At 45.5% G+C, this 71,537-nt stretch overlaps 3 protein-coding genes and 2 long non-coding RNA genes across 5 annotated transcripts; 4 read left to right on the forward strand and 1 right to left on the reverse strand.

The window, feature by feature from the left end:
• Positions 1–3,933: 3,933 nt before the first annotated feature.
• LOC124666537 (probable 2-oxoglutarate-dependent dioxygenase AOP1.2) lies at positions 3,934–5,128 on the forward strand. The gene is made up of 3 exons (XM_047203880.1): positions 3,934–4,034; positions 4,453–4,795; positions 4,883–5,128. The coding sequence occupies exons 1-3, from the start codon at positions 3,934–3,936 to the stop codon at positions 5,126–5,128; spliced, it is 690 nt and encodes a 229-aa protein (XP_047059836.1).
• Positions 5,129–12,474: 7,346 nt separating this feature from the next.
• On the reverse strand, positions 12,475–15,057 carry LOC124668258. The gene is made up of 6 exons (XR_006991614.1): positions 14,967–15,057; positions 14,745–14,867; positions 14,417–14,542; positions 13,396–14,317; positions 12,789–12,881; positions 12,475–12,608 (listed from the first exon to the last, which is right to left on the reverse strand). It is a non-coding gene; the product is annotated as an uncharacterized LOC124668258 (long non-coding RNA).
• Positions 15,058–23,098: 8,041 nt separating this feature from the next.
• On the forward strand, positions 23,099–24,069 carry LOC124667552. Its single transcript, XR_006991321.1, has 3 exons — positions 23,099–23,217; positions 23,317–23,418; positions 23,594–24,069. It is a non-coding gene; the product is annotated as an uncharacterized LOC124667552 (long non-coding RNA).
• Positions 24,070–24,850: 781 nt separating this feature from the next.
• LOC124664735 (probable 2-oxoglutarate-dependent dioxygenase AOP1) lies at positions 24,851–25,370 on the forward strand. The gene is made up of 2 exons (XM_047202183.1): positions 24,851–25,033; positions 25,125–25,370. Exons 1-2 carry the CDS (start codon positions 24,851–24,853, stop codon positions 25,368–25,370), a joined length of 429 nt encoding a protein of 142 aa, XP_047058139.1.
• A 5,942-nt stretch (positions 25,371–31,312) lies between these two features.
• LOC124660051 (probable 2-oxoglutarate-dependent dioxygenase AOP1) lies at positions 31,313–32,647 on the forward strand. The gene is made up of 3 exons (XM_047197847.1): positions 31,313–31,416; positions 31,841–32,192; positions 32,287–32,647. Exons 1-3 carry the CDS (start codon positions 31,313–31,315, stop codon positions 32,536–32,538), a joined length of 708 nt encoding a protein of 235 aa, XP_047053803.1. The 3' UTR covers positions 32,539–32,647.
• The last annotated feature ends 38,890 nt before the right edge of the window (positions 32,648–71,537 follow it).

Consider the following 71,537-nt stretch of genomic DNA (forward strand, 5'->3'; position numbering starts at 1 on the left):
TAGACGGAGGGGAACATCATCCTAGATGGAGGGGAACAACGGCCTAGACAGAGGGGAACAACCTAGACGGAGGGAACCAACATCCTAGATTATTGTGGGGAACAATATCATAGACGGAAGGGAACAATAACCTAGATGGAAGGGAACAACAACCTAAACGAAGGGGAACAACATCCTAGAAGGAGGGGAACAACAACCGAGATGGAGGGGAACAACATCCTAGACGAAGGGGAACACCGGCCTAGACGGAGGGGAACAACGGCCTAGAAGGAGGGGAACAACGACCTAGATGGAGGGGAACAACAACCTAGGCAGATGAAAACAACATAGCCTAGACGAAAGGGAACAACATTCTAGACGGAGGGGAACAACAACCTATATGGAGGGAACAACATCCTAGACGGAGGGGAACAACATTCTAGACGGAGGGAACAACAACCTATATGGAGAGGAACAACGGTCTAGACGGAGGGGAACAACAACCTAGGCAAATGGAAACAACATAGCCTAGATGAAGGGAACAATATTCTAGATAGAGTGGCATAAGAGCCTGAATGGAGGGGAACAAAGCAATCTACACGGAGGGCAACAAAACCCTGGTCGGTGGGGAACACCCTAGAAGGAGTGGAACCACAGCCTAGGCCACGCGGGGAACAACAATCTAGACGGAGGATAACAAAATCCTATACGAAGGGGACCAACAACCTAGACAGAGCGGAACAATAACCTAGACGAAGGGGAACAATAGTCCACCCAGTGGGGAACAACATCCTAAACGGAGGCGAACAACAAACTAGAAATGGGAAACAACATCCTAAACGGAGGGGAGCAAAACCATACTAAGATGGAACAATTTGGAGGCATATGATGAAAACCATAAAGGTTGAGAGGAACATTACCATTTATAATGTGAAACAATATGGAGTTATATGAGGAATGATAATATAAGTTTAGTGAAACAAACTCATTATAATGGGAAACAACTTAAGGCATGTAAAAGAACAACCCATATTTTACGGGTAACAAAACCATTTATAATGAGAAGCTACCTTATAGGTTGAGGGGAATAGAAACTTTAATAATGAGGAACAAAAATGAAATCATATAGAACAATAAAATCATGAAAAAACATGTTTTTGAATAACACAAAAAGAAAGATAAACATGAAAAGAAGAAGAAAATAAAAAGAATAAATAAAGAAAATAAAAAAGAAATAGAAGAAGAAACATATAAAAAATAAAAGAAGAAAAATGGAAGAAGAAAAGGACATGGAAGGACAAGAGGAAATGGAGAAATAAAAGAAATCTAAAAAGGAAAAAAGAAAAAAATGAAAAACATTCAAGGAAACAGCAGCGCGTGGTAGAAAAAACAAGTACGGAGTATGTATTCTTAATGTTGTACAATATCCACGTCTGCGTTAAGTGGCTCCATGCCATTCCTTTGCGCTACAGCACGAGGGTTCGATCCCCCAGTTTAGCATTTGTTTTTTGCTCTTTTCCAACGAAATCAGGGAAGCAAATCTATGGAGCTAAATGGGCCAAGCCCAGTACGGGAATTTCTTCAGCGAAACGATACTCGCAGGCGCGATCCCTATTTATCACTCAGTAGCACGGGTTAATAGGCATCGCTAAGGGAGCGAATACTTCTGGGCTGCGGCCCGTTAGACACCGAAGAGGCCGGGTGGTGTATTTGTTTTGGGTTTTTTCTGGTTTTAGGAATTATTCTAGAAGGTTCTACCGTTCTAGTCAGGTTCTTTGTGGTTTTGGCCTGTCTATTCGGTTTTCGACCGGTTTAAAAACTTTTTGAATTCAAATTTTGCTCAGATTTAAAAATTGTTCAAATTCAAATTTTACTCAGATTTGAAATTTCTTCGAATTCAACTTTTTCTCAGATTTGAAATTTGTTCGAATTCAAATATTGCTGAGATTCGAATTTTGTTTAAATTAAATTTTGCTCGGATTCTAGAGTTGTTCAAATTCAAATTTTGCTCAGATTCAATTTTTTTGAAGATTTGAAATTTGTTCAGATTTTGCTCAAATTCAAATTTTGATTATTTTTTAAGAAAATGTTGCGAATGGGTGTTCAAGCTCGGGTCTCCTCGGACAAGGGTTGAAACCAGTAGGCTAGAGCCCGATTCGTGTACAAATGTTAAAAATATGGTAGTACTTATTTTATGTAAGCGAAAGCTAATGGATCGGCCCACCCGAGATCGCCTGCTGGCGATGCTTCCCTCACGCGATGCTAGTCGCGGTTTAGCCGCTCCCATAGAAAGCTCCGCTTAAAGCGGAGAAAAGGAGCACCCCAAGTACTTTTTAGAATCGTGTACTGCCAAGCCCGCTTGATAACACTTCTTTTCATATATTTATCGGCCCATAAAGCCCTTGCATCGAGTCCACAAGATTTGCTGAAGATCTTCTTCGGGCTCCCCCGAATATTACAGATAATTTCGGTTTCAAATTTGCATCCGCTATTTTGTACGGGTATGGTATTAATAATATTCGTTGGATTATTTTATGTTTTTTTTTGGATAATCCGAGGTTTTAAAAATGAGAATCCGATAAAATAACCTAACCCCAAATGTTTAGCTAACATAGTTAGTTTACCGACCCAACTATGTATTATACTAGCACGTAACTTTCTTTGTTATATGAATACGTGTGCAAGTTTGGCCATAGCCTAATATTAGACCCTTTATGGTTACATTTTGTACATAAAAGAAATGTACTTCTTATTTATTTGTATATATTGTTGACCATCAGCTTTCGTTCTGAGTTCGCTTCGAATCTGCTCCATATCTATCATCTGTAGGGGTTATAATTCGCAATTAGATCCGCATCTGATCATTATCCGCTTCGATCAAGTCGGCTACAAAAATATGGTAAATAATATGAAAATAACAAAATCCGATCATATTTGATCAGTTTACATTCCTATGTGTAACGATGTATGGGAGTTGATTCGTGCACTGAAAAAAAGATCTATGGACGATGAGGAGGAATTCAAGCTTGAACTGAGTGCATGCGAGGTGTTCGAGTGGCAGGGCCTTGGCAGCTGTACGAATCATCGCACGGGCAGAGTTGGGCACCAACTGCACCAACTTCTTGTTCATCGGCACCGCTTGCACCGGGCCTCGTCTACACCGCCCTCTCCACCACCTGCACTGCCTATACTAGCGCTGACATCCAATTGGCCATGGAAAATGCTAGGGCTCGTGGACTTGACCAAGGACGACAGCGACAAGCTGTAGCTAGGCCTAGGATGGCGGTGCTGCATACTTGCATGCCATCATTATTTTCTATGCCTTTTTATTTCCGTTTTACTATATAATAAATTAAATTTGAAATATAAGATTTTATACGGAAAGAATGCGTCGAGTTGCTGGCATGCTCCGACCCAAGCGAACAAAGATGTATGTACAGCTAAATTTGTATCCATTTGAAATGGATCGGCCCGTTAGAGATGCACCTGTTTTTAATTTGTTTTTGCAAATGAGCTCCCAACAAAGTCGACAAGATCACATGTCGTTACTTTTGTTTCAGCGTTTTGGTTGGGGTATTTGGCTAGATCGATCATCAAGGTCACACGCTTCCAAAACCGAGAAAACAACACCTTGATTGTTTTCTTATACTCCTATAGGTTTACGGGTTGGGTAACACTTGGAATTGCATCAGTTATCACTTGCCACTGCAGCTCACGAGTCACCATCATGGCGGTGAACCGAGGCATACCCTGGATGGTTGGCGGGTGCTGATATCTATCCTACACGCGAGATTTGGAGTTTAAGTGCACACCTAATATCTTCTATTGAATTGGTTGGAGGGATTCTTAACCCTAAGTCGCATTTTTATCAGTCACGATCATGGCGCCATCGCGAGGTTTATATATGGTGGTATTTCCATTCATTCCAAAAATAGATCAGAAGAAGAAAAAAACATGTCATCCTCGCCGCCTCCGATTCTGTTGCTCCCTCCGCGCGTTGACCTCGACGGGGACGACTCTAGCACGATGGTCCGTGGCACGCCAGAGTGGCTGCGGTGCGCCGGCCTCGTCCGCGGCGCGCTGGAGGCGCACGGGTGCGTCGACGTCAAGTGCCGCCGCCGTATGCCGCTGGAGCGGCGGGAGACGATGCTGACGGCGATGGCGGAGCTGTTCGCGCTCCCGCAGGAGACGAAGCGCTGGACCGGCGACGCGGACGGCCCGTACAAGGCGTACATGGAGAAGCAGGACTCCGCCGCGTGCTGGCACGAGGCGTTCAGCGTGCTCAACGCGGCCGGCGGCGGCGAGGAGGCCCGCTCGTTCGTCGCGCGCGCGTGGCCGCACGGCAACGACCCCTTCCTGTGAGCTCCTCGTCGGTCGGCACGTCGGTAGATCGACTACGTCAGTCGGGTAGTTTTGATGTGATCTGACGACCCGTAAGTAACCATTTTTCTGGGTCCCTATATATGCATCCAGGGAGACGCTGACGTGGACGGCCGGAGAGATGGCGTCGCTGGCGCGTGCAATCCTTGCCATGGTCGTCGACAGCTACGGCATCTCGCAACGCTGCGACGAGATCGTCGGCGCCACGGACATCAACTTCCGCATGCTCAGGTACTGCGTGGACTCCTCAAGGACGTCGCCCGACGAGGAGCCGGCCGTCGGCCTCGCCGAGCACGTGGACGGGAGCTACCTGACCGTGCTGTTCCAGAACGACGTGGACGGCTTCGAGCTGAAGACGAGGGGCGGCGGCGACTGGGTGAGGGTGCGCCCTGCAGGCCCCGACTCCCTACTCGTCGTCGCCGGCCAGCCACTGGTGGTCAGTACGTTGCTAGTGCTGCAGCAATGCGACAACAAGCACTTGTGATTTCGATTCTTGATCAGTTAAGAGCTTTTGTGGCTGCAGGCTTGGAGCAACGGGAGGGTGCACGCGCCGTTGCACAGGGTGGCCGTCGGCGGGCGGGAGGACCGGCTGTCCTGCGGCGTGTTCCTGCTGCCGAGCAAGGACCTCGTCGTCGTCGACGCGCCACCGGAGCTGGTCACCGCGGACGCACCGCGCCGGTTCAGGCCGTTCGCTTACATGGACTACCTCAGGTTCAAGCACGCCGCCGGCAACGGCGAGGATGTGCTCGACCGCTTCGCCGGGATGTAATAAAGTGTCGGTTTTGCTAAGCTAGTGAGGGTGATCGCGCGTTGGTACTATCGAACAGGAAATTGTCGGTTATGATGCGGCCTCGTGATTTGGCTTTGGCTTGTGTCTATATTGATCAGTGAACTCCAAAAGTGCCAACCAATGAATTCAGCAAAATGACCACCCGTGCACAATTAGTCCACACCAAACCAGATTGTGCTGACAATGCAACTTTTGGCTTGAATTGTAATGCCTTCGAGAAAACAAAAAATGAACATTTGACAACCCTCTCTCTGCACCCCTCCACTCCACCATCCATATGTGTTTTGAAATCTGTAGAGACAACAAAACCTCACATTAACTCAGGGCTGGCTAAATATGGCTACATAGCAGCCGTTCCTCCGGAGCGGTCACTTTTAGACAAACATGAACGTATGAATGAACTGAGCCTGAGGTTGAGAAAAAAAATGAAACAATTGACGATGACATGCAAGGTTATGACAATGTTTCAGATATGAAGGAAAAAAAAAATCAAGGTGTTTAGAACCGTTTCTTCGAACTTATTAACCATAGAGCATTATATATGCGATGTGTATGCCATAGTTTGGATCTCACTATTTGTGATATGGCGAAATTTTGCAGCAAAGCCGTTTCATTTTTTTCGATAATGGACTTTTTATTATTTTCACACCGTTTCATTCTTTTATGTTGAAAATCGTATACATGTATTGTTTGCACGTGAGACTAAAAAATGGGAAATTTTGCTTGATATTGTTCCAAAACTGAATCTCAAACCTTTATCTAATATTCCTTGGGAGAATCAAATAAATAATTTGCAACTTTCAGGTACCAACAATAATATCACCTTTGAAGAAACTCTAGAAGGCTCTGCCCATGACCCAACTGCAATAATTGATGCCCAATATTTGGTCCGTGCACATGAGAATATGGACATAGAGCCATAGTTTCAAGTCAAAGTAAAGTGAAGATGATTTTCATGAAGCGGAATGAAGATGAAGAACTACAACTTTTTTGTTTTAAAATGGATACGTAGATGTCCTCAACAAGGTAACGATACGTAGATGCCTTTAACAAGATAACGATCCGTACATGCTCAACAAGATAACGATACGTAGATGCCGCCATCGCCCGCCGTGACCGGAGTCCGGACTCGGTTTTCACCGGCAGTAGCGTCTCCCCAACTCTGCCAGAGCCCCCCCCCCCCCCGCGCGTTTCCTCAAGCTGCGGGTGAAGCCCATGAGCACCACCAAGTACCAACGTCGGAGATTAGAAAATGCATCAACTATGCGCAACGCGGCCCATCCGAGCTGTTAGACAATGTATTTACATATATGTCCCTGTATTGTAATCTGATGTAATCTCTTCAATCTATAAATACACAACACCAGCCACGTACGATTGTTACGTTGTGCTGATTCTCTCCAATCTTTCCTATACTAGGGTTAGGTTTTACATGGTATCAGAGCACGCGTGCGCCGTCGCCGCCGATCCAATCTGGTAGCCGCCGCCGCGTTCATGACTTCCGCTAGCTCCACTGACGCCACCACCGGTGTTCTCCAACAAAGCACCGCTGGGGCGCTCACCATGGCCACCGACGGGACTCTGTCTCTACCGTCTACCGTTGGCGCTCTCTCTCCGTCGACTACTGGCGCGACGATCTCCGCGCCGTCCATCCTTGGGGCTCTCTCTGCCTCGACCATCAGCGCATCTACGCTGTCCTCCATGGGTACCCTTCCCGCCGGGAGCATGTTCTCCTCGGCAGACTTCGGGGGTGCTTCGTCGTCAACTGCCGCCGTCGCGGCGCCGTTCCACTTCGGCAACCTCCTGACGGTCAAGCTCGGCAGCGACAACTATCTGCTGTGGCATTCTGCCATCCTCCTGCTGCTGCGATCTCACTTCTTGATGGGGTACGTAGACGGGACGTATCCGTGCCCGCCGGAGCGTGTCCTTGTGCAATTCGAGGGGCGCCCCGCAGCGATCCCCAACCCCGAGTGTTCTGGATGCTTCCGGTGAAAATAGGAACCTGGGTCTTCGTTTCGTCCAATTCCGAGAATATTTCGTTACTAGGATTTCTGAAACCAAAAACAGCAGAAAACAGGAACTGGCACTTCGGCATCTTGTTAATAGGTTAGTTCCAGAAAATGCACGAATATGACATAAAGTGTGAATAAAACATGTAGGTATCATCAATAATATGGCATAGAACATAAGAAATTATCGATACGTCGGAGACGTATCAAGGGGCTGCCTTTCAGCCATAAGATCCGGCGACAGAGGCGCCGGGTAGATCCTCCGAGAAGAAGCCAATCTTCTCTGCTGCAGATGCAACGACCATCTGAAAACAACAAGCAGAAACTTCTTCAAGAGTAACACTCTCTCTGCACCCCTCCACTCCACCATCCATATGTGTTTTGAGATCTATAAAGACAACAAAACCTCACATTAACTCAGGGCTGGCTAAATATGGCTACATAGCAAGCCGTTCCTCCCGAGCGGTCACTTTTAGACAAACATGAACACATGGAATGAACTGAGTCTGAGGTTGTGAAAAAAAAAAATCAAACAATTGACGATGACATGCAAGGTTATGACAATGTTTCTGATATGAAGGAAAAAAATCAAGGTGTTTAGAACCGTTTCTTCGAACTAATTAACCATAGAGCATTATATATGCGATGTGTATGCCATAGTTTGGATCTCACTATTTGTGATATGGCGAAATTTTGCAGCAAAGCCGTTTCATATTTTTTTTCGATAATGGACTTTTTATTATTTTCACACCGTTTCATTCTTTTATGTTATACATGTATTGTTTGCACGTGAGACTAAAAAGTGGGAAATTTTTCTTGATATTGTTCCAAAACTGAATCTCAAACCTTTATCTAATTTAAGAAACTATTTTTATCAGAATATAGATTAACAATTAATTTAAATACGTGTAAATTGAATGATATCTTTTAAGCATGCCCGAAAAGAGATTGTTTCAACAAAATTGAAATTTAACTTCTAAAACACATTCAAACATACAAAAAAATGTGTCTTCAAATTGGACTCTAAGATAATTGCCATATATTTATAACTCTTATGAACCAAGTTTGAAACGGAGTGAAAAAATATTTTAAAGAAAAAAAAAAGGATAGATTATATGCGCTAGTCCGCGCCGTCGCCAAGCGTCCAAAGTCTTAAGTCGCGAATATTCACGCGAGCGCACGCGCTGTGTGTACTGCAGCCCTACGTGTGTTTGTAGCATTTTACATGTGTGGAAGAGCTGCCCTTATAAGTTGCTCTCAACTTTCACCCCTTAGCAGTGTGGGACTAAAATTCCTTCTCTTTGCAGCTTTCCTGGCCAACTGTGCAATTTTACGCTGGGTTGAACAAAGGCCCTCCGTTGCTGCATGTGTGTTGTCTGGGCCTTAACGCTAGGCCTTGTTGCCTCTGACCGGCCGGACGGGTAAACAAATGGCAGATATTATACTACAGCCCACTAGTAAAACTGTTTGGGTTGAATTGGACATGCATGTATGGGATGGCAAGGAAAAAAGGAACTAAGATTGTGCATGCACTTATTGCACAGGAAACATGCATGGATGGAACGGCGGGAAAAAAGGGACTAAGATTGTGCATGCACTTATTGCACAGGAAGCATACATGGCGGGTTGTTTTAAGCATGAATCTTCTACTGGCTCACCTTGTATGGCCGACCAGCTGATGCATCGGTATTGCTACATGCCCAGGACACACATGGCTAAGCTAGTTTTGGTTGCTCTAACAACTTTTCTTTCCTCGATGAATTAAAGCTTCCATGCCGGAATCATGCATGAGCTAGGCTCCACGGCAATTCCTTCCAGTGCTGGCAAGAGAAAGGCGTTGGGTTGGATGCTTTCGATCCAGATAGGCATGCGTTCTTGGTTTGACGAGACATCATGGTGACAACTACCATTTTTAGGCTGCATCCTAACTTTGATACCACTGTATATACGTCTCGGGAGCAAAAGTACACCATAAAAATTAAGCAACGAAATCTAGATTATATTATATGTAATTAGTATCGTTAGATTTGTATTGAAAAGCACTTTTAATGATACTAATTTTATACAAACAATTTTTATTTATTTGAAGTAATTTTGATCAAACAAAAAGTAACTCATTTTTTTTTCCGGTTTTGGCCAGGATTTAGGCTGGTTTTGTCTGGTTCCCCTAAGGTAAGGCCAAACTTAGGCGGTTTTCCCTAAGTCTTCATGTAGGAGGTCAGTTTTGGCTTGGTTTTCGTGTTTTCAGCATAGCTTTAAATAGCCGGCTATAGCTAAGCTATATCCCTATAGCCCATCTACAACCTTTCTCGCATGGGGCGGTTAACTGCATTAGCCCGCTAAAAGGTATCAAAATCCTTAAATAGCCGGCTATAACCGGGCTATAGCTGTTTTGAGAGGCCACAGCTATAGCCTGTAGCCAGCTATTTAAAACATTGGTTTTCAGGCCAGTTTTCGTCAGGGTTTTTTCCTACAGCAAAAACCAAAACTGGTAGTACTATAGACATGTGTGTTCTTACCATGTGTAGATACGATACGGCTTCTAATCATGCCGTTATGATTGCACTGGCCACACCGTTATGAATATTACAGGAAAGCCGAATCTACTCATGTCATAATACAATTATGTTTGTTTTCCTAGTGAGACAAATGAGGCAGAAATTCTTATGTTCGCGAAGTGAATTTCCTCATCTCGTCTACCCTCATTTCCTTGTTCCCAAGTCTTAGGAAGCCAGTTTCGGCTTGGTTTTCGTGTTTTCACTCTTCAGGCTGGTTTTCGTCAGGGTTTTTTCCTGCAGCAAAAACCAAAACTGACGGTACTATAGACATGTGTGTTCTTACCATGTGTAGATACGTACGGCTTCTAATCATGCCGTGCAGGTACCTTAGGGCTCGCGGGAACTACCAAGAGCAAAAATATGCCACATTTACGCGTCCGTGAAAACACGAAAACAAAATGACTCCAAAATCTGCTGGAGCGGTGGGATCCAATCCAAGAAAAAAAAAAGGAAAAACCCAAGCGGATAGACCCTGGCGCGCCGCACTTCGATCAGGCGATATTAAGTGAGTGAATATTATAGGAAAAGCCAAATCTATTACTCGTAGATGACAATTATGTTTGTCCTAGCTACTGAGAAAAATGAGGCAGAAATTCTTATGTTCGCGAAATGAATTTCCTTGTCTCGCCTATCCTCATTTCCTTGTCCGGCGGGATTCCTCCTCTGCGATTACTCCATGCCGGAAGAGCAGGGCGTCCATGTCCTTGAGCTCGCAGCAGCGCTTGGCCACGTGAAGCGGGCGCTCCATGTCCAAGTTGGAGACAAAGTCCTCCGACACAATATTGACATGCAATGATAGGTCACGCGCGACTCCGGACTCCAGAAGCTAGGGCCGATTCATGGATTAGTGCTGCACTAGTACCCGATTCAACCATGCATTTTCCGCATGAGTATAGCTAGTGGGGAAGGTGAAGCCTATACGTTGTGAGACCTAACTTTGCGACATCACCGACCTAACTTTGCGACATCACCGTACGCCGCAAATCGCGGGCTCCAAATTAAATCGCTTGGCCGTTTAAAACAAAACACCACCAATTTAGATCTATCTCAATTTATCAAATCGTGGAAGCACCATTCATGATGTCTGCATAAGATACAGACGTACCAGCGTAAACATAACCATGAGACTTTCCCCATTTTCTTGTTTCAAATTTGACGGTTATTTTTTTCTTGAAGAGAAATTTGGAATTTGATCTTTAGAATCTTCGCGTAAATAAAGAGAGAAGAAAGGGAAAAGAAGAAATATATGGATGTCCGAGTATCGTACCACGTGGGGATCAGGTAATCTTGTGCGAGTGAATAGTACAGGAAAGACAAATTAGTTGGATCAGGAGATTGATCGTTACTCCGTACATGAGAAGGCGAGAAAGTCATAGGTAGGTAGGTGCCAGCGTAAGTTGGTGAGGACCGAAGAAAAATGGCAGATATAATTTATTTGTTGAAGTTTTGGCTGGCAATACGTATAAAAACGGAGTTAGTAGACTAGTTTTGGTCCCAACAGGATGGGAAGAGAACGCGACTAGTTTCATCATGGAAGAAACGAGCTAATCCATCGGAGGGGAGAATAAACGATGAGGAATTAGCTAGCTAGCCTGAGGAGCTTTTTTACATGATGACGAAACGAGGAATTAGTTGGTGAGCTGATCGTACTGTTGGTGATGAGCGAAGAAAATCGATCTGTAGGTTTGACGAAAGAAAATCCATACGTCGCCAAAAAAAAAAGTCCATCTAGGAAAAAGGTGAGATAAAATGGCGTCGTCAGTAATTATATAAAAGGAGCACGCGTACGTCGTCGGAAATGGCGCGCTGCTTTTTCAGTCGAGTGGCCGAAGCAGGTGTTGGATGATATTTTCTGGAACCCCGCGATTTAACACTTCGAGGGATCCTATTTGCACTGTAGCGAAGTCAGACCCAGGCTTCACCGAGAAAAGCTCCGGCCGCAAAAGAGGTTTTCCAAGTCTCCGAAATTGCCCCGCAAGTTTGGCCGCACCGAATAAGTGACCGGATTCTTATCTCGAAGTTTTTGAGCCTACTTAGGCCCCGGCGAGTACGCTACAATCACGTCCTTACACGCGCCCTCTCGTCCCATCGTACTTATCAGTTATCATTCCATGTGACCTCCATTATCGCGTGGCGTCGTAATGTGCATGAGAATTGGCAGCGTGGCACCCGGGGTTCCACGCGTCGCCTCGCCGCCAAACCACCACACTTCGGCCAGCCCCGCCGCATCACTGGCAGCCGCAAGCGCAAGGTACAGCGCCGCCACACCGGCAATCGCCAGTTCGCTGCCCACCCCACAGGCCGCCCCGACCCCTCGCCACGGAGAAGGTAATCCCGCGCTCCCGAGTCGACGGACCCCCGTGATCATCCGATTTCTCCCTCGACTCGTCCTGCGGAAGCACAAGAAAGAGCAGCAGCTTTAATGGATGGACCGATCCATTTTTAGTCCCTAAACCTTTTTTTCTCTCGCCACTAGACACTAGTACTACTACTCGCTAGCCAGCCCACGAATCCATCCATCCATTCACTCACTCACGTAAACTTTCCTGCACGCGCATCTCCACTTCGCTATATATAGCTGCCATTGATTATATCAGTTTCATGCATCCTAGCTAATTTCTGACATTACCTTTCCAGATTTCCTACGCTTGTACTGTCAAACACCAAATAATAGCTCACTCCAATCATAAACGGTCGATCCAGGCCACCCATGCAACCAAGAAACCATCACTGCAGGCAAAATGCTCAAACCCATCATCATATTACATTACAAAAAATACGTGCCTGCTGCGGCACCAGCAGCAAAAGCATCCGCACAGCAAGGCCGCACCCTCCTCCTCCTGCGCCACCGCAGCAACCCAAGCCACAGACTGACCCGCAACAACGTGTACACTGCAAAAAAAAGGCGGCAGATGATCAACTACACGATCTCGATCCAGGCTAACAAATATACAGCAGACAAACCAATACTACATGTATACAGGGGAAAAAATCCTTCAACCAAAACACAGACCAACTAGTAGTCATAGAACATCATGCATGCTAGAGATCGATATAAAATTCACATGTGACCTTCTGAAAGTGCTGTGCACATCACTAAGTGAAAATAACCGTCAAGCGGCGCAGGGACCCAAGTTCCCCCTTATTCTTCTTCTTCTTCTTCACCTGAAATCAAATAACACAGAATCTTTCAAAATGGTGCAGACCAGATATAGAGCAAACATATACGGACCTAGGAAAAATGAAACAAACAAGAGCGGACCAAGTATGTGCATTTGCAACAAACTGCAATTCATACTGCACAAGTACACTGAGGAACAAGCAGCAATACATAGGAATACTACAGCCTGGCCTTTTGTAACAACAAAACGGAGGTAACTACTGCAAGTATATGGAGGCTTAAATCATTCTGAGCTTGACACCTTCCTGGGCTCTAGCTTCCTAAATACTACAAGACAACAAAGACGCACATGTGTTCAGCTAATGAATCAGCAGCTACATCAGGTTATATAAGAAAAAATTCAGCATGGACACCTCTATTCTCAGACACCAACATTCATAACACAGCAGCAACATCACACACAACAGACAGCCATCAGGCACCCTTCTGCAAACATTTGGGAGGGAGCAGCCAACCTCTGAAATATTCCACATGGAGTACTGAGGTTTCAGAGCTTACATTGCTGTCTACCAGATGCACCACAACGGCTTGACCAAAAGAAGCAAGTGGCCAGCCACCGCGAAGCACATCGGCGAGGGACTTTGGTGGACCAGAGCCCCACGCGCGAGGCTGAGATAATCCCCAAGCAGGTTGCACAAAGTAGAAGAATCTAGCGGCTCATTCTTAGTCTTCATCCTCTTATTCTTCTTCACCTGAAATGAAATAACACAGCATCATTCAAAATGGTGCAGACCATATATACAACAAACAGCTAGGCACCTAGGCAAACTGAAACAAACAAGAGCGGACCAAGTCTGTGCATTTGCAACAAATTGCAATTGATACTGCACAAGTATACTGAGAAACAAGCAGCAATACATAGAAAACCTACAGGCTGGCCTTTTTGTAACAACAAAACGGAGGTAACTATTGCATGTATATGGAGGCTTAAATCATTCTAAACTTGACACCTTCCTGAGCTCTAGCTCTTGTCCTGCAACTTGAACACTACTAATTATTTACTCAAACAAACCACCATCGGTAACACAGCAGACGACAAAGACACGGTTGCCAACACATCCTTCAGCTAATGATTCAGCTACATCAGGTCAAGAAAAAATTCGGCATGGGCTCATCTAAATTCCTGGACATCCACATTCATAACACACTAGCGAATACAGTGAGCAAGTCACACAACACCGACTCATTTGCACATCCAAATATACACAAGTCAAGAAAGTCTGCTAGAAACTCAAGCTTCATTTCACAGAAGCAAGTACATCCACTATATCCAAGAAAGCAATTAAAGCTTGACACATATTTGAGGTGTAAAAACTACAAAAGGCTTAGAAATAACAGAGAGGAGCTGGAAACTTCTCCAGAAAACACATGGAGTTGAAGAAGAAGGGGCAACCACAGTCATTCAGTCCTCCTCGTCATCCTTGGACAAAAAGCAGAGCATGATCAGCAAATGGAAGCTCCATACTGCATTTAGTCTAGATCAACCGTAATCAGTAAATACTAGTTGATTGTGAGCCACCTGAGTGCCTCCACTCTGCACTTGAGGATGTTGCCGATGGTGTTCGCCACCACGCTTCCTCCTCCGACACCGCCTCCCGGTACCACCCTTCACACCCGGCATCTCCTCTTCTAGAATGATTTGAACCTGAAGAATATGCAAGATTCTCAGTACTGCGTATGCATCACAAACATCAAAATTTCAAACCAACTTAGCACATATACTAGTGCCTATGCACACAACCATTTTTCGTTTACTCAAACGGCAAGATTCCTATACTGCCTACCAATTCACCATCAAAAAAGGCAATTTCGTTTAGGAAAATTACATGGAGAAGAGAGGAGCTCACCAGCAGTAGCTTATTGGGGAGGTGGTCGGCGACAGGAGCACGGAAATGTGGCCACTGGCAACAGCTCTGGTAGGTCGCAGCAGCAGCAGCAGCAGCAGACACCAACACCCAGCCTTGTCTCAACTGTCGACACAGCCAAGAACAAATACGGCATGAGGCAGAGCAGCGATGCATTTTCTTGCAACAGAGATGCAGCTGAAGGTGATAGGAGGAGAGGCTGACCTAGGTCGTGCATGGGGAAGCTCGACGGCGTCCTCCTGGTAGCTCCCCTTCAGTGGCCTGGCGCTGATGCGGTAGGCGCCGACCGGGCGGAACCACGACGGCCGCCGCCGTCGCCTTCGTCCCCAGCTCCAATGCGCGCTAGCAGGTGGCTGATAGAGGCCGCGGTCGCCGGATCTTCCAGCCGACGGACGGTGAAGAGATCGGTCGCCGGGGACGGGGGCGGCCTCGCCGGCCGGCCTTGCAGCGAGCTTGGACGGATGCAGCCGCGGGCCGCGCTTGGACGCGCCCATTCTTCAGGACCTCGTCGGAGGTGAGGCGGTGCTGGGCGGCCAAGGGGTGAGGTCGACGGTAGCCGGCGGGAGGTTGGGTGGAGATGGAAGGAGGCGGCGCGCGGGGCTTGGTGAGAGAGGAGGCGCGGCGCCCGTTCTTTGGCTTCTTGTTCCGGACCTCGTCGGAGGTGAGGCGGAGCTGTGCGGCCGGCGGGGAGAGGTCGACGGCGGACGGCAGGGAGGAAGGCGGCGGCGCGCGGGGTGTTTTTGGGTTGGGTTGGGTTGGTTGGGGAACGAGGAGGAGTGAGGGTTCGGTCCGTGTGTTTATTTACCCAAATGTTGGATCAGATTTCGTCTCGCGCCCAAATTTCGCGTCGCGCCCACTATAACCAAATTTTGGTGCCGCCGCGCCCACTCAACTCAAATTTAGGTTTGGGTTAGATTCATGTGCCAAGTCAGCAATTCACGGCATTGCTCTCGACTTGACATATCGACCCTTCAATTCTCGCAGGTCCAACATCTCACATCTCACCTCTCTCCCTTCTCCTACATCTACTGCCCAAATAGATGGATTCTCCCAACTCAGCCGGGACATGGGAACTCTGGTGCCCAAATTCAGATGACATGGGCACAAGCTTAATTTGCTCCGACTTTTTTTTCGTATATATGTGTGTACTCTTCAATGCATGTAGTACCTAGCTCCACACACGTGTTACCCGGTGTCACAAATGACTTGCACCCATGTCGCATATGTGCACCCGTCATCGAACTTGACATGTTGGGTATAAGTTTGGAGATATTTTTTTCGGGAAAGGGTTCGATGAATAAAGTTTGTCGAAACACAACAACAAGTCCGCGATAATACAAGTTGGCGCGGGAACCTCGATGACAGCAATTGTGGCATGTTGGTGGTAGAGGACCTATATATGGAATGTCGAGAATGTGCAACGTGTTGGTGTGATGTCCACGTCTCCCACCTAGCTACAGGAAATGTCGAGTCTTGCGTAAACCCAGGTGCCACAAACCGAGACGGTGCCTCGAGAAACCCTCGAGGCAAAATGCTAGACTCTAGGAGCTCCACTTACGACCACACAACACCCAAGGCTCGGTGGTGGAGGTTACATTTCGGGGTCGGTGGTGAATTGGTGGTCTGTGGGGGCGAGGAAGATTGTTGAGGTGATGGGAGGCCACATCGGTGATATGAGACTTCCGAATGACATATATATGAGAGAGAGAGAGGAATGTTCTATAGGATATAGACATGTCGAAGATATTAGTTTTTTGGGAAAAAGGAGAGAGATGCACTGAGAGTGGGGCACATCGGTGGCGACTAGGAGAGAGAGTACATGACATCAAAATATTATTAGGACGAGGATACACATGAAATAATAGTCATCAAACATTGGTACACCACGAGTTTATCACTTTAGGAATAAATCTCATCAAATGAGAATGACCCACACAAAAACTAGACTTTGAATTAATAATAGTAGACAGGCGCGCACACACACAAACTGAACACTCGATTGCCACACGATGAGATAGACACATATTAGATATATAACTGAACTCGACACTGAACTTACTAGACACACATGTACTAATCAATAGTCAAAATCTTCCTCATCGTTGGGGGTGTCCTCTGAAGCGGTAGTTAACACGATGTCCAGCCACCGATCATCATTAGGGTCGAGTGTCAGCGCCTCTCCTATCATGTATTTCGCTTCAATTTCGGCCCTCCTATGCCGATTTCTTGCCCTCTTCGCTCTCCTCTCCATTTGTTTCTCCTTCCATAATGCGCGCATGGTTGCCATGTCTTTGGGATGGTCTCTACGCCACTACGTCATGAATCGCTCATCCGCCTCGGCGATGGAAATCCACCGCTGCCCTTGGCGGTAGCGCCACGCATGCCCCTTTGAGCGAAGTGGCGGCTATGGAGCGAGACTCTCGGCTTCCGTCACAGACTGACCTCCGGGAAGTTCATTTTGGTGGCGTGGCCGGGCAAACCTCCACACCGCATCATCGTATGCGTGGGCAACCTCTTGCTTAGTGTTGAAGGTGCCGAGCCACACATACACTTCAGCGGCAGTGATTTCAGCCGCGAAATGGCCCCCAGTCCGCAAGCGAACACCGATGTAGCCCGTATTGCTACAACGACGAGGAGCCATCTCAATAGCAATAGAGCTGAGATGACTCAGTGGTGGTGTTGGAGGAGAATTGCTGACATAATTAGATATGTGTAGGGAGGTGAGAGTTGAAACGAGGGGAAAACATGGCGGGAGAGAAACGGCAGGAGAACATGGAGGGAGAGAATGGGCGGGAAAACATGGCATGAGAGAATGGGCGGGAGAACATGGTGGGAGGGAATAAGCAAGAATTGAGGCTATGGCGACAGTATAACAATCGGTATAGTTTTGGCGAGAAACCCTAATTAGCGGGAAACCAAAACTGGAAGTGGGCGGGAAAAACGTAAAAGCTATGCCGATGGTTCCCCCGTGCACGAAAGAAGGACACGATAAGGCGAGGCGACGAGGCGGCACAGGGAGGACGTGGCCCATGCCCGCATAAAATAACAGTGCGCAACACAGGTAAGGCACATGGAATCATATAGCATTCAAATTTGTGGACTAGGAAACAAATACAAGGCAACCTTATTTTGGCTTGGAGCTTTCTCTCGGAGCTACGACCCATCTAGTACTCTTTTACTAGGGAAACCAAGTCCTCTAAATGTTCGTCAACACCTATGCGCTCAGTACAGCTACCCTCACCTTAGTCGAGCTCAATGGCATCCATGTGGCCTGGATTCCCCGTCGTCTGAGTACCTGTGTCCCTCTAGAGTAGTCACCATCCATGACAAACATGTGATATTTTGATGCGAATGGGTGTAGAAGATGGATCCATGGAGGACATCTGAGGGATGGGTGAAGCTGCCCATCTCCACTGTTGTATGGCCTTCTCCGGCATCGACAAATGGGTGATAGCAAGGAAAACCTTCTGGTGGTGGCGACGGTGTGCGTCAATCATGTTACTCCCTCCATCCCACAAAACATGGTGGGGGGGAATGGGCAGGAGAACATGGTGGGGGAGAATGGGCGGGAGAACATGGTGGGAGGGAATGGGTGTAGAAGATGGATCCATGGAGGCCATATGAGGGATGGGTGAAGCCGCCCATCTCCACTGTTGTATTCCCTTCTCTAGCATCGACAAATGGGTGATAGCAAGGAAAACATTCTTGTGGTGGCGACGGTGTGCGTCAATCATGTTACTCACTCCATCCCACAAAACATGGTGGGGAGAACATGGTGGGGAGAATGGGCGGGAGAACATGGCGAGAGGGAATAAGCAAGAATTGAGGCTATGGCGACGATATAACCATCTATATAGTTTTGGCGAGAAACCCTAATTGGCGGGAAACAAAACTGGAAGTGGGCGGGAAAACGTAGAAGCTATGTCGATGGTTCCCCCGTGCACAAAAGAAGGACCCGAGAAGGCGTGGCGATGGGGCGGTACATGGGAGGACGTGTCCCATGCCCACATAAAACAACATCGCGCAACACAGGTAAGGCGCATATAATCATAGACCATTCAAATGTGTGGACTAGGAAACAAATACAAGGCAAACTTTTTTGGCCTAGAGCTTTCTCTCGGAGCTACAACCCATCTAGTACTCTTTTACTGGGGAAACAAAGTCCTCTAAATGTCCGCCAACATCTATGTTCTCCCTACGGCTACCCTCACCTCATTCAAGCTCAATGGAATCCATGTGGCCTGGATTCCCCATCGTCTGAGTACATGTGTCCCTCTAGAGTACTCACCATCCATGACAAACATGTGATATTTGGATGCGAATGGGTGTAGAAGATGGATCCATGTAGGCCATATGAGGGATGGGTGAAGCCGCCCATCTCCACTGTTCTATGGCCTTCTCTAGCATCGACAAATGGGTGATAACAAGGAAAACCTTCTGGTGGTGGCGATGGTGTGCGTCAATCATGTCACTCCCTCCATCCCACAAAACATGGTGGGGGAGAATGGGCGGGAGAACATGGTGGGGAGAATGGGCGGGAGAACATGGCGGGAGGGAATAAGCAAGAATTGAGGCTATGGTGACGGTATAACCATCTATATAGTTTTGGTGAGAAACCTTAATTGGCGGGAAACCAAAAGTGGAAGTGGGCGGGAAAACGTAGAAGCTATGCGGACGGTTCCCCCGTGCACGAAAGAAGGACCCGAGAAGGCGTGATGGGGCGACACATGGGAAGACGTGGCCCATGCCTGCATAAAATAACAGTGCGCAACACAGGTAAGGCGCATGTAATCATAGACCATTCAAATGTGTGGACTCGGAAACAAGTACAAGGCAACCTTTTTTGGCCTAGAGCTTTCTCTTGGAGCTACAGCCCATATAGTACTCTTGTACTAGGGAAACAAAGTCCTCTAAATGTACGCCAACATCTATGTTCTCCCTACGGCTACCCTCACCTCATTGAAACTCAATGGAATCCATGCGGCTTGGATTCGCCGTCGTCTGAGTACATGTGTCCCTCTAGAGTACTCACCATCCATGACAAACATGTGATATTTGGATGCAAATGGGTGTAGAAAATGGATCCATGGAGGCCATATGAGGGATGGGTGAAGCCGCCCATCTCCATTGTTGTATGGATTTCTCTAGCATCGACAAATGGGTGATAGCAAGGAAAACCTTCTTGTGGTGGCGACGGTGTGCGTCAATCATGTTACTCCCTCCATCCCACAAAACATGGTGGGGGGGGGGGAATGGGCGGGAGAACATGGCGGGAGGGAATAAGGAAGAATTGAGGCTATGACGACGGTATAACTATCTATATAGTTTTGGTGAGAAACCCTAATTGGCGAGAAACCAAAAGTGGAAGTGGGCGGGAAAACGTAGAAGCTATGCCGACGGTTCCCCCGTGCACGAAAGAAGGACCCAAGAAGGACCCTAGAGCTTTCTCTTGGAGCTACAACCCATCTAGTACTCTTGTACTAGGGAAACAAAGTCCTCTAAATGTCCACCAACATCTATGTTCTCCCTACGACTATCCTTACCTCTCATTCAAGCTCAATGGAATCCATGCGGCTTGGATTCACTTTCGTCTGAGTATATGTGTCCCTCTAGAGTACTCACCATCCATGAAAACATGTGATATTGGGATGCGAATGGGTGTAGAAAATGGATCCATGGAGGCCATACGAGGGATACATGGGCGCATTAAAGGTTTGTGCAAGACCCATGCGTAGTTGTAGGAGACCACCTACGCTCGACCTATCACATGCCATATGAGCGCATTAGCATTCATAGAATACATGTGGCTTCTTGCTGTGTCTCGCCGAATCTGCTGGAACCTGTCCGGATTTGAACTAGGCGTCAACTTTCTGTCGCTCCAGAATTTTAGGGCAAAATGTTTGTAGGCCCAGGGCGCGTCATTTTATGTGATGCTTTTCCCTAGAATCACGCGTCCGCGAACCGTTGCATCTCTCTCCTTTTCCGCAAAATTGACCATCTTCGCCCCGTCTCTCTCATATTGAACCTTCCACCCTCTCTAATATGTCTTCCGGAAGTCTCCTATTATCGATGTGGCCTCCCATCACCTCAACAATATTCCTCGCCCCACAGATCACCAATTCTCTCTCGACCTAAGAACGTAACATCCACCGGCGAGCCTTCGGTGTTGTGTGGTGTTAAGAGGAGCTCCCATAGTTTAGCATTTCATCTCGAGGATTTCTCAAGGCACCGTCTCGGTTCATGGATCCTTGGTTTACGCAAGAGTCGGCATTACCTTTAGGCGGGCGACGTGGACATCACACCATCACGTTGTGCATTCTCGACTGCATAGGTCCTCTACCACCGACAGGCCACGATTGCTCCCATCGAGGTTTCCACGCGAACTGTGTGATCCCATAATTGTCGTGCTTTGACAAAATTTACTCAGCAAACCCTTTCCCGAAAGTAATGTCTCGGAAGTTATATTCAACGTGTCTAGTTCAATGATGTGTCATGTGTGTGACACATGTGCAGGTCGTTTGTGACACCAGAAACAACGTGTATGGAGCTAGCTACTACATGCATTCACATCCATTTTCCTTTTATCAATTACTATTCTGTTATTTTTATTTTGTAATTAGGCTAACAAGTGGGGCCCAAACCACCTCAGCAAATTGGTCTTGACAAATGGGCCCAACCTGTCAAATTCCATGTCAATTCGTGTTTACCGCATTCTGTAAAAAATGTGGTGGTTTTTTGTTTCGCAAATGTAAAGTGGTGGCGTTTGGTAAATTTCAACTATATAGTGGTGGTTGTATGCTATTTACTCCTCTCCTACCCTATTATTTTATGTCATTTCCATTTGATGACTATTATTTCATGTGTATCCGATGTGCTAATAATATGTTGATGTCATGTACTCTCTGTCCTAGCTAGTCGCCTCCTATGTGACCCACCTTCAGTGCATCTTTCTCCCTTTTCCCAAAAAAATTACTATCTTCGATCCGTCTATCCCCTATTGAACCTTCCACCCTCTCTCATATATAAATATATATGTCATCCGGAAGTCTCATATCATCGGTGTGGCCTCCCATCACCACAACAATCTTCCTCACCCCCACAGGTCACCACGGACATCGAAACCTACCCTCCACCGGTGAGCCTTCGGTGTTGTGTGGCCGAAAGCGGAGTTCCTAGCGGAGTCTCGCATTTCACCTCGGGGGTTTCTCAATGCACCTTGTCGGTCCGTGGCTCCTCGGTTCACGCAAGACTCGACATTGTTTTCTGGTGAGCGGCGCGGACATCACACCGTGACGTTGCGCTTTCTCGAGTGCATATAGGTCCTCTACCACTGAGATGCGACGACTGCTCCCATCGAGGTTTTCCACGCCAACCTATGTTATCCTAGACTTGTTGCTGCGCTTGGACAAACTTTATTCACCGGACCCTTTCCCCGAAAACAATGTCACCCGACGCATCAAGTTCGATATATGCGACACACGTGCAAGTTTGTGACACTGGGAAATAACACGTGCATGTGGAGCTTCACATCCATATATGGGTTGTTTGGTAGGTTATACGCGTGTGGAGCTATACGTACGTCGCCAAACACATACTAGGCCGGAAAATTCGGAGCAAAACACGTGCGCTTGATTTTGGGCGCCGAAGCCTGGTCATGTTTTCGAGTGAGCGTGAAGGTGTATCGATTTGAGCGGGAAAGTGTCAACAGTGCTAGGCATAGAAAAAGAGAGAGGAGAGATGGGCCGTTGGATCTGAGTGAATCGAATGGCTGAGATGTGAGCTGTGGAGCGGTGCCGCGGATGGATGATTTGGCAAACCCACCCAAATTTGAGTTGAGTGGGCACGAGCCCAACACCAAATTTGGGTCAAGAAATACACACGGCTTGGCAAAAGAATCTAACCCCAGTCCATCTCCTCCCTCACCCAACCTCCCTCACGACCCAACCCCGCGCGCCGCCTCAACTCCGACGAGGTCCAGAACCGTCGCTCTTCCGCCGGGTCGCCGCCTACCGAACCACTCCGCGCGCCTACCCAACCTCCCTCACCCAACCCCGGGCGCCGCGCCGCCTCCTTCCTCCCCGTCGTCGACCTATCCCCTTGGCCTGGCCGCCTCATCTCCGACGAGGTCCGGACCAGGAAGCCAAAGAACGGGCGCGTCCAAGCGCGGCCCGAGGCTGCTGACCCCCAAGCTCGCTGCAAGGCAGGCCGGCCGGCCGGCGAGGCCGCCCCCCGTCCCCGGCGACCGGTGTCTTCACCGTCCGTCGGCTGGGCCTCCAGATCCGGCGACCGCGGCCTCTATGAGCCGCCTGCTCGCGCGCATCGGAGCTGTGGACGAAGGCGACGGCGGCCATCGCGGTTCCGCCGGGTCGGCGCCTACCGCATCAGCGCCAAGCCACGATAAAAGGGGAGCCACCAGGAGGACGCCGTCAACCTCGTCAAATTCCCCATGACCTAGGTCAGCCTCTCCTCCTATCACCTACACTTCCTTCTCTGCTGCAAAAATTGTATCGCTGGACTGCTCACGCCGTTTCTGCCTTGTGGCGTGTTGAGACAGGGCTGTGCTGATGTGCTGCTGCCACCTACCGGAGCTGCTGCCAGCGGCCACCTTTCCGAGCTCCTGGCCGTCGCAGACCACCTCCCCAACAAGTTGCTGCTGGTGAGCCCCTCTTCTCCATGTCATTTGTGTTTTGCACAACAAAAAATTTCTTCTTTTATCTTGTATTGGTAGGAAGTATAGGGATCTTGCACGTATGGATGATGCCAACATGATTGAGTCAACGAAAATGGCTGTGATGCATATGCGGTGCTGACACTCTTGCATATTTTTTCAGGGGTATGCTGCTCATGTCGGAGGGGAACCAGGAGGAGGAAGCATTGTGTTTTGATGTGGCCAACACCATCGGCAACATCATGGAGGCACTCACGTAGCTGGGAAATCAACTAGTATATACTGGTTACGATTGTTCTAGATTAAATGCAGCATGGAGCTTCCATTTGCTCTTCTACAATTGATGCATGAGTTTGTTCTATGTAGATTAAATGCATGACTTGGTTCAGATTGGTTGGACACGAATTTGCCATGTTCCCTAGTATTGCTTCTTTTTCTTCATGTACAGCAAGTTGTTCTTGTGGGAAGATTGAGATACATCTGATCCATATCATCGCCTTATTATGTTACAGTCTTTGCGAAATATCTGCATTTGGTTTGCTAATCATGCTGCCTTTTTTGTCCAAGGAAGGATAACAAGGAGGACTGATCGACCATCGCTGCCCCTCCTTATTCTTCGAGTCCATGTGTTTTCTGGGTAAGTTTCTGGCTCCTCTCTGTGATTTTTATTTCCAAGTCTTGTGTAGTACTTAGACCTCAAATATGTGTGAAGCTTGAATTGCTTTCTTGGATATACTTAGTGGTGGATGTACTTGCTTCTGTGAAATGAAGCTTGAGTTTGTGGCAGATTTTCGAGGCTTGTATATATTTGGATGTCAAATGAGTTGGTCTTGCTCACTGTATTTGCTGCTGTGTTATGAATGTGGATGTCCCAGAATGAATGGAACGAAAAATGAGTGGCAGCTATCTAAACATGCGCGAGGCAGGCAAGAAAGAAGCAGCAGTAAGGAGTTGTATGTGGGCTGTAGCATTAAAAATGGATGGGAGCTGTTTGGAATTAACGGGAGCCAGGCTGGCAGTCGTAGCAGCAAATTTGGAAGGGATCCAAGTGTTTAAATCTGGTAATTAAGCAATACGAATAAATAGGTACTAAGTCTTTTATTAGAGGGAGGCATGGAAGGGAATGGTGGCTTGCAGAAAAGTCAAGGTGCAGGCGCTGGTCTCCTTAATAATAATTAATCAAGGTTAAGCACAGATGGGAGGAGGAGGAGGAGGAGGCAGAGTCGACCGATCGAATGAATGGAGCCAGCGAGCGACCGAATTAATTACCCCCGCGCGCGTGAGGAACCGGAACGACCAAGAAAAGTATCTCGTCGCTGCTGATTCAAACTCTCTGCTCCGCGCATTCAATCCATCCCAACGACATACGCGGTCAACGATCGATGTGCGCTTGCTTGAAGACGCACGCATCATCTTGCACATGCCCCGCGCACGCCGCTCCTGCGCGCGGACAGCCGAGCACGTGGACGGGAGCTACCTGACCGTGCTGTTCCAGAACGACGTGGACGGCTTCGAGCTGAAGACGAGGAGCGGCGGCGACTGGGTGAGGGTGCGCCCTGCAGGCCCCGACTCCCTACTCGTCATCGCCGGCCAGCCACTGGTGGTCAGTCCGTTGCTAGTGCGCGCTGCAGCAATGCGACAACAAGCACTTGTGATTTCGATTCTTGATCAGTTAAGAGCTTATGTGGCTGCAGGCTTGGAGCAACGGGAGGGTGCACGCGCCGTTGCACAGGGTGGCCGTCGGCGGGCGTGAGGACCGGCTGTCCTGCGGCGTGTTCCTGCTGCCGAGCAAGGACCTCGTCGTCGTCGACGCGCCACCGGAGCTGGTCACCGCGGACGCACCGCGCCGGTTCAGGCCGTTCGCTTACATGGACTACCTCAGGTTCAAGCACGCCGCCGGCAACGGCGAGGACGTGCTCGACCGCTTCGCCGGGATGTAACGAAGTGTCGCTTCTGCTAAGCTACTGAGGGTGTGATCGCGCGTTGGTACTATCGAACAGGAAATTGTCGATTATGATGCGGCCACGTGATTTGGCTTTGGCTTGTGTCTATATTGATCAGTGAACTCCAAAAGTGACAACCAATGAATTCAGCAAAATGACCAACTCCACATCAAACCAGATTGTGCTGACAATGCAACTTTTGGCTTGAATTGTAATGCCTTCGACAAAACAAAAAAATGAACATTTGACAACCCTCTCTCTGCACCCCTCCACTCCACCATCCATATGTGTTTTGAGATCTGTAAAGACAACAAAACCTCACATTAACTCAGGGCTGCCTAAATATGGCTACATAGCAGCCGTTCTTCCCGAGCTGTCACTTTTAGACAAACATGAACACATGGAATGAACTGAGTCTGAGGTTGTGAAAAAAAAAATCAAACAATTGACGATGACATGCAAGGTTATGACAATGTTTTCTGATATGAAGGGAAAAAAAACAAGGTATTTAGAACCGTTTCTTCAAACTAATTAACCATAGAGCATTATATATGCGATGTGTATGCCATAGTTTGGATCTCACTATTTGTGATATGGCGAAATTTTGCAGCAAAGCCGTTTCATTTTTTTTCGATAATGGACTTTTTATTATTTTCACACCGTTTCATTCTTTTATGTTATACATCGTATACATGTATTGTTTGCACGTGAGACTAAAAAGTGGGAAATTTTGTTTGATATTGTTCCAAAACTGAATCTCAAACCTAGCTTTATCTAATTGGGAAAATCAAATAAATAATTTGCAACTTATTAGGTACCAACAATAATATCACCTTTGAAGAAGCTCTAGAAGGCTCTGCCCATGACCCAATTGCAATAAATGATACCCAATCTTTGGTCCGTGCACATGAGAATATGGACATAGAGCCATAGTTTCAACTCAAAGTAAAGTGAAGATGATTTTCGTGAAGCGGAATGAAGATGAAGAACTACAACTTTTTTGTTTTAAAATGGATACGTTGATGTCCTCAACAAGGTAACGATACCTAGATGCCTTTAACAAGATAAAGATATGTACATGCTCAACAAGGTAACGATACGTAGATGCTGCCATCGCTCGCCGTGACCGGAGTATGGACTCGGTTTTCACCGGCAGTCACGTCTCCCCAACTCTCCGCCGTGACAAACCAACCGAACTGCTCCGATGGTCGGATGGAGGATGAAGCCATCACCTCCATGCTGCGGCCAGAGCCCCGGCTTCTTCAAGCTGCAGGTGAAGCCCATGAGCACCACCAAGTACCAACGTCGGAGCGGAGAAAATGCATCAACTATGCGCAATGCGGCCCATCCGAGCCCATCTAGACCCAGATCACGCACGACCGCATAACATCGCCACCTCGCACCGCCCACCACTGCCAGGACGCCAGGCTCCCCGTCGACCGCTCGACCGCAACCCTACCGTAGAGCAGTGTAGTAGCGGGCGCCGCCGCGTCAAATCGGATTTCAACCGAGGTGATCCGCCATCGCTGTTGGGCCGCAAGGGCTTTGCCCGGCTACGCCCCCGCCAACAGTGAATGGAGGGCCGGTGCACAGAGAAGCAGGCGCCCCGACCGGCGTGCCACTTCATTGACTAATTGATGTGAGCAATTGAAGGCATTTGAAAAGTTGTTTGGTTTTTATTTAACTCAAATAATCTAAAGTCCTTGGATTATACTAGTAATCTACGAAAGTGTTGCATTACTTCTAAAGAAGCCTTTTCTCATAATAAGTTGTCACATGTTGATCTTGGTGATTTTTTTAGGAAGCGTCTACAAAACAGTCGACTGAGACTTAATAAGTCTAAGTCGCTCAGGTCAGCACTTTATTCAGCAACATAGATTGTTTGCTTAGCCGCTGAAATTAGTAGCCGCGCCAGCCTATGTCCGACCAGATATTACTTATGTGTTACTGTGACATGTCCGCAACCTGTGATTCTTTCGGTCACCTCGGTCAGTGTATAAAAGAAAAAATCAATACTTTGTACTTGCATATTTCATTAGAAAAAAATATTGCAACCATGAATGATACTAAGAAAATCTGAGTTGCAACCAAGGTGTAACTGGAAAAGGCTCAGTTGCAACCTATATGTAACTGAAAATATCAGTTGCAACCCACGTGTAATTGAAAAATCCCAATTACAATCTACATGTATGTAGAAAAATTTCTGTTACACCCCACGTGCAATCGGGAAAATCTCAGTCGCAACCCATGTGCAACTGAAAAGTTACAACTCACATGCGACTGAGATTTTCTCAGTTGCAACCCACATAAAAATCTCAGTTGCAACTTACATGTAACCGCGAAAATCTTAGTTGCAAACAATGTGTAACTTGCTAGGCTAGCACAAATAAAACGCAATCTAACGGCTATAATCACTAGTGGAAAACGGGGCTATAGACCCGGTTCATTTGGGCCTTTAGTCCCGGTTTCCAAACCGGGACCAATTAGGCGGGACTAAAGGTCCCCCCTTTAGTCCCGGTTGTAAAACAAACCGGGACTAAAGGTCCCGCCACGTGGGCCGCCGGCGCGCGTCGAGGAAAAACCCTTTAGTCCCGGTTTGTAACACGAACCGGGACTAAAGGTTATTTCGTTATTTTTTTTATCTATTTGGTTCCCAATTATTTTTCGCTCCTCTTTTTTTCCTATTTTTTCAGAATTTCTAGTATTTCAGTTATTTAACTAGTTTAGTTTCTAACTCCACTTAATCTCTAACTACCCTTAATCTCTAGTCAAATTACTTACTCGTGGTCCAACTTCCCGCTCGGTCACCCATCCTCCCACTACTCCAAAGCACTAGCACGCTTAACTTCCAAGTTCCTTTCCCATCCCGCTTCCAAGTGCTTCACGCGCATGTTGTGATACTAGTATCATATCAATCCTATTAACATGTTGGTCGATGTCACACTTACTTATTATTCGAATTCCAAATAATTATTTTAATAAACAAAACTAATAACGTACATGTTGTGGTAATGGTATTATAATTATAATTTTTAAATTTGTATTATAATTGTTTTTTAAATTTATTATTTTTTAATATTTTTTTGCCAAACTTGAAAATTTGAAAATCTAAAAAATTGGCTAACTTTATGGTTAAGTAATAGTAATCTTTATGCATCATGTAATTATTATTTTAAAAAAAAATTAAAAATAAAATTCCGAATTTATGGCAAAAACTAAAATCTTCCTGCTTTCATATTTTCATTTGGAATTTTGAGAATCTAAAAGTTGGCTAACCGGGTAAACCCGGGTGAATTCGGATGTAACTTTTTCTCAGGATTTTTTTGATATATTATACGTTTTTTTCCGACATCGTATGCAAAAGTTATTGCGGTTTTACCATTTTTTTTAACTTTTTTTGCAAAAAAAGTGAAAATTCGAATTTCTTAATTTCTCCGAATATTAGGTTGCATAACATACAAGAATCTGAAAAGATTTTATTTTTTGAATTTTGTATCATTTTCTTTTCTATTTTACGATGCTAAAAAGGCGATCCACGGTGGGGGGGGGTGGAGGTGCATGGGGAGGCAAAACCCTTTAGTCCCCCTTCGTGTTACGAACCGGGACTAGAGGTAGACCTTTAGTCCCGGTTGGTAATACGAAGGGGGACTAAAGGGTTTTGCCCCATAGACCACTTTTAGTCCCCCTTCGTAATACGAAGCGGGACTAAAGGGTCCAAACGAACCGGGACTAAAGGGTTTTCATGATGAACCGGGACCAATACCCCCTATTGGTCCCGGTTTGGTTCAAAACGGGGACTAAAGGGTGGGACGAAAGGCCTCTTTTCCACTAGTGAATATTTTTCAACAGTTGCAACCTCTATGTGGGGTTTTTCTTTTTTGCAAAGGACAACAACTGAGCACAGAAAAAACAAAATCCGAAAAAATGACACATGCTACAAAGAGCAAGAGGCAAAGGAAGCAGCCCAGCAACAGCCCATCAAAAAGCAAGACGAACAATTAGCCTGAAGTCTGCATGCTCGTGAAACAACAGTAGCTAGATTTCACGAATCTAAATCCAATTAATATAGTAATGATTAATTAGGTGATTGAGACATAGTATTAAAAATCAGGCGCCTGATTTCTAGCAAAACCGTTTTTTTATGAATTTAAAGTGCTGCATGTACTTTTGGAAGATGATTTAATGCCATCGCCTAATTTAGATTCTTAATTTCGCTACAGCTACAGATTTTCTATCCAAACATCTCAGTTTCATACGTATAAAATTCCTCTAGGTGGAACATTATTGAGCTACGAAAGGCACAGTTACTGAATCTACCGTCGAGTCACGATCTATCCTTCCGTGATCGGACGATCGTGTCTGTTTAGTGCTTACTGTGGAGATCTGCAACGTTTTGCTCGTTAGTGAAACATCATGTGTGATGCTGACACTACTCATCAGGTCAACATCATCGGCTGGAAACGCACAAACAAAGAGCACCGAAACCCCGTTATCAACAAGGACATGGTTACTCCGGTTCGATCGATCAAGCTGTAGAAGTTGAACAACACGGTTCCTATCACAAAAGAGAAATAAGAGCGCTCGAGCTCAGTGTTTCAGTCGACAGGAAGTTGTCTGTTTTCAGCTTCAGAAGGACTTTTCAAGCATGTCCATGATGCGCGTGTCAATGTTGGGAGCTGGTCGTGATGGACCTGATGGTGATAATTTTCCTAGTTCCAGCGATCTTGACAATAAAACAAGACCATAAAACGTGTCTAGATATCGTCATGAAGATGAAATAGCAATATTGTGGATGCGACGGAGAAGGGTATTTGTTCCGTGCACGGGAGGTGACGCATCCGCCTTTCGGCTTCATTGCGTTGCTCTGATGTTACCACACAATAGAATCTTTAAGTACATCTTTTTTTTCATGCATACCCCATATTAGCACCCTCTCTATCTTTTTGTACATGGATTTAATTTCTCGTGTTGAATTTAAGAAACTATTTTTGTCAGAATATAACAATTAATTTAAATACGTGTATTTTTATGATATCTTTTAAGCATACCCGAAAAGAGATTGTTTCAAAAAAATTAGAATTCTAACTTCTAAAACACATTCAAACATACAAAAATTTGTGTCTTCAAATTGGACTCTAAGATAATTGCCATATATTTCTAACTCTTATGAACCAAGTTTGAAACAGAGTGAAAAAATTGTTTTAAAGAAAAGTATCATCAAGTTTCAGTAAGTTTTGTATCAAGTTTGACAAGCTGATTTTCAATAACTATCAAAATATATTCAATATTAATCTTTTTTATTGATCTCTTCTAGATTCAAATAATCAAACAATTCATAAATTGAAATTGTGGTTCAAAAGTTACAGATTTTCATACTTTATATAATGTGGCATTAGGGAGAATCTAATTGACGCATAATAGAGTAGGGAAGAGAGAAGGTGAGTCCGTGCATGTGACAAATCCACTTCTCGGATGCGATGAGCATATTAATTATGGAATTGCTATTTTTTAGCTAGCTGAGAATTAAGTTTGTGTTCAATCAAGTCATAGACAATTCAATTGCATCATGAATCATGCATATGAACTATAAGTTGGGTTGTAACTGATTTTTCAGTTGCGATAAAGGTTGCAACTGAGATCTTCTTAGAGATTGCAACTAAGAAAAATAATTTGGATCATTAAATTTGCTTCGATACTCATGTTAGTCGTACCTTACAACATGGGTTGCAATTTTATCTGGCTAAGAAGTAAGAGCAGAGAACTAGTCACCCATCAATTAGCTTGTGAAAAACGCAACGTATCCAGCTCGGCTGGGCCATCGACCATCAGTCGTTGTCTACCGGAGTTCGGCACCGCTCACGAGTCACGGGCTCACGGCTCACGACCATGGGGATACATATATGTTCGAGTCTCCTCTTCATAGACCAGAGAGAGCAGACATGGCTACCTCGCTGCCGGCGCCGGCTCTTATGATCCCTCCGCGTGTTGACCTGGACGGGGACGACCCGAGCACGCTGGTCCGTGGCACGCCGGAGTGGCTGCGGCGCGCCGGCCTCATCCGTGGCGCGCTGGAGACACACGGGTGCGTCGCCGTCGGGTGCCGCCGCCGCGTGCCGCCCGAGCTGCGGGAGCGGATGCTGGTGGCGATGGCGGGCCTCTTCGCGCTCCCGGCTGAGGCCAAGCGTCGAACCGGCGACGCGGACGGCCCGTACAAGTCGTTCGGGGTGCTCCTGCCCTACATGGAGAGGCGAGACTCCGCAGCGTGCCGGCACGAGGCGTTCGCGGTGCTCAACGCGGGCGGCGGCGGCGGCGGCGGCGGCGAGGTTGCCCGTGCGTTCGTCGCGCGCGCGTGGCCGAACGGCAACGACCGCTTCCTGTCAGCTCCTCGTCGTGTCAGATAGTAGTGTAGTTTGGCCCGTAAATCATATTTTCTGACGGCTCGGAATCCTATTTTCGGGGTAATCCAGGGAGACGCTGAAGTCGACGTCCGGAGAGATGACGAGGCTGGCCCGTGTGATCCTCGCCATGGTCGTCGATAGCTACGGCCTCGCGCACCGCTCCGACGAGATCGTCGGCGTCGGCACCACGGACGCAAACTTCCGCATGCTCAGGTACTGCAAGGACTCCCTCGGGGCGTCGCCGCCGGACGAGCAGCCGGCCGTCGCCCTCGCCGCCCACGTCGACGGGAGCTACCTGACCGTTCTGTTCCAGAACGACGTCGACGGCTTCGAGCTCAGGACGAGGAACGGCGGCGAGTGGGTCAGAGTCCGCCCTCCAGGCCCCGACTCCCTCCTCGTCGTCGCTGGGCAGGCACTCATGGTCAGTCAGTGGTTTACTACTGCTACTGCAATGCGATACCAAACGCTTCAGATACTGCAATTATGATCAGCTTGGAGCTGATGTGCTGCTGCAGGCTTTGAGCAACGGGAGGGTTCACGCGCCGTTGCACAGGGTGGTGGCCGTCGGCGGGCGGGAGGACCGGCTGTCCTGCGGCGTGTTCCTGCAGCCAACCAAGAACTTCGTCGTCGATGCGCCGCCGGAGCTGGTCACCGCGGACACGCCGCGCCGGTTCAGGCCGTTCGAGTACGTGGACTACCTGAGGTTCAAGCACACCGCCGGCAACAGCAACGGCGACGACGTGCTCCACCGCTTCGCCGGGATGTAACATGCAGTAATTAATGTCGCTTCTGCTAAGCTACTGTAGTGAGTGATCGCACGTCTACCGATCAATAAATTGTGGTTTACGATCAGGCGGCCACAGGATTTGGCCTTGGCGCGTCACTACCGATCAGTATCCAGTAACCTACTGTAGGTCATTTAAGAATCTGGCAAAATGAGCAGCCGCAGGCCGACGACACAATTAGAACTAGCCACAGTTAGACCAGTATCGTGCACTCTATGTTGTTTAAATCTAATACACACGTCAATTAATGATCTGAGAGGCGAGAGTGATAGTTCTCCGTGTCATAGCATGTAAAATTACAAAATTTAATATTAAATACATCATGTAGACAAATTATCTCTAGAAGTCACACCTCAATTTACACAACTTCCTAAGTCATAGAAAGATATCATATGGGACACCTACTAACGATGTCGAGTCAAAACGCTCGCGGGAGCCCGAAGAAGGGAAAGTGCTCACGAGCGCGCCGCGGGTCGAATCCTATACCCCGACCAGGTCGCCCGTTACCGCAGGCCGCACCCCCCCCCCGCGTGCGGACGGCCCAGTTCACGATTTTTCCTTGTTCTTTTTCTATTTTTGGTTTATTTCTCAGTTTATTTTTTATTTTTTGTTGCCTTTTCTTTTCTGTTTCTTTTTATTTCTTAAGATTTTAAAATAATTAAATTTGAAAAATGTGCATTTTTTAAAAATCAATTTAAAAATTCTCAAAGAAAAATTGTTCAAGGGTGAAAAAATTTCAAATTGGAAAATGTTCAAAAGTGAAAAATGTTTTTTTTAGTTCAGATTCAAAAATATTCAACTTAAAAAATCTTCATTATTCAAATATGATCAAACTTAAAAATGTTCAAATTTAAAAATTAAATTGTGGTTTACGATCAGGCGGCCACAGGATTTGGCCTTGGCGCGTCACTACCGATCAGTATTCAGTAACCTGCTTCCACACTTCTTAGTACTGTAGGTCATTTAATCTGGCAAAATGAGCAGCCCAGGCCGACAACACAATTAGAACTAGCCACAGTTAGACCAGTATCGTGCACTCTATCTTGTGTGACACATTAATTAATGATCTGAGAGTACTCCGTGTCATAGCATGTGAAATTAAAAAATTTAATATTAAATACATCATGTAGACAAATTATCACTACAAGTTACACCTCAATTTACACAGCTTCCTAAGTCATAGGAAGATATCATATGGGCTACCTACTAGCGATGTCGAGTCAAATCGCTCGGGCGAGCCCGAAGAAGGAAAAGTACTCGCGAGCGCGCCGCGGGGTGAATCCTATACCCTGTCCAGGTCGCTCGTTACCGCGGGCCGCACACCCCCGCGCGCGGTCGGCCCAGTTCATAATTTGTTTCTTTGTTCTTTTTTCTGTTTCTGGTTTCTTTCTCTGTTTTATTTTTTATTTTTTGTTGCCTTTTCTTTTATGTTTCTTAAGATTTTAAAATAATTAAACTTAAAGTGTGCATTTAAAAAAATAAATTTAAAAGATTCTCAAACAAAAATTGTTCAAGAGTGAAAAATGTTCAAATTGGAAAATGTTCAAAAGTGAAAAATGTTTTGTTTTTTTAAGTTCAGATTCAAAAATATTCAACTTAAAAAATCTTCATTATTCAAATATGGTCGAACTTAAAAATGTTCAAATTAAAAATTATTCAAACCTAAAAATTGTTCAAAATTGAAAATCTAGATTTAAAATATTTCTATTTTAAAAATGTTCATGTTTGTAAAAAATAGAAAATCGGATTATAAAAAGTAGAAAAAAAGAATAGAAACAACAGGAAAAGAAAAGAAAAAAATCGTAAATTAACCACCTAGTGGGCCGCGGCCCAGCTAGCCACCGGTGCCACGCACAGTGTGCGGTGCTAACGTCGGGCAAAACCTATACACCGACCAGGTCGGTGGCTACCGGCCACCGCAAACCCCCTGGTCGGGTATGGGCCAGGCCCATTTGTGGCTGTTTAGCCTCGTTTTTTTTTTATCTTTTCTGGTTTCTTTTTTCTGTTTTCTTTTTTCTGTTTTCGGTTTTGTTTATATATTTTTTAGATTCGAAAATTTTGATTTTTAAAAATTGTTCAAATTGAGAAAATGTTTAAATTAAAAAATGTTCAAATTTGAAAACAGTTCAAATTTGAAAATCGTTCAAATTCGAAAACCGTTCAAATTTGAAAATTTGAAAATTGTCCAAATATGAAAATCGTTCAAATCGAAAAATCTTTCAATTTCGAAATTTGTTCATATTCAAAAAACGTTCAATTTTGAAAATTATTCGAGTTAAAAAATTGTTCAAATTTCAAATTTTGAAAATAATTCAAATCCAAAAAATATTAAAATTTAAAAACTGTTTTAATTTCAGAAAACTGTTCAAATTTTATGAAAAGTGTTAGATTTTAAAAAACGAAAATATAAACAGAAAAGAAAAAAACAGAAAGAAGGAAGAAAAAGGAAAAAAAACTGACCTGATGCAATGGGCCGCGGCCCACTAAATTACTGGATCGTGGGGGGGTGTGCGGTGCCTTCCACCCACCGACCAGGTCGGTGGCGACGAGCTCCCCTAACGCCGCGCCGGTGGTTGCTGTATGCCGACCTGGTCGGCGCGGACCAGGCGCCGCACACCCCCAGGTGGGTTGTTGGGCCGGCCCAACACATTGCCACTTTTTTTTTGCTTTTTCTTTTTTCTCTTTTATTTTTCTTTTTACGTTTTTCAAAAGCTGATTCTTTTTAGACCCGATTTTTTAAAATTATTTTAGTTTTTTCAGAAATTTAAATATTTCCAAAATTTGAACATTTTTTAGATTGGAATAATTTTCAAATTGGTACAAATTTTAAATTGGAACAAATATTTTTAAAAATTTATTATATTTTATATATGAACAATTTTCGAATTTGAACAATTTTCGCATTTGAACAATTTTATACTTGAACAATTTTCGCATTTGAACAATTTTATACTTGAACAATTTTCGAATTTGAAATTTTCTCAAACTTTTTTAGTTAGAACATTTTACATTTAAAAAATATATGTAAATTTAAAAAATTAAATCTTAAAAACGAAAAAAGAAACAGAAATGAAAAAGCATAAATGAAAAAGAAAAAAAATGAAAAAAGAAACAGAAATGAAAAAAAAAAGAACAGAAAAATGACTTAGAAAAAACGGCCAACTGGCCCAACACCGAACTGGGCCGGCCCGTACCGCGCGCGGGGGTGTGCGGCGCGCGGCACGCGCCGACCTGGTCGGTGTATACGAAATCCGCGCCGCGCCGACCAGGTCAGCAAACAGGAGCACCCCGCCGCAGTGTTTCGGTTTCGCTAAGGAATTCAAACGTGAGATTGGCCCATTTACCTGCTAGCTACTAGTAGTTGATACCCGCAAAAAAAAACTACTAGTAGTTGAATAGTTTCTGATCTGTACCTATCAGGAGTAAAATAGTTGTGGTCCGTAAGTAAGTTTTGGTGGCTAGTCTAAGGTACGATCTAGTTAGAAATATTTTCTTTTTCATTTTATTTCTTTCAAATGTTACTGTTATATGTTTCTTTCACATTTTTTTCTATTTTCATTTTATCTTTACTTTTAAAAAATTTGAAGTATTTTTACTTTATGTTCTCTATGGTGTACCTTTTTGTTCTTAGATAAATAATAATGTGTTCCTTCATTAACAAAGATTTGCTCACCTTCATTTATGAAAATTAGTTCAAAACATTATTTGTTCCTGTATCCTTTTGTTCCTATAAGAATAATAATGTGTTCCTTCGTTCAAAAATATTTATTTGAATTGTATTAGAAATTTAATTTTGCCAAATTATTGTTCCTGGTTGTATTTTTTCTTGTTCCCTGATTGTTCCCTAATGTACAGTGATTTGTCCCCTTCGTTTCAAAATTTAATTCTACAAAGGCTTTTGTACTTAAGTGTATTGTTGTTGTTCCCTATGACGTTCTCTATTGTTCCCAGTATATAGCGAGTTGTTCCTTCGTTCATAAAGATATGTTCCAATTGTTTCAGAAAATTAATTCCTCAAATGCTTTTGTTCCTGGTCGTATTTTTCTTGTTCCCTGTAATGTTCTCTATTGTTCCCTGGTGTATAGTGAGTTGTTTCTTTGTTCATAAATATTTCTTCCTTTCCTTCCAAAAATGTGTTTCACAAAATGTTGTTCCTTTTTTGACAAAGATTTGTTCCAATTGTTATAGAAAATTGGTTCCACAAAGGCTTTTGTTCCATGTGATGTTCGCTGTTGTTCCTTTGTTCATAAAGATTTGATCCTTTCGTTCATAAAATTAGTTCCATAAAGGTATTTCTTCCTAGGTGTATTTTTCATGTCACCTCTAATGTTCTTTGTTCTTCCCTAGTGTATATTGAGTTATTCTTTTATTCACAAATATTTGTTTCTTTTGTTTTCGAGAATTAGTTCCACAAAGACTTTTTTCTCGGGTGTATTTTTCTTGTTCCTTTTGATGGTAAGGAGCCTTGGCGGAGTGTTGTGGATCTTCCGGTTCACAAAGTTTACATTATTTTACCGGTAGCTAAATTGGATGTGATGATAATAAAAAAGGTAGTGTATATTAAAAGCTACCCCGTGGCTCATCTATACTTCTTATAAAATAAAACCCCACTAGGTGCAATTAATATTTGTCTATCTCAACATGCAAGCTATGCACATCACCTACTTCCTTAGCCAATTATTTGTCCACCTCATCCCACTAATAGTAGTCCTTATTTATTATCTATATCTACATGCATGATATTTAGTTTATCTATTTTTAACCATTAAACTAGCAATGTCATTCTTTTTATTTGCCGCTCGCTTGATAATATCGCACCCTCATGCTATATCATTACATAGTTAAGTCATGTGCAACTAAATATTGCATCTTCTATAAACCAAGTTTTATGTGTTTTATTAGATTTCTTAAAGAGATATTCACTGCAACGCGCGGGGTATCGTTCTAGTTCTATGAAAACTGGAGAAATTGCTTAGGCCTATGGAAATCATCCTCATACAACATCTCCAGTTTGTACTGAGAAATTAGCTAGCCTAGATTTGGGAAAACTTGTGAGAGAAAAAATAACTACCCATATGAACATGATACCAAGTCAATATCACAATATGGATCTTGGGATGACGTCGCCACCAAGCAACCTAGCGCCGCCGCCCCCAGCGCCGCCTGACTGCAGCTCCGCGCCGCCGCCCAACAACCTAACGCCGTCTGTCAACAATCTCGCTTCTCCGCCATTGGCGCTCATCGCCTCTGATCCTCACCCTCCGCATCAATCTTCCCTTATTCTCAGAGATTCGACGCCGCTATTTGAGCGAGCGATTGTTCTTCGATTTGTTCGAGACGGATTCATCATTCGTACGCCTGGGATTGCGATTTGGGAAGATCCGATTTCGCGCCTTTACGATCTGAATCGTAATTTTATCGCCGAAGTCGATGACAATGTTTCTGCTCTTCCGGTTGGAACAGCGCGGGAGTGTGGAGGATTTCAAATCCTGTTTGGCCCGATTATTGGATGTGGGTTGGATCGAATTTTCTTGGGTCGAGCCCAACGTTCTCGTTCGCCCATCGGTCGTAGTTGTGAGTGGATCGTGCGGTGTCATGGAGATCCAGAATATTCGATGGCGTCCTCTGCTGGGCCACAGCCCAATACTGTTCATCGGGCCACGCCTTTAGCTTCTACAGCGGATAGGATCAGGGTTAACCCTAATTCATTTGGTACTGGATCGGTGGTTTTCGTCACATCGCCTTCTCCCACCAGATCTGATCTCCCCCAACCATCTCCTCCTCGTCGCTGGTCCGGAACAACTACTGGTGATAGCAGATCGTTTGCTCAGATCGTTGCCTTGCCACGGATGGATCGGAGATTCGGAGGGCCGCGCAGATCTTCTCCAAGAAGAAGTAACTACTTCGGGTACCGGCCAAGAGCTGGATCTGATGCAGATCGAAGAGATGAGCAGCGTCGCTGGGAAGATGAGCGCCGCCGGGACGAAGATTGGCGGCGTGAAGACGAGAATCGGCGCCGTGAAGAGGAGCGACGACATGCAGATCAAGAGCGCCTCCGATTCGAGGAGCGCAGAAGACAGGATGAACGCAGGCGCCTGGATGAAGAGCGTCAACGCGAAGCAACCCGTATCTCGGAGAGGGTTGCACGCGAGCGAGCCCTTGCTGAGAAATCCCGCAAAGAGGATGAACTGCGTGCTCGAGATCGATGGGCACATCGCTCGGAGATGGTTCCTGGTGCCACTTCCAACCTCAACGCCGCTCGATCTGCCGAAGTAAGTCCTGTTGCTCCATCCTTGCCATCCTCTAATACTGCAGCTGCAGATGTTCATAGTTCTCAGATGCAAAATCAGAATAGATCCGCCGTAGTCGCCGATAGTTCTCAGTCGCTTGTCTCTCTGCCGGAACCGGTGGGGTCCTCTGTACCACCACCAGTTCCTGCCTCCACCACTGTCTTGACTAGAAGAGCTGATGTTCCTCTCAGAAACCTCGCTTGTTTTTACTGCAATGGTGATCATCACATTTCTGTTTGTCAAGAAAGAGATCCGTGGGATTACAATGCCCCTTTCTTTGGTAGTGAGGAATTTGGGTCGGGTTTTTACTCTATTCCAGTTCCTGAGGAAGATAATTATCCAGTCGAGCAAATCACTGTTGAAAAAGGTGAAGTTAACTGCAAAAATATTGAGCATGAGTTCAATGTCTGGGCTGAATCTATGAAGATCAACTGGCGTTTCTTTGCAAAAGAAGTTTCTGCTACTGAATTTAGAACAAGATTTCCATCTGCCAAGACTATTGAAGAGCTGGCTCACTTTGGGAAATTGTTCATGAGGACAGTACCTGGTGCAATCATCAGTTTGGAAAAATGGGCTGGTGACATTGAGCCAATTTCCATCATGCGGAGAGGCTTGGTTCAGGATTAAGGGTATCCCCATGAAATTCAGGAACAAGTCTACAGTATACTATGCTGCCAGCCTTGTAGGCAAGCCCCTTGCTCTTGACAAGAACTATCTCAGACATTTTGCTTATGTGAGGGTAAAGATTGGTAGTCAGGATCTGGCCTTGGTGCCCAATTCTAGAATTGGTGAAATAAAGAAAGGTTTTTATGAGCTCCAATACTCCAGGGAACTGTTTGATCCTTCCTCTAATACTGGTAACAAGACTGCTGTCCCTACTGATGCTCAAGGTGGTGAAGGTGACCAGGGGACTGATACGTCTCCAACGTATCGATAATTTCTTGTGTTCCATGCCACATTATTGATGTTATCTACATGTTTTATGCACACTTTATGTCATATTCGTGCATTTTCTGGAACTAACCTATTAACAAGATGCCGAAGTGCCGGTTCTCGTTTTCCGCTGTTTTGGTTTCGAAATCCTAGTAACGAAATATTCTCGGAATCGGACGAAATCAACGCCAAAGTTCCTATTTTCATCGGAAGCATCCGGAACACCCGGAAGGACCGCGAGGGGGCCACGAGGCCACCAAACCCTAGGCCGGCGCGGCCGGAGGGGGCCGCGCCGCCCTATGGTGTGGCCCCCCCGTCGGCCCTCCTGCGCCGCCTCTTCGCCTATATAAAGCCCCCGGATCGAAAACCCGATACCAATTGACGAAACCCACGTAAACCTTCCGGAGCCGCCGCCATCGCGAAGCCAAGATCCGGGGGACAGGATCTCTCGTTCCGGCACCCGCCGGAGCGGGGAAGTGCCCCCGGAAGGCTTCTCCATCGACACCGCCGCCATCTCCACCGCCATCTTCATCATCGCCGCTCGCTCCCATGAGGAGGAGTAGTTCTCCATCGAGGCTCGGGGCTGTACCGGTAGCTATGTGGTTCATCTCTCTCCTATGTGTGTCAATACAATAATCTCATGAGCTGCCTTACATGATTGAGATTCATATGATGATGCTTGTAATCTAGATGTCATTATGCTAGTCAAGTGAGTTTTACTTATGTGATCTCCGGAGACTCCTTGTCCCACGTGTGTAAAGGTGACAAGTGTGTGCACCGTGTGGGTCTCTTAGGCCATATTTCACAGAATACTTACTCAATGTTGAATGGCATAGTGAGGTGCTTATTTATATCTCTTTATGATTGCAGCATGTTTTGTATCACAATTTATCTATGTGCTACTCTAGTGATTTGTTATTAAAGTAGTTTATTCCTCCTGCATGTGTGCAAAGGTGACGAGTGCGTGCACCGTGTTAGTACTTGGTTTATACTATGATCATGATCTCTTGTAGATTATGGAGTTAACTATTGCTATGATAATATTGATGTGATCTATTCCTCCTACATATGCATGAAGGTGACAAGTGTGCATGCTATGCTAGTACTTGGTTTAGTCTCGTTGATCTATCTTACACTAAAGGTTACTTAAACATGAGCATTATTGTGGAGCTTGTTAACTCCGGCATTGAGGGTTCGTGTAATCCTACGCAATGTGTTCATCATCCAACAAAAGTGTAGAGTATGCATTTATCTATTCTCGTTATGTGATCAATGTTGAGAGTGTCCACTAGTGAAAGTGTAATCCCTAGGCCTTGTTCCTAAATACCGCTGAGTTACTACTGCTTGTTTACTACTGCTGCGTTACTACCGCTGAGTTACTACCGCTTGTTTACTCGTTTTATCGCGTTACTCATCGCTGCAATACCACCACCATCAACTACACGCCAAGCACTTTTCTCGGCACCGTTGCTACTGCTCATACTTATTTATACCACCTGTATTTCACTATCTCTTCGCCGAACTAGTGCACCTATTAGGTGTGTTGGGGACACAAGAGACTTCTTGCTTTGTGGTTGCAGTGGTTGCATGAGAGGGATATCTTTGACCTCTTCCTCCCCGAGTTCGATAAACCTTGGGTATCCACTTAAGGGAAACTTGCTCGCTGTTCTACAAACCTCTGCTCTTGGAGGCCCAACACTGTCTACAAGAATAGAAGCTCCCGTAGACATCAAGCACTTTTCTGGCGCCGTTGCCGGGGAGGAAAGGTAAAAAGGCACTCATACTACGGTCTTGGGTAAAGTATTTTTCTGGCGCCGTTGTGTGTGTGCTCAAAGCTATTTCCTTTAGATCCTGCAATTGCATCTTTTTGTTTCTTGTTTACACTAGTTTGGCATAATGGACAACAGTGAGCTTCTTATTCTATTTCCCGATTTAAAACATGGATTGTTTGATGCGAAAATTAAAAAACCGATGAAATCTTGTTTGCATGCTCGGTAGTAATATTAGTATGAACGCTTTGAACACCATTGTTGACAATAATATAGAAAGTTCTAAGCTTGGGGAAGTCTGGTTTTCATGATATTTTTAGTCCCCCAAGCATTGAGGAGAAAATTTTCTTTGATGATACTTTGCCTCCTATTTACGATGATGATAATGATAATGGTCTTTTGGTGCCACTTACTGCTGAGAGTAAATTTTGTTGTGATTATACTATGCCTCCTACACTTGATGAGAATAATAATGATAGCTACTTCGTTGAATTTGCTCCCACTATTACAAATAAAATTGACTATGCCTATGTGGAGAGTAATAATTTTATGCATGAGACTCATGATAAGAATGCTTTATGTGATAGTTATATTGTTGAGTTTGCTCATGTTGCTACTGAAAGTTATTATGAGAGAGGAAAATATGGTTGTAGAAATTTTCATGTTACTAAAACACCTCTCTATGTGCTGAAATTTTTGATGCTACACTTGTTTTATCTTCCTATGCTTGTTACTTTGCTCTTCATGAACTTGTTTATTTACAAGATTCCCATGCATAGGAAGCATGTTAGACTTAAATGTGTTTTGAATTTGCCTCTTGATGCTCTCTTTTGCTTCAAATACTATTTCTTGCGAGTGCATCATTAAAACTGCTGAGCCCATCTTAATGGCTAAAAAGAAAGAACTTCTTGGGAGATAACCCATGTGTTATTTTGCTACAGTACTTTGTTTTATATTTGTGTCTTGGAAGTTGTTTACTACTGTAGCAACCTCTCCTTATCTTAGTTTTGAGTTTTGTTGTGCCAAGTTAAGCCGTTGATAGAAAAGTAAGTACTAGATTTGGATTACTGCGCAGTTCCAGATTTCTTTGCTGTCACGAATCTGAGCCCACTGCCCTGCAGGAAGCTCAGAAAATTATGCCAATTTACGAGCATGATCCTCAGATATGTACGCAACTTTCATTCAATTTGAGCATTTTCGTTTGAGCAGGTCTGGTGGCCTAATAAAATCCATCTTTACGGACTGTTCTGTTTTGACAGATTCTGCCTTTTATTTCGCATTGCCTCTTTTGCTATGTTGGATGAATTTCTTTGATCCATTAATGTCCAGTAGCTTTATGCAATGTCCAGAAGTGTTAAGAATGATTGTGTCACCTCTGAACATGTTAATTTTTATTGTCCACTAACCCTCTAATGAGTTGTTTCGAGTTTGGTGTGGAGGAAGTTTTCAAGGATCAAGAGAGGAGTATGATGCAACATGATCAAGGAGAGTGAAAGCTCTAAGCTTGGGGATGCACCCGGTGGTTCATCCCTGCATATATCAAGAAGACTCAAGCGTCTAAGCTTGGGGATGCCCAAGGCATCCCCTTCTTCATCAACAACATTATCAGGTTCCTCCCCTGAAACTATATTTTTATTCCATCACATCTTATGTGCTTTTTCTTGGAGCGTCTGTTTGTTTGCTTTTGTTTTTGTTTGTGTTTGAATAAATTGGATTACATCATGCTTGTGTGGGAGAGAGACACGCTCCGCTGGTTCGAATGAACACATGTGTTCTTAGCTCATAATATTCATGGCGAAGTTTCCTCTTCGTTAAATTGTTATATGGTTGGAATTGGAAAATGATACATGTAGTAATTGCTATAATGTCTTGGGTAATGTGATACTTGGCAATTGTTGTGCTCATGTTTAAGCTCTTGCATCATATGCTTTGCACCCATTAATGAAGAAATAAATAGAGCATGCTTAAATTTGGTTTGCATATTTGGTTTCTCTAAGGTCTAGATAATTTCTAGTTTTGAGTTTGAACAACAAGGAAGACGGTGTAGAGTCTTATAATGTTTACAATATGTCTTTTATGTGAGTTTTGCTGTACCGTTCATCCTTGTGTTTGTTTCAAATAAGCCTTGCTAGCCTAAACCTTGTATCGAGAGGGAATACTTCTCATGCATCCAAATCCTGAGCCAACCACTATGCCATTTGTGTCCACCATACCTACCTACTACATGGTATTTCTCCGCCATTCCAAAGTAAATTGCTTGAGTGCTACCTTTAAACAATTCAAAATTTATTACCTCTTATTTGTGTCAATGTTTTATAGCTCATGAGGAAGTATGTGGTGTTTATCTTTCAATCTTGTTGGGCAACTTTCACCAATGGACTAGTGGCTTCATCCGCTTATCCAATAATTTTGCAAAAAGAGCTGGCAATGGGATTCCCAGATCCCAAATTAATTAACCAAAAAAAGGCACTCCTCCATGGTATGTGATTGTTGGACGGCACCCGAAGGATTCGGTTAGCCATGGCTTGTGTAAGCAAAGGTTGGGAGGAGTGTCATCATAATAAAACTAAAATAAAAAGGTACTCCTTCATGGTATGAGATTGTTGGCGGGCACCCGAGGATTCGGTTTGCCATGGTTTGTGAAAGAAAGGTTGGAAGGAGTGCCATCCAAAAATAAAATAAAATGGGAGCCGCTCTTTGAAGGTTTGTCCGGCAGGGGGTTAGAGTACCCGCTACCATTCGTTGACAACAACATACACCTCTCAAAACTTTATTTTTATGCTCTCTATATGTTTTCAAAATCAAAGCTCTAGCACAAATATAGCAATCGATGCTTTTCCTCTATGAGGACCATTCTTTTACTTTCAATGTTGAGTCAGTTCACCTATTTCTCTCCACCTCAAGAAGCAAACACTTGTGTGAACTGTGCATTGATTCTTACATACTTGCATATTGCATTTGTTATATTGCTTTGCATTGACAATTATCCATGAGATATACATGTTACAAGTTGAAAGCAACCGCTGAAACTTAATCTTCTTTTGTGTTGCTTCGAGTACCTTTACTTTGAATTATTGCTTTATGAGTTAACTCTTATGCAAGACTTATTGATGCTTGTCTTGAAGTGCTATTCATGAAAAGTCTTTGCTTTATGATTCAGTTGTTTACTCATGTCATTACCATTGTCTTGGATTGCTGCATTCATTACATATGCTTACAATAGTATGATCAAGTTTATGATGGCATGTCACTCCAGAAATTATCTTTGTTATCGTTTTACCTGCTCGGGACGAGCGTAACTAAGCTTGGGGATGCCGATACGTCTCCAACGTATCGATAATTTCTTGTGTTCCATGCCACATTATTGATGTTATCTACATGTTTTATGCACACTTTATGTCATATTCGTGCATTTTCCGGAACTAACCTATTAACAAGATGCCGAAGTGCCAGTTCTCGTTTTCTCGCTGTTTTTGGTTTCAGAAATCCTAGTAACGAAATATTCTCGGAATCGGACGAAATCAACGCCAAAGTTCCTATTTTCATCGGAAGCATCCGGAACACCGGGAAGGACCGGAGGGGGCCACGGGGCCACCAAACCCTAGGCCGGCGCGGCCGAGAGGGGGCCGCGCCGCCCTATGGTGTGGCCCCCTGTCAGCCCTCCTGCGCCGCCTCTTCGCCTATATAAAGCCCCTGGATCGAAAACCCGATACCAATTGACGAAACCCACAGAAACCTTCCAGAGCCGCCGCCATCGCGAAGCCAAGATCTGGGGGACAGGATCTCTGTTCCGGCACCCTGCCGGAGCGGGGAAGTGCACCCGGAAGGCTTCTCCATCGACACCGCTGCCATCTCCACCGCCATCTTCATCACCGCTGCTGCTCCCATGAGGAGGGAGTAGTTCTCCATCGAGGCTCGGGGCCGTACCGGTAGCTATGTGGTTCATCTCTCTCCTATGTGTGTCAATACAATAATCTCATGAGCTGCCTTACATGATTGAGATTCATATGATGATGCTTGTAATCTAGATGTCATTATGCTAGTCAAGTGAGTTTTACTTATGTGATCTCCGGAGACTCCTTGTCCCACGTGTGTAAAGGTGACGAGTGTGTGCACCGTGTGGGTCTCTTAGGCCATATTTCACAGAATACTTACTCAATGTTGAATGGCATAGTGAGGTGCTTATTTATATCTCTTTATGATTGCAGCATGTTTTGTATCACAATTTATCTATGTGCTACTCTAGTGATTTGTTATTAAAGTAGTTTATTCCTCCCTGCATGTGTGCAAAGGTGACAGTGCGTGCACCGTGTTAGTACTTGGTTTATACTATGATCATGATCTCTTGTAGATTATGGAGTTAACTATTGCTATGATAATATTGATGTGATCTATTCCTCCTACATATGCATGAAGGTGACGAGTGTGCATGCTATGCTAGTACTTGGTTTAGTCTCGTTGATCTATCTTACACTAAAGGTTACTTAAACATGAGCATTATTGTGGAGCTTGTTAACTCCGGCATTGAGGGTTCGTGTAATCCTACGCAATGTGTTCATCATCCAACAAAAGTGTAGAGTATGCATTTATCTATTCTGTTATGTGATCAATGTTGAGAGTGTCCACTAGTGAAAGTGTAATCCCTAGGCCTTGTTCCTAAATACTGCTCGAGTTACTACTGCTTGTTTACTACTCGCTGCGTTACTACTGCTGAGTTACTACCGCTTGTTTACTCGTTTCTATCGCGTTACTACTCGCTGCAATACCACCACCATCAACTACACGCCAAGCACTTTTCCGGCACCGTTGCTACTGCTCATACTTATTTATACCACCTGTATTTCACTATCTCTTCGCCGAACTAGTGCACCTATTAGGTGTGTTGGGGACACAAGAGACTTCTTGCTTTGTGGTTGCGAGGTTGCATGAGAGGGATATCTTTGACCTCTTCCTCCCTGAGTTCGATAAACCTTGGGTATCCACTTAAGGGAAACTTGCTGCTGTTCTACAAACCTCTGCTCTTGGAGGCCCAACACTGTCTACAAGAATAGAAGCTCCCGTAGACATCAGGGACTCCTAAAAGACAGAGAACAGGCATGCAAGATTCTGATGCAGGTTCTCAATCTGCTCCCCCCAAGGTTTCTGGAAATTACAAGGGTTCTCACAGGCAAACTGCTATGCATGAATCTCCTATACCTAGGAAAGATACTGGTAAAAGGAAATTGTTTGAGCTGGAGCTTCCATGTGCCCCTGAGAAGAATTTGGTTCACACATCCTGTGTTCCTGACAGCTCTCCTCCTCTTTCAGAAGTCCACAAGGAGGTGGTTGGGGCACTTGCATCCCTTCCTTCTCAATCTTCTGAGAGCTCTTCTTCACAGAGAGCTGCTGATTCCTACAAGCAATTTCTTACTTCATTGGCTAGATCTGGAAGTGACAAAGCTTTCACAATTCAGAAGGAATACAAGAATCTTCTTGATCCTATTGCTGAAAATGTCAATGAAGAAAATGATCCTGTTGATGAATTGGTTGATTATGATAGTAGTGACAATTCACAGAGCTCTGATACTCCATATCTGACTCAGGGACAGGGGATCCTTGCTTTGGCTGCTCCCTCCCTTATATCTGAGAGGACTGCAGTTGTTATTCCTGTTGATGGTCCTCAACCTGAGCCTGATTCACAAGAAGAACCTCTCTCACAGGTTGATAATCCCATCATTGTTATTCCAGGTGCTGGCAATTCCTCTCCTTCTGGTGGAAATCAACAACACCCTGCTCCCAGGATGAGTTCCAGAGTTGGAGCCAGAGGCACTCATAACTCAAGGATTGGATCTGGTGTCATGGAGAATATTGAAGTCAGCAATGTCCCAGGTACAAATCTAAATACCCACAACTCCTTTGCTTTATTAGATGATGAGGAGATTTTAGCTAGAGCTCTTGAAATGGGAGTTTGTCCTACTTCCTTTTCTCTTGAAAATGTTAATTACCTGAAAGATTTGGAAATTGCTAGACATAATATGGTTGTGGTTCAAAATTCTGTTGTGAGTCCCAATGATGTTGATTCAAATCCAATCCTGTTGTTGGGTCTGAGTGAGGAACAAAGTGAAAGTGATAGAGATGTAGATGAGGAGGCCTTCACTCCTGTTTTGTCCAGAAGGAAAAGGAGGAACAAAAAGTCTGCCTGTAAGATTGGGAGAAGTGGATCACAGTCGACATCAGGTGATGTCACTTTGGGAGCACAATCAAAATCAAGTGCTGCCTGTGTGAAAGCAAGAAATGCTCACCCTTTGTGTGGCATTATTGCTGGAACCAGAAGTAGGAAACAAAATCCAAAGTATCTATGATAGGTGCTTCCCTAAATTGCAGAGGTGTTGGAAAAAAGGGGATGAGTGCCTTCTTGGCAAATTTGATCAAAGATCAACAGCTGGATTTTATTGGGCTTCAGGAAACAATTAAAAAAGACTACTCTGCTGCTTTTCTCAGAAGAATTGACCCTGGTGGTGATTTTGATTGGAAATGGATCAGTTCTGTTGGGAGAAGTGGGGGTATCCTGGGTGGTTTTAGGCTGTCCAGGTTTACCATTTGTGATACTTCTGTTGGGAAATTCCACATCAAGGTTACCTTGCTTGATCTCAAAATAAATGTGAAATGGTGCTTCATTATCATTTATGGAGCTGCTCAGGCCTCTGATAAAGAGGAATTTTTGGTGGAACTTGGTAACACTTGCAGCAATCAAACTCTACCAATTTTGGTTGGAGGTGATTTCAATATCATGAGATTTTCCAATGAAAAGAACAAACCCATGCCTCATAACAGATGGTCAGATATCTTCAATTCCATCATTAATACCTGTGCCTTGAGAGAGATTCATATGGCTGGTGGTCAGTATACCTGGTCTAATAATCACTGTGATCCTACCCTGGAAAAGTTAGACAGGTTTCTGATGAGTAGTTCTTGGGAGGAACTTTTTCCTCTTGTAACAGTTCACAAGTTGGTGAGAGATGTCTCTGATCATAATCCTTTGATTTTAGATACTTTGGATATCATGGTGAAGAAAAGAGATTTTAGATTTGAAAAAAGATGGCTCAAAGAGGATAATTTCCTAGATAGGGTCAAAAGATGCTGGGAGCAACCAGTTCATGCCAGAGACAGTCTCGACAGATTAATGAAGAAACTAAAAAATGTCAAGAAAACTCTGAAAGGCTGGGGAGCCAATCTGAGAGGAGCAGATATTAAAAAGAAAAAAGATATTTCCAATGAATTGAGGGAATTAGAGGAGCTGGAAGAGACTGCTCCACTTTCTCCATCACAAAGAATAAGGAGAAGTACATTGCAACAGGAATTGTTGTCAGTTTTGGATAATGAAGAATCCTTCTGGAGACAAAGATCTAGAGAGAATTGGCTCCTCCATGGTGACAGCAATTCTGCTTTCTTTCACAGAGCTGCCAATGGGTGTAAAAGAAAGAGAACTATTTTCTCCTTAAAAGATAGGGATACAATTATCCAAGGTGATGCTGCTTTATTGGAGCATGCTACTGCTTTTTACAAGGATTTGTTTGGTCCAGCCACTGACTCTGGGATTAGAATGAGAGATGATGTCTGGACAGAAAGAGAAAAACTCAATACTCTTGATTGTGCTGAGATGGATAGACAATTTACCTTGGAAGAGATCAAAGATGTTATTGATCACATGGAGAAGAACAAAGCAGATGGGCCTGATGGCTTTCCCATTGAATTTTATCAACATTGTTGGGATATTGTCAAATTTGATATCCTGCATGTTTTCAATGACTTATTTGATCATAAAATTGGCCTGGACAGAATTAATTATGGGGTCATTACCCTTATTCCAAAATCTGCTGATGCTGATGTCATTCAAAAGTTTAGACCGATTTGTTTGTTACAAGTGTTCTTCAAGATTGTGACAAAGACCTTGACTGTTAGAGTATCCCCTGTGATGAATAAGCTCTTACTTCCCTGCCAGACAGCCTTCATAAAAGGGAGGTACATCTCAGATGGTGTGATGCTGCTTCAGGAAATTCTGAGAGAGGAAAAAACCAGGAAGAAACAGGGGGTAGTCCTAAAAATTGACTTTGAAAAAGCTTATGATAAGGTAAATTGGGGCTTTCTGTTTGATTGTTGTAAACAGAAAGGTTTCAGTGATAATTGGATGCAGTGGATCAAAAAATCAGTTGCTGGTGGGACCCTCAGTGTCAAGGTTAATGACAAAGTGGGCCCATATTTCACAAGTCATAAGGGAGTAAGGCAAGGTGATCCTTTTGCCCCCTTCCTATTTAATATGGCTGCTAACAGTCTGGCTAAAATGATCCATCTAGCTCAAGACAATGGGCTAATTACAGGGCTGGCAGATAATATGGTTCAGAATGGGGTTGCAATCTTACAATATGCTGATGATACCATTCTTTTACTACAAGATGATGTTCAGCAAGCAATCAATTTGAAGTTACTGCTTTACATTTTTGAATCCATGTCTGGATTGAAAATTAACTTTGATAAAAGTGAAGCTTTGATGATTCTTGATGACACTATAAAACAGAATTTCTTTGCTGAGCTGTTCAAGTGTCAGATGGGCAGTTGGCCCATCAAATATCTGGGAACTCCTGTTTGTGCAAGAAGAGCCTCAGTGTCTGACATGAGATTCTTGGAGGAAAAAACCAAGAAAAAAAATGTGTGGATGGATTGGCAATTCTATGTCCATTGGAGGAAGATTGATCAAAATAGATGCCTGTTTGGCTAGTACTGCAGTGTATCAGATGTCCTTGAGGCTGTTGCACAAATCAACTATTGAACAAATTGATAAACCTATTAGATCTTTCTTTTGGGCTGGAAGTGCTGATAAAAGAAAATATCACTTTGTGAAATGGAGATGGATTTGTAAACCAAAACAAAAAGGTGGCTTAGGTGTTAAAGATTTGACTAAGTTTAATATTAGTCTGATGTGTAAGTGGTGGTGGAAACTGGAACATGATACTGGGCCTTGGCAGGATTTTATGAGATTGAAGTACTTAAGAGGAAAAGGCATTTACTTTGCAAAAAACAGACCTGGGGATTCCCCACTTTGGTCTGACATGCTGAAAGTCAGGGAGTTGTACCTCTATGGTAGAAGAATGAATGTTGGGAATGGTTTGTTAACCAGTTTTTGGGGAGATTCTTGGTGTAGCACAAGACCTCTCAAAGATATGTTTCCTGTGCTGTTTGATATTTGCAATGAACAAAATATTACTGTGGCTGGAGCTGCTGATATGGGATGGAGATTCTCTTATAGGAGATGGTTGACTCCTGATCTCATCATTCAGGAGGCTGGGTTGCTTCAGCTGATGAATCAAGTAAACTTGACTCAGGAAAGTGACACTCCCAGATGGAAATGGTCAAAAAACGGATGCTTCACTGTAAAATCGGTATACAGACAGATTTGTGGGAATGGTAGAGACAGATCCTTTAAGCATTTGTGGAAGAGCAAAATTCCTCTCAAAATCAAAATCTGGCTTTGGTTAATTTGGCATAATGCAATAGCTACCAAGGACAATCTCCTCAAACGAAACTGGGCTGGAAATCCCAATTGCCAGTTTTGCAATGAACATGAAACCATTTCTCATCTCTTCTTTGGCTGTTCTGCAGCCAAATTTGTCTGGACTGCAGTGGCTACTACTGTTAAATCTCCCACTCGACCTGGGAGCTTCTCCCAATTCTTTTGGTGGATTCCCCAATTTGCTCCTGTCAGTCGTAATACCCAGATAGCTGGTTTGGCAGCTATTTGTTGGGCTATCTGGAAAACTAGGAATAAAGCCTGTTTTGAGCAAAAAATGATTAGTTCTCCTTTTGATCTAATCAGCTACGCTGCTGTCTTCATGAACTATTGGGCAGGTTTACATGGAGAACAGGATGCGTCAGATCTTCGTGCTGGTGCAGACGGGCTTTTGCGCCTAGCTGAGGTGGCTGGAGTAAGATCCTCTGGAAATGATGGCCGTGGTGGTTCTCTGCGTCTGGAGGACAATAGATCTGGAGAAGATGCAAACGATGATGCTGTTGCCTGATTGCCCTGGGAGTTATGCTTATAGTTGTTTCCCTTTGGCTGAAGTTGTTAGCCTTTTTAAAACTACCTGTTGGTTCTGTAATTCTCCCTTAAACGCTAGCATTAGGCGGCGGCCCTCCGCTTTTGTTTTTGTTTCGTGAAGACTGATGTATTTTCGTTATCTCGTGATAATGAAAATTCGATCCTTGGTGGATCGTTTGGAAAAAAAGAAAAAAAAAATATCACAATATGGTATCCAGCCAATCGATTACTCACATTCTGAGCCTCGGTGTACAATAGTAAGCCAAAGCAATGCGTCAGACCAGAATACCACTCCTGAGCAGGATCCTGACCGTGCGTTGCAGCATTATCAAAGGATGGTGCAGAGTAGATGGCGCGCAAGACTCCTCGCAGATAGGAGCTGATCTTTTCCTAATTCCTCCCAATCCGACATATCCGTGATATTGTGTGTGTGTGGCATGTTTTGTATGTCCTCAAAAGATAATTTCACAGAACTAAAGTGTGTAGAATCGACTTAATTGAAGTGTCCGTTATCTTGGGTGGCATGCTTCTCAGGATAGCTTATGACTACAATAAACAACGGTAGTGGGAACAATTCCGGCTAACTGGTCACTGTATAGTGTATATATGCAGACGCGCCGGATGAGTTATTAAGAAGAAATATAAAGACAACCTCAAGGTGGATGGTAAAACAACCGTGGTATCCCGTGGACGCGCCTAACGTGATGTGCAATCGTGTATTTATACCGCAAAGTGAACACTTTACGTTGCTGTAGGTGTGGGTCTTCAAGTTGTGTATTCAGAGTAGTAGGTGCATAGAACGACAGCAGTTTCTGTAGTACTATTAATAAGGAGCTAGAGAATGGACAAGGCATTTCTGAACCCAGGTGTAGATGCTCTTGATTTAATAAAAAATTCGACAATAATAAAAAAAATTAAAAAAAATCTGAAATTTTTGGAAAATGAACATGAACACTTGTTCTAACTTTACACCAAAAATCTCCGGAAAAAGGCTTACGTAGTGATCTGTGCAAAAAAAGACAAATTGAAGTGATGTAAGAAACAAATCTAGACGTTCTAAACAGCACCGTATTTTAGCCTTTTTGCACAAACCACTATAGATGTCTTTTCTCGGAAATTTTTGGTGTGCAGTTAGAACACTTGTTCATGTTCATTGTCCAAAAATATTAGATTTTTTAAAATTATTTTACTATTTATTTTGATTTTTTTATTAAACCAGGAGCATCTACACCCCAGTTCAGATTTGGTTTTTCGCTAGAGAATTCGTTGCAACAGCTAGATGAGCTGGCTGACTCATGAGGAAGGGTGTGTTGTTCCCTAGTGTATAGTGAGTTGTTCTTTTGTTCTCAATCATTTGGATAGCACATTTTCAGATTTTCTAGAAGTACTTTTGAGCGACTTATCTACAATGATTGAAGTCGTATATATTTCATGAAGTGTTTTACTATGTAAGATGTCTTACTAGAGTTCATTTAATAAAAGAATGATTTTGCTAAGTATCAATTTATTGGGATTTTTTAGAGTTCATATCAGTTCAGTAGAAGAAAAAAATAACTCAGGCTTCCTCGTCTACTTATTGAGACAATACTATAATCATCGGGAAATTCTAAAAAATACTAAAGAAAAGGACGCCTTTGTCCAAAAATAAGTGACTTGGGTTATTCTTTATTCACATTTTTTGTTAGCGGATATGTCTGATTTAATACTTACGTGCAAAACTTCACTATGAAATGACATTTTCGATGGTGTGTGCATAAAGAAACGAAATAAGGTGCTCGATTACATAAGAAAAGTAATGTCATGAGTTTGCACTTACTTAGAGCATCTCTAGCAGAGCCCCCTATAAAGTGGAACCGAAAAAATATAGTTCGGTCTCCCGAATTTTTTTGTTTCAACGTTTTTAGTAACCGCGCAGAATAGAAACCGAAAACGCGAACTGAAAAACGGAAATCAAAAGTCGCGGGAAATTTTGTTGCGATGATCCTTGCGAAATTAAAGGAATTCTTGCTCCGATTGAACTACATTGGAACATAATTTACAATATCAACCAAAATACTTAATTAAATCTAATACGCCGCGCTAACTTGACCCTAAAAACTAAGAAATTAGCCTTGGGATTGTCACCGGGGCTTTGCTAGCGACGGAGGAGGGTTTTTTGGCTCGCCGAAGGCGCCTACGACGAGCGCGGCCACCTCGACCGACACCGCTTCCGACGAGCTCCCGCAGGTAAGAGGCGGCCCGTCTTCCTCATCGTCGTCGTTGCCATCACCGTCGCCGCGCGGCGGAAGAGCCGGCAGCGGCGGGCTGCAAGCATCGGCTGGCGGCGCCTCGGCTTCCCCCTCGCCCGTCTCCGAGCATGTAGGCCAACGCGCGAACCTACGCGGCCACTTGTGGGCCGCCCGCTTCCAAGCTCCGTCGGAGCGCGACCGCCTCGCGCGGTCCGCCTCCGATCGGACACCCGGCAGACGCGATGGCGACTTTCTGCCACCGATTCGGCCCCTCCCCTACCGACGCGTCTTAAGCGCCCCATTGCGGTGGGAGGGTGGTGGCGGCGAAGCGGAGAAGCCGCCGACGACGAACTAATTCGTCGTCGGAGGTGGAGCGGCGACGCGGCGGAGCGTCGGCAGGGGCGGCGGGGGAGTAGGGTTGTGGAACGCAACTCGGCATCGCGCCCTGTATAAATACGGGGTGATCGTCCAATTTCTCGGGCCCCCGAACTCATTTTACGGGCCAGACCTCGAGTTCAGACCGTTCTGGGCCTCTTTCAACCTGAACTTATTCTCGCTGGAATTTTTCGGTTTCGGTCCGTTTTTTCGGTCGCTGCTAGAGATGCTCTTAGAACGTGCAGACATGTTTGTTTCCAAGAATTTTTTTTAATCCCTTTTCATTGTAGTGTGCATATGTGCTCACGGCCCAAAAGTGCACTCTCATTATTACACTCCGCTAGGGGCATCTCTAGTGGCTCGATGCAAACGGTCTGTTTGTGTCCATGCAGACACTAAACCCTGGCCTAGCGGGTCGACGTAAACAGACATGTTTGTCCGCGATGATTCTTTCGTGGCTTAAATTTGCGATGGAATTGCGCCCCGCAGACACAACCTAGCACCTCTGCCTCCACCCGAACCAGCACTAGTGGCGCCTCCACCTGCTACTACACCAGCGCCGGCCGATGGACCTCCTCTGGCACCGTCCAGGCCCTAGCCATGGGAGCTGATTGTTTTCATCGACCTTGAATCGGAAGACGAGTAGGAGACCATGGTGGAAACCCTAATTAGTTAGGAGATTATCCTTTTTTTAATGTATTATTCTTCTTTTATTCCTATGTAAATTATATTTATACTCGCAAAAGCAAGTTCGAAAAATTCGAACTTTGCGCATGTCGGTTACCTGGCCATGTGTCGGGCCGGCCTGGCCAAGAAAAGTTCGACGCTAAAAAATCAGGCCCAAACCTGACCCTATCAAATACCCACAAAGCCCGCCGTGCCGTGCCGCAGTGGCAAACACAGTTTTCGGGCTACCCAGGTCCGGCCCGGCTGTCAGGCCAACATTTTCAGGGCCAGTCTCGAGGTTTTCGGGCCGGGCTGCCCATGGTCAGGCGTGTTGTGGCCATCTAGACCCAAACGCCGTTGTAGAGAAGAAGAAGAAGAAAAAAAAAGGAAAAGGCGTTCTCTAGCAATAATAAAAGACTAAAAGGGCTTACACACTTACACTGTCATTAGTTTGCATTAGTTTGCACGTACTATGTACCTAGCTAGAGCACGCAAACATGGTTGTCTTAAGCAAATTTCTTGTGAACTGAGTATCGACCAGTGAACAAGAGAATGGAGAGTAATCCGAAGGAGATCCTGTCACTGGACTGGAGAGAAGCTCTCGGTCAGCTCATCTCGCCGCGGGCGACGGAGTAGTAGTTTTGTGTATTGGCACTGTGTCACGCAAGGCAGCTATCAATCACTTGACTTGAAGCTGCGGTAGCGGCAAGCGTGGTGATGAGTGGTCAGTCCTAGTCGCCGCTGGGCGGGCGGGCGTGACGAGCCGGGGCGATGGAAGTAACGAGGCGCGTTGAATCCGCGTCCAGCACGTACGTACCCTACCCCTACGCCCTGGACAGGCAGGCAGAGACACCACGAGGCGAGCCTTGCTAGTTCGTCCCTTGGTCCTGGCCGCTACCCAGTCGCCGGCCACGAACCCAAAAAGAGTTGAGAAAATAATTGTGGCAGGTAAGTACGCGGCGCAGCATGCCGGAGGCCTACTCGCCCGCCAGCCGAAAAAAGTGGAGCGAAAGAAAGAAACGCAAAGAAGCGCAGGGCTGTGGGGTGGGTCCCCTCCATTGCAGCTTGCAGGACGGACGTAGAAAAAGAGATGCTCTACACTCTACAGTGGAGCGAGCGCAGGACAGAGGCAGCTTGGGACAGTACCACGGGCATTGAATCGCTTCTGCCTTTTTCGCGGCCTCACCTGGGCGCGTGCCTTTGTCTATGTCTTGCCCCCGACACCGACCGAGTGCTGGGATGTGGCTTGGACGCGGGGGCTCGCCGGTAATTTCACGCGGCCGGCGGGCGGCCGGAGCCAGTCTGACAGGCAGGCTCTGTCGCTAGCCTGCTGCATGCGATGACTGGGTTAAAGCTAGCAGAGCTACGAGCTACCCTACCCTGGCCTGGCCTGTGTGTCACGTTGCATTGACCGATCGGCACGCCACGGCAACTTCCATCACATCAACCTTCTCCTCCTCTCCTGGCCTCGCCTCGTGATTTCTTTTCTTTCTCAACCCTTGCGCGCTGCAGGCCGCGACGGAGTTGGGGTTGGACCGTTGGAGTGACACGTTCTAGTCTACCGCGTCAGCCACTTCGCTTTGCAGCCAAGGAACCAGCCGGGGCCCTCCACACCATCTTGACCTCTTGGGGCACGGCTGCTGTCCACGCCACCGCATTTAAACACCAGCCCCAAAATGGCTCAACCCAAACCTTTCAAAATATATTGCCCTGCTTTGCCGTTTTCGTGACAACCGAAAGAGACCCTGATGGTGCGCAAAGCAGCTTGAGCTTCGACGAGTGGAGATTCCGTTCACATGGACACCACCCATTTTTGCACTCAGATTTTACATGCTACTCCGATGTATCAATGTCAAACTTCAAAATTGCTTTCAACTTTTTCTAAAACTCGTTGATACAAGAGTATCTTCAATCGTGCCTGCCCTAAATCGCGTCCGGATTAAGTGTCGGATTGACGGGACACAACATGTTGGCGCTGTTTTTTGGGTGCGACTGTTTCCAGCCGCGTCGACCCTGAAAAAATCAGGATTTTACTCAAACATCAAATAAATTAAGCATTGGATTTCGTTCAAACATCAAACAAACAACAAAGCAAACAAATGGAAATTGGGCTAGATCAAGAGCGCAATTGATGCCTCTCATGTGAATAGACACTCTACGAGATCATATGCAAGCGTCTTCATGGCGGCGGTGCGTTTCTGGATCAACAAGAAGCCACCCATGCCAACGGCGTCGTGCTTCAGCCTGAAGTAGGGGTCGAACTCTCTCACGTCATGAAGGAAATCCATGGACAGGTACTTGCTCATCCTATATTACCGTCGAAAATTGTCGGCATTTGTTGCATCGTCAGAGAAGTAATCATTGTCGAGGCTTCGACTTTTTTCTTCCCGACCTTGAACCTCCACGACGCGGCCCCCTCTTCTTCTCCTCGGCTTCATCAAGCATTTTTTCAAGGCAAGCGATGACTGCCAAGTGCTCGCGAACATCGTCATCGTAGGTTGCGTTGTCAGCAAGCATTTGTTGCATCATCTCGTCGTCGCTATCCATGTCTATGAGGAAAATCAAATAGTTAAGAATCCGCACCAAGAATGGGGGCAACGAACAGCGACATGCGGCGCCTACCAGACAAACAATCGAACAACTTTTGCGCGCAACGAAGGGAGGGAGTGACCGGCGCGTTCTCGCCAGAGTACGTGGACCACCGATGACGAAAAGGGAGGCGACGGAGTTAGGTGTCGTTGCAGAGTCCAACGCAGTCGACGTATTGCATCGACGATGGCCAACGATTTGGCAGCGGTAGAGGGATGGGAGGCGAAGGAGAGGACGCGCGACGTGAAAAAAAATACGCGAAGCAACGATATCAGCTATGGTCGCTCGTAAATAGGAACCCACTGCGAGTTTTTTTCATAAACTTTTAATATGGAGAGAGGTCACTGGAACTCACGTGCCAGAACCTTTTGGAGCGTAAACCTGATTGTTTATGTAAGAAAACGAAGGTACTACAATCTATCCGTTTCTACCCTATTTCTATTAATTTACCGAACTAAAATCATCACACTTCTTTCTTGCAAACAAGTACTCCCTTTATACCAAAATATAGTGCCTATGATTTTGTTAGATGATAAAATAGCCTGGAGACGACGAACAAAACTGTGTTCATTTACTTGAAACTTTAGAGGAGCTCATTTAAGACTTAATGGAATGATTACTCAACAGGCAAACGGAGCTTTTGCTTTCGCTTATCGAGATAGAGGTAGGTAAAAGAGATATTTTCGTCGTTTGTGGATCACTCAGATAAACGCACTAATATGGATATAAAGTATTTGCTAGTTATAGTAAATTAATACACAGTCTGTACAAGAAGAAATTGATTCTTAATCGTAAAATGCTTGCACACGAGCTGTATCAAATCCAAATAATCATTACACAGTTTCAAATAAAATGAAAATTATTAATTAAAAAGATAAATTCCCTCCTCCTACGTATTTAATTTCTTCTCCTATACAAAAACTAACAAGATGCGCTCCATTAATAATTCTATCAATGATACCCTTATCGAAAAAACTCCGTTAGTTCAAATATCCCGAAGAATCCCAGTAGGAAACTAGGAATCTTGTTATAGAGAAAAAAAAAGTAACTATTATTCCTTTTCCCAACGAATCATGTGATCTCCCAAACTCACGAGCTAATAAGGTTATCAAATGAATCGTAATCACAGTGAAATGTCAAAACTAGGAACCTTCATGGTCAGGGTTTATTTTATTAGACCACTATGAACACTTGTAATTGGTTCTTTCTACTTCAGACATGGTTCTCTTTAGTTAGTGGACGTTTTTTTCATAAGCGTGGCTAAGTTGAGGTTGATAGACTTGTGCATGCTCTGCCGCTCGTAACCTTTTTTTTTCTCCCACAATTGAATCGAGGAGGTCAAGTTTCGAGAGCAGAGTCAGGTAAACTTTGACCAAATTTATATAAAAAAATCAACATTTAGAATCTCAAATCAATACCATCAGATTCACCATAAACTATATTTTAATATGGTATAGGTTTGGTATCACTAGTAGAAAAGGGGGCTTCCGTCCTGGTTCGTAACGGGCTTTAGTCCCGGATTCGCAACCCGGATTAAATATGCGCGACTAAAGGCCCCCCTTTAGTCCCGGTTGCTTACAAACCGGGACTAAAAGCCCATCCATGTGGGCTGCAGACGTGCGTCGGGGTGGAGTACTTTTAGTTCCGGTTGGTGTGACCAACCGGGACTAAAGGTCTCTGCAGGTTTAGGGTTTAAACCTCTAAATCTGGTTTTATTTTGTTGTGTTTTCATTTCTTTTATATTTTATTTTGTGTTTTATTTTAATTTCAAATAAGTTGCAGTACACATATTCTACGCTAGTATATACATGTTACACGTTGATGCATATGAATATACAATTTCAAACAAGTTTGAAATTTCAAACAAGAAGAATTCAAGAGGAATATATAATATTCAATCTCGGGTGGACATATACAACTTCAAATAAGTTTCCATATACAATTTACGGCATTAGAAATTATTCATCCTCGTAATAGTGTTGTCCATTAGGATGGAGGACGTTGATCGGAGTTTCCATATACAAGAGCCGACGATTGTAGAGGAGGGAGAGTCATCGGAGTCATCATCATGAGTTGTTCTTGCCATGAAGGAAGAACCAATACCATTCGGAGTTGAGAACTCTGTGGAGTAATCCTTGGAGTAGTCATATGTGAAGAGTGACCCGGGTTTGGAGAAAGCCAAACCAGCCACTCCGACCTCCTTCTCCTCATCTTCTTCCTCTTCATCGGAAGTGTACTCAGCCCCAACAAAGGCTCTTCCCTTGTTCTTCTTGTATCGTTTATTGATTGGGTTTGCGGTTGGTGCCACTTCTAATCTTGTCACGTGCAGAGGCATTGAGTTGGCGGTTGTAGAACTCAGTGGAGGTTAGCCTAATGGGATCTTGTGGCTTCCGAAAACCATTCACGATGATCTCCCACATCTCCACACTGCAGCTGCGAATGTGAGACTCCATAGAGGATTTCTAAAAAGAAAAGTGAGTTCCATCAAAATGGTGAACATTCCCACTATGTTTTATATGAGGCATTGGTGAAGTGTTTTTGGGATAGTCATGATTGACTTCATGGAAACCTTCCGGAGGGATCGAAGTCCCACTAGAAGTCCCACTCGCGAGGTTCTTAAGCATGGCACTCATTTGTGCCATTTGGCTTTGGACTTCATCCTCCTTTTTCTTTTTCTCAACCTCATATGCTAAGAATCTGGATTTCATCTCCTTAACCGAAAGGTTAGAATCTTCATCCAGACCCTCGAATAGTTTATCCATCTCACTCTTAAGGCTGTGAAGCCCTTAAAAAGAGTCCAGACTCTGATACCAATTGAAAGTTCAGAGATGGTAAACCTAGAGGGGTGAATAGGTTTCTACAAATTTTAATCCTTTCTTTGCAATATTAGGCGTTGCAGAATATAAAGGTGAGTCTAATGCAAACTAGGTGAGGCACCCTATATGATGATACAAGTAACTCGAGCACGAAGGCTATCACAAGCAAATATAACACAAGTAAAGAGTTCAGTTAGGGATAACTGATAGCACGCGGATACGAGGGTTTATTCCCGTGTTCCCTTCCTTTGCAAGAAGGTACGTCGCGTTTGGAGGGGTGGAGGTCCCACGAAGGATTCCCCAACGCCACGAAGGCTCACCCTGTTCTCCGGAGCCTATCCCACGAAGGAATAGCTCACTCACGTGTGGTAGACTTTGAGGTAGCCTCCAAACTTTCACAATATTGTCAGGAGCAAATCCACAGCCCGGATGCTTCCGGACCTCTTTTGCCCACCTAGGGTTTCCAAGGAACCCTAGAGAGCAAGTATCTTGATGAATACAAGGGAGAACAAGATTTGGCTCGGTAGAACTATAGATCAGGGCTTCCTCTATCTTTCCCCGGAGGGATTCGAGTTTGGGTGGAGGAGGAGGAAGATCGGAGGCTTTTGGTGTTTCTATCAATGGAGTATGAGAGAGAGAGAGAGCTCAAGAACAGTTTGTAATGTAGTGCCTAACTGTTCAGAGGTAGGAGAAGGGGTATTTATAGTGTCACTTGAAATCTGGCCGTTGCAACTTGTCCACCTCAGCATTTCTTCGAGGAACCCGGTCAACCGGGCCTAGGGCCGGGCCACCCGGCGCAGGGGCCGGTCCAACCGGGCCACAGGCCGGACCATCCGGTCCAGACCGGACCTGGCGCTGGGCCGTGACCGGGGCCGATCTTGTCGCGCAGTACATGGCCCCCAGTTGCCACCGGAGCAGAAGCCGGTCCGCGTCGGGACAGCCGGTCCACAACCTGGTCCGACCGAGCGTGAGATCGGGCGAGGCCGGTCCAAACCAGGCGGCCAGCCGAGCAGGCACCGGGCGAAGGGGAAAAGTCCCCTGGATTGTGCCCGGTGTGCACCGGTCCAGGGGCCGGTCGGCGCCGGGCCAGCCGGTGCCACGGCCGGTCTGACCGAGCCTGTGACCGGCCAGGTGCTGAGCAGTCCTTCTTCATTTTTGTCGAAGTGGGGGGGTCTCCCTTTACCTTCTTGTTCCATTGATACAGCATTATGCCTATATGGCTAATACCTGGGAATAATCTCATAGACATGTATTAGACCAAATACTCTAGCAACGGTGTCATTGTTACCAAAATAATGGATAAGGGTAAAATACCCTTACACCCGCCATGGCATGAAGGGAGACGACGAAGGCGGTCGCATCGACTGCCCCGTAGGTCGTGACGCCGGCCTCGGAGAGTGTGGTGGCATCGAGCCCCGCGGTGAGGGCCTCCATCTCCGCGTCGTTGACGGTCTCCAAGTAGAACATGCGGGCGCACGTATGACCCGGCGCGTGCGGCTCGTCGCAGTTGAAGCACAGGCCCTTGCGACACCGCTCGAGCTGCTCGGCTGACGTCTGATGACGCGTGAAGCACACGCCCGCTGGGAACCCCAAGAGGAAGGTGTGATGCGTACAGCAGCAAGTTTTCCCTCAGTAAGAAACCAAGGTTATCGAACCAGTAGGAGATGAAGGCCACGTGAAGGTTATTGGTGGAGGAGTGTAGTGCGGCGCAACACCACGGATTCCGGCGCCAACGTGAGGGATTTTGAACGGAGGGAGGAGCTGGCAGCCACGCTGGCGGGCGGGACCCGGCGGCTTGCGCATGCATCCGTTGGATTTAATCCAACTGTGCATGCACCGTCGTCTCCAACGCAACGCGGCGTCCACGCAGCTAACCCTAGCTGCGCATAGGGAAGTGGCGGGGCACGGCGTGCACACCTCGGGGCTCTGTCGACGGCGAGGTGGGGCGCGTTGGATGCGGCGGAGCACGGGCTACCGAACGGTGGTGGCGGCGACGAAAACAGCGCTGGTCGGAGTGGTTGACGTCGACGGCGCCGAACCTGCTGCACGTCACGGCGGTGTCTACAGGGGTCCCTGGAAGAAACGGGAGTGTGCATTAGATCAAGGAGGTACGGGAGCATCCAGGGAGCAGGGATAAGGGAAGAAACGGCGGGGTTTCCGCGTCGGCAACCTTCACCGGCTCGCCGACGTCGAGCACGCTCGCGGACAGCAGGGAGGAGCAGAGCTCCTCTCCGCTCAAGGAGATGAGGAAGTGGTGTTCTGGGGAGGTTGTGGCGAAGAGGAACGAAGAACGGAGGGGTTGTGCCCTATTTAAAGGGGGCCGGCCGATGCACCGTGCACCAGGTCCGTGCACCGACGGGAAAGAAGGGCGGCAGCGAGGGATTGGCTGAGCTAGGCGGTGCTGCTGCGGGTCTGCGAGGCGGTGCCGCGGCTTGGAGGCTAGTGCGCGTCGCACAGCGAGACAGAGAGGAAGGACGCGACGGGGCGGGCGGCCTGCCAGGCGCTCGACGAAAAGACATGGCAGATGGGCGTCGCCGTGCAGCGTCGGTGGGTCAAGGGCGGGGGCCGCGGGCATGTCTCCGAGGCGTGGTCGTGTCGTGCGCGTCCATTTGACAAGGCTAGGTCTACCAAAGAAGGGAGGTGAGGTGGGCGACGTGGTCGTGGCCGGCAGACGTGCTCCACGACCATTGGGGGTTGCCACGCGGGTTAAGGAGAGGGAGCGTGCGTGAGGTTGTCTGGGAGGGAGAGGGGTTGCTGGTGGTCGAGCAGGACACCCAAAAACGGCCAAGGATGGAGGAGGGAGAGAGATCTTCATGATCTCATGGTGGTTCCCGAGGTGGTGACCAAGAGAAGAAGGAGAGAGAGGGAGGTCGGGTGTGGGTCCAGGGAGGATGCAAAACAGGTGCTGAGCTCTCTCTGGTCGTGTGTGTGTGTGATGGTGTGGAGGAGGTGTGAAGGAAGTGATCAAGGGAGAGGGAAGGATCATGGCCGACATGGCCATTCTCCCCTATTTCAAAATTTTGCAATTTATTTGAGTAGCCTCATAGAGGTGATCCAGGACACTCTAGGTAACAAGGTGATGAGTCAATGGTCCTCCTTCTTTGAGAGTTTTTAGATTTGAAAATTGAGAAAAGAAGAAATAGATATGGAGGAGGAAAATTTGAGAAAGACTTGATCTTGGAAGATCACATGTGAGCATGATCACATGCACAAGGTGTAAGGGTATTTTACCCTTATCCATTATTTTGGTAACAATGACACCGTGCTAGAGTATTTGGCCTAATATGTTTATAAGGATAATCTCAGGTATTAGGCAATGAGGCATAAATGGTGTATCAAAGGAACAAGAAGGCTAAAGGAGACCCCCACTTCAACAACAATCAAAAAGGGGTCTACGGCAGAAATCCGATCGCAGCCCGGTCCAACCGGGCCGAGCAACCGGCTCGTCCGGCGCACAGCTCGGTCAATCGGTCGCCAACCGGGGAAGTCCGGCGCACGACCCGGTCGACCGGCCGCCAACCGGGTTCTTCACCAGAACACAACAAATCCGGTTGCCAACCGGTCAACCGGCCTACAGACCGGCGAGTCCGGCGCACGGCCCGGTCGACCGGTCGCCAACCGGGCGCCAACCGCCCCCCCGACCGGAGGAGCTCCAGGACCAGCAAAGGGCGTCCGGTCACTGATCCGGTCTGACCGGCCTCACCACCGGGCTGTCCGGTTTGTGGCCCGGTCAACCGGGTTTCTCGAGGAAAAAGCTGAGGTGGCAAGTGACCAACGACCATATTTCGAAGAACACTATAAATAGGCCTTCTCCTACCTCACGAACAGTTAGGCACTACACTACAAGCTGTTCTTGAGCTCTCTCTCTCTTACTCCATTGCTAGAAACACCAAAAGCCTCAGATCTACCTCCTCCTCCACCCAAACTCAAATCCCTCCGGGGAATCGCTAGAGGAGGACCCGATCTACTGTTCTACCAAGCCAAATCTCATTCCCCCTTGTATTCATCGAGAAGCTTGCTTCCTAGGGTTCCTTGGAAACCCTAGGTGGGCAAGAGGAGTCGGAAGCATCCGGCCGTGGATTTGCTCCGGGCAAGATTGTGAAGGTTTGGAGGCTGCCTCAAAGTCTACCACAAGTGAGTGAGCTATTCCTTCGTGGGATAGGCTCCGGAGAATAGGGTGAGCCTTCGTGGCGTGGGGAATCCTTCGTGGGACCTCCACCCCTCCAAACGTAACGTACCTTGTTGCAAAGCAAGGGAACACGGGAATACATCCTCGTCTTCGCGTGCTATCGGTTATCTCTAACCGAACTCCTTACTTGTGATTTAATCGCTCGTGAGAGCCTTCGTGCTCGAGTTAGTTGTATCCTCATATAGGTTGCTTCACCTAGTTTGCATTAGGCTCACCTTTATATTCCGCAAAGCCTAATATTGCAAAGAAAGAATTAAAACTTGTAGAAGCCTATTCACCCCCCCCCCCTCTAGGTTTACCATCTCTATACTTCCAATTGGTATCAGAGCAAGGACTCTTATTAAGGGCTTCACCGCCTTAAGTGTGAGATGGATAAACTCTTCGAGGGTCTAGATGACGACTCTAACCTTTCGGTTAAAGAGATGAAATCTAGATTCTTGGCATATGATGCCGAGAAGAAGAAAAAGGAGGATGAGCTATAAAACCAAATGACAGAAATGTCTTCCATGCTTAAGAAATTAACTAGTGGACCTCCTCCTAGTACGGCCTCGGCCTCTCTAGGGAATTTCCATGAAGTTAATCATGACTATCCCAAAAACACTTCACCCATGCCTCATATCAACCATAGTGGGAATGTTCCCCATTTTGATGGAACTCACTTTCCTTTTTGGAAATCTTCTATGGAATCTCATATTCGCGAACTGCAGGTGTGGAGTTGTGGGAGATCATTGTTCATGGATACCGGGAACCACAAGATCCCATTCGGTTGACCTCCACCGAATTCTACAACCGTCAACTCAATGCCTCCGCACGTGACAAGATTAGAAGTGGCATCAACCGCAAGCTTCTTGATCAAGTCAATGACATCGACTCCGCTAAAGAGTTGTGGGATCGGATCGTAGTACTCCAAGAGGGAACCGATTTGATCCAATCGGCTCTTTATGAGACCGCAAAGCAAGAGGCTCACCGAGTTCATGATTCGAGATGGAGAATCCGTGTCCGATGCCTACGCTAGGCTTGGTGCTCTTAGAGTAAGAGTCAAGGGACTTGGTGTTGAGAAGTACAATGATGGCTTCGAGATGAATGAAGCATTCATAAACTCCAAGGTCATTGCTATGATTGCCGTCAAGCAACAAGACACCAACCTTGCACTCAACTTGCAAATCATGACCAAGAGTGCCGATCTCAACTCCGATGATCTCGTCTCCTATGTGGCCGCCAATGAAAACATGGCCAAAGCGGGAAAGAGGCTCATGGCAATGAACCGTGTTGATGAAGCCTCACACAACCATGAAGCGCCACACAACCTTGCTCTCAAAGCTAGGGCCGATCATGGAAGCAATGAAGACTATGAATTTGAAGAAGAAGAAGAGATGACTTCAACTAGTGACATTGCTACCGACTTTGCTTTCTTTGCCAAGAAATACAAGGCAAAGTTCCCAATGCTCCTCAATGACAAGAAGAAGAAGAGAACTTGCTACAATTGTGATGAAGATAGCCACTTTGCAAATGAGTGCCCTTATGAGAAGGGTAGACAAGCCAAGATTCATCAAAGGGGTCAAGCCAAGATTGAAGCCAAACCCAATCAACGATCGATTCAAGAAGAACAAGGGAAGATCCTTTGTTGGGGCCGAGTACTTGTCCGATGATGAAGATGAAGATGAGGAGAAGGAGGCCGGGGTGGCCGGCTTGGCTTTCTCCAAGCCCGGGTCACTCTTCACATATGACTACTCCACGGAGAATGATGTTGGTTCTTCCTTCATGGCAAGAATAACTCAAGATGATGACTCCGATGACTCTTCCTCCTCTACAATCGTTGGCTCTTGTCTTATGGCAAGGGAAACCAAGGTAATGGAACCTCCACCTTCCCTATCTAGTGTCCTTGATGATGAAAACGAAAATTAAGAAGAATTAATTGTGCTTAAGGAACTCTACGATGTTAGATGCACCCTTCGTGGTGAAGCTCTTGTCAAGTTTGATTTCTTGATGGACTCACTCAAGGAGAAGGATGAGTCCATTGAGGAATTAGAATATCATTTAAATGAAAAGGAACGGAGATTCAATCTCCTAAGACAAGAGCTAAAAACCGAAAGGTGCATATCTCAAGGTCTTAAGCAACAAATTGAAACTTATGAACTTGATAAAGTTAAGGACCTAGAAACTATTGATAGGGCTCAATCTTTGACTCAAGTGCTCCATACCTCAAAGGAGGAACTTGAAGTTGCTCATGCTTCTCTCACTAGGGATCTTGACCACCTTGAAAGAGCTAACAAGCTTGTAAAGGATGAGCTCAAGAAACTTGGAGAGAACCATGACCTACTCCAAGAAACCTACACAAAAGCACTTGAATCAATGAAGGATCTCATTGTTGTTGAAAAGCATGCTAGTTCCCCTACATCTTTTACTAGTGAGCATGCTAAGCTTGTTGAGGAACATGTTCGTTTACAAGAGGAACTCTCTTTGCATGTTGAGACCAATGCATATCTTGAATCCTTGGTGACTAAATATGGTCTCGACTATCATCCTAATGAATCCTCTTGTGAGCATGCATCTATTCTTGAGGAAAATGTTAGGTTAACAAAGGAACTTGCAAAGTTCACCACCGCCAAGAACAAGATGGGATTGGATGACCTCTTGAGTAAGCAAAGGTCAAACAATCAAAAGTTTGGACTTGGATATGTTCCCAAGTCTCACAAGAAGAAGAACTACAACAAGGAGAAACCCGCTCAAGATAAGAACAAGAAGGTCACTAATAATGGCAAAGCCTCAAAGGGCAAAGCCACTAGTGGTGACCGCACGGGGCCAAACGATCACTATGCATTATTTGTTGATTATTATGGTGATGTCTATGCTAACTATGTTGGCCCTCCTAATGGCTATGCTTATAGAGAGTACTCAATTTGGGTACCAAAAGATATTGTTGCCATTGCAAAGGAACCCATTAATCGATGGGTTCCTAAATCCTCTACTTGATTTTGTAGGGGTATTCCTCCGGTGGTCCAAAATGGGTGTTTGATAGTGGATGCACCAATCATATGACCGGAGGAAGAGGTGTGCTTGATCAATTCATTGAAGATATCAACAAGAAGTCAAGCATTACCTTTGGTGATAACTCAAAGGGAAAGGTACTTGGGTATGGCAAGGTAGCAATCTCTAAGGACTTGTGCCTTGAGACGGTTATGCTTGTTGAATCCCTTGGCTATAACTTACTTTCTATATATCATCTTGCCGATGCCGGTTACAATTCATATTTTACTAATTATTGTGTGAAAGTCTTTAGGAGTGACAATCTCAAATTGGTCCTCGTTGGATATGTGGAGAACAACCTTTACGTGGTTGACCTCTCGAAAGAGAGCTCCTCTCACTCCACATGTCTAATGGCGACCAAGCATGACGAAGGTTGGTTGTGGCATCGCCGCCTTGGTCATGTCAACATGAGGAATCTCAAACAACTCCTAAAGGGTGAACACATTGTGGGACTAACAGACATTTCTTTTGAGAAAGATCGTGTTTGCAGTGCATGTGTAGCCGGAAAGCAACTCAAGAAGAGTCATCCTATCAAGAGTATCGTCACCACATCTAGGCCTTTGGAGCTCCTTCATTTGGATCTCTTTGGGCCATCACATTATGATACTCTTGGTGGGAGCAAGTATGGACTCGTCATTGTTGATGACTACTCAAGATACTCTTGGGTCTTTCTCCTTAAGTCTAAGGACGAGACCCATCGGGAATTCGTTGTCTTCGCCAAGAAAGCTCGACGTATGTATGAATGTGAGATCAAGGCGATAAGGACCGACAATGGCACCGAGTTCAAGAACTACACCATGCAAGAGTTTGTTGATGATGAGGGCATCAAGCATGAGTTTTCGGCGCCATACACCCCTCAACAAAATGGTGTTGTTGAAAGGAAGAACCGGACTATCATTGAGATGGCAAGAACCATGTTGAGTGAATTCAACTCACCCCACAACTTTTGGGGAGAAGCCATCTCTACGGCCATCCACTACTCCAACCGGCTCTTCCTCCGTCCCTCCACAACAAAACTCCATACGAGCTTCTTACCGGTAACAAGCCTAATGTCATGTACATTCGTGTCTTTGGATGCAAATACCTTGTTAAGAACAACAAAGGAAAGCTCGGTAAATTTGAAACTAGAACCATAGAGGGCATATTTGTTGGATATGCGGAGAACTCTCACGCCTATAGATACTACAACCGGTCCACTGGGACTATTGAAGTATCTTGTGACGTGGTGTTCTTGGAGGATAATGGCTCCCAAGTGGAGCAATTTGTTCCATGTGTTGCTGGTAATGATGATGATCCATCTAGTGCCATCAAGCATATGGGCATTGGACACATTCGGCCCATGGAAATTCATAGTGATGATCAAGATGATGGAATAGAAGTATCAAGGACGGCTCAAGTAGAGCCTAGCTCAACTCAAGTCGAACCATCAAGTGCAACTCAAGAACCATCCTCCACTCAAAATGAGTCACATTCCGAAGAACAAGAAGAAAGTACTCATTCCACGGAGCAAGACCATGATGATGATCAAGAAACATCCTCAACTCATGATCAAGCTCAAGTGGTCCCTCATGATCAAGCACTAGCAAGAGATGAATTCATTGATCATGAAGGAACCATTCGGAAGATCAAGGCCGCTACAAGGGCAAGTGACATGAAAGTAGATCATGTCCTTGGTAGCATCTCAAGGGGAGTGGTAACTCGTAGACACCATGCATTACTTATCACTTATTGTCAACACCATGCTTTTGTGTCTAGTTTTGAACCACTCAAGGTACATGAAGCCTTGGTTGATCCGGATTGGGTAATTGCTATGCAAGAAGAATTGGAGTGTTTCACTCGTAATGAAGTGTGGTCTCTAGTTGAGAGACCCAAAGATCATCGCATCAATGTTATTGGGACCAAATGGGTATTCAAGAACAAGCAAGATGAGAATGGCATTGTCATACGAAACAAAGCAAGGTTAGTGGCGCAAGGGTTTGCCCAAATAGAAGGTATGGATTTTGAGGATACCTTTACGCCGGTAGCCCGTCTTGAAGCTATTCGTCTTTTGCTTGCATTTGCATCTTTCCACAATTTCAAACTATATCAAATGGATGTGAAAAGTGCATTTTTGAATGGTCCTCTAAAAGAAACCGCATATGTGGCTCAACCCCCGGGTTTCGAAGACCCATGCCGACCCAACCACGTGTATTTACTCCATAAGGCACTCTACGGTCTCAAGCAAGCTCCACATGCTTGGTATGAGTTCCTTAGGGATTTCTTACTACATGATGGGTTTTGCATGGGTACGGTCGATTCCACCCTTTTCACCAAACGGGTTAAAGGGGGTGGCCTATTTATATGTCAAATATATGTTGATGATATTATCTTTGGTGGAACTAACCCCAATCATAACAAAGCTTTTGAGCTATTGATGACTAGGAAATTTGAGATGTCCATGATGGGAGAGTTGAAGTTCTTCCTAGGCTTCCAAGTGAGGCAACTTGCAAAAGGCACCTTCATCTCTCAAGAAAAGTATGTGAAGGACATGCTCAAGAAATTCAACATGACCAATGCAAGCCCAATGAAGACACCCATGCCCGTAAAGGGGCAACTTGGTTCATGTGACGGTGAGAAGGATGTGGACATAAAGGTATACCGCTCCATGATAGGATCCTTGCTCTACCTTTGTGCCTCTAGGCCGGATATCATGCTAAGTGTAGGGATGTGTGCTTGTTTTCAATCCGCTTCCAAGGAGAGCCATTTAATGGCGGTCAAACGGATTCTAAGATACCTTGTTCTCACTCCTACTCTCGGGCTATGGTATCCAAAGGGGTCAACCTTTGAACTCATTGGCTATTCGGATTCCGATTGGGCCGGTGATAAGGTTGACCGGAAGTCTACCTCCGGGGCTTGCCAATTTATTGGCCGGTCATTGGTGAGTTGGTCATCCAAGAAACAAAACTCCACCGCCGAAGCCGAATACATATCCGCGGCATCTTGTTGCACTCAATTGTTATGGATGAAGCAAACCTTGAAAGACTATGGTGTGTCTCTTGGTACGGTGCATCTTCTTTGTGACAATGAAAGTGCAATTAAGATCGCCAATAACCCGGTTCAACATTGTCGCACCAAACATATTGACATTCGCCATCACTTCCTACGTGATCATGTTGCCAATAAGGATATTGATCTCACTCATGTGGGAACAACCTACCAATTGGCGGATATTTTCACTAAGCCTTTGGATGAAGCCCGCTTTGTTAACTTGAGAGGAGAACTTGGTATTCTTGATCCTAAAAACTTGGATTGATTAACTTCTTGCACTATATTCTTGCATTTATCTTGCTATCTAGCTTAGAGGTATAGCTAGGGATGGCAATGGGTACCCATCACCCGTGTACCCGGCGGGTAAAAACCCAATAGAAATACGGGTATGGGATAAAAAATTGCCCATGGGTATACAATTGGGAAATTTTTGTACCCATTGGGTAGAGTGGGGATGGGTATGGGATGTTAGAACCCATACCCGTGTACCCGCGTACCCGCTCAATATATATGCTGACATGTGGGGTTTTCTATAGTACCGTAATAATATCCTAACGTACCAAAAAAGTCCAAAATATGATCACACTAATAACTCCTCCATAATCTCAGGAAATTATTGTTTGACATAGTATTCCATGATTACCGCATAGAGTTATGGTAGGCTCTAAGGCTAGTAGGTTACGTTACGTATCTAGCCCAGGCCAGAACCTAGAACCAAAGTCCCAGATCGATCTACTCCTCTTGACCTCTCCTGGAAACAAGAAAAGCGAGGCCGCCGCCATGGTCATCGCGAGGCCATCGCTAGGGTCAGCGTGAGGCCATCGCTAGGGTCAGACCGCCACCCCCTCCAGCTTGGTGGCCTCCTCCGAAACTGACCATCGTTTCTTTGGCATTGCCTTGCAGACTTGCTGCCGACGATGCCATGAACGCTGCCGACGACGCCAATCGAGAGATGGGGTTGTTAGCTCACGGCGATCGCGACGGAGGATGGCGACTACCA

This window comes from Lolium rigidum, chromosome 6 (genome assembly GCF_022539505.1).
Source record: "Lolium rigidum isolate FL_2022 chromosome 6, APGP_CSIRO_Lrig_0.1, whole genome shotgun sequence".
NCBI lineage: Eukaryota > Viridiplantae > Streptophyta > Magnoliopsida > Poales > Poaceae > Lolium > Lolium rigidum.

What these genes read in the sequence shown, in the direction of transcription:
- LOC124666537 (XM_047203880.1), top strand. Translation starts at nt 3,934, where the DNA reads ATGTCATCCTCGCCGCCTCCGATTCTGTTGCTCCCTCCGCGCGTTGAC. An exon ending in GGCACGCCAGAGTGGCTGCG is followed by an intron (nt 4,035 to 4,452) that starts GTGCGCCGGCCT and finishes ATATGCATCCAG; the next exon opens with GGAGACGCTGACGTGGACGG. An exon ending in TCGCCGGCCAGCCACTGGTG is followed by an intron (nt 4,796 to 4,882) that starts GTCAGTACGTTG and finishes TTGTGGCTGCAG; the next exon opens with GCTTGGAGCAACGGGAGGGT.
- LOC124664735 (XM_047202183.1), top strand. Translation starts at nt 24,851, where the DNA reads ATGCCCCGCGCACGCCGCTCCTGCGCGCGGACAGCCGAGCACGTGGAC. An exon ending in TCGCCGGCCAGCCACTGGTG is followed by an intron (nt 25,034 to 25,124) that starts GTCAGTCCGTTG and finishes ATGTGGCTGCAG; the next exon opens with GCTTGGAGCAACGGGAGGGT.
- LOC124660051 (XM_047197847.1), top strand. Translation starts at nt 31,313, where the DNA reads ATGGCTACCTCGCTGCCGGCGCCGGCTCTTATGATCCCTCCGCGTGTT. An exon ending in GGCACGCCGGAGTGGCTGCG is followed by an intron (nt 31,417 to 31,840) that starts GCGCGCCGGCCT and finishes GGGGTAATCCAG; the next exon opens with GGAGACGCTGAAGTCGACGT. An exon ending in TCGCTGGGCAGGCACTCATG is followed by an intron (nt 32,193 to 32,286) that starts GTCAGTCAGTGG and finishes GTGCTGCTGCAG; the next exon opens with GCTTTGAGCAACGGGAGGGT.